Source organism: Periplaneta americana, chromosome 4 (genome assembly GCF_040183065.1).
Source record: "Periplaneta americana isolate PAMFEO1 chromosome 4, P.americana_PAMFEO1_priV1, whole genome shotgun sequence".
Taxonomy (NCBI): Eukaryota; Metazoa; Arthropoda; class Insecta; order Blattodea; family Blattidae; genus Periplaneta; species Periplaneta americana.
Window position 1 is genome coordinate 38,703,061 of NC_091120.1, and position 72,089 is coordinate 38,775,149.

Consider the following 72,089-nt stretch of genomic DNA (forward strand, 5'->3'; position numbering starts at 1 on the left):
ATTTCGCTCTTTAACTTAATAGGAAATATACAAAGAATGGATTATGGTACTGCAAATACGGCATATGACTCGGTTATATGGTATTCTTATTGAATTTGTTATTCCCAAGAAACTAGTTCCGTTAATTAAAATATGTCTCAGTGAAACGTACAGCAGAGTCCGTATAGGTCAGTTTCTGTCAGATGCGTTTCCATTTCACTGTGGGCTAAAGCAAGGAGATGCACTATCACCTTTACTTTTTAACTTTGCTCTAGAGTATGCCATTAGGAAAGTCAAGATAACAGAGAGGGTTTGGAATTGAACGGGTTACATCAGCTGCTTGTCTATGCGGATGACGTGAATATGTTAGGAGAAAATCCACAAACGATTAGGGAAAATACGGGAATTTTACTTGAAACTGGTAAAGAGATAAGACCTTTAGGGAGGCCGAGACGTAGATGGGAGGATAATATTAAAATGGATTTGAGGGAGATGGGGTATGATGATAGAGACTGGATTGATCTTGCACAGGATAGGGACCGCTGGCGGGCTTATGTGAGGGCGGCAATGAACCTTCGGGTTCCTTAAAAGCCATTTGTAAGTAAGTAAGTACTGGTAAAGAGATAGGTTTGGAAGTAAATCCCGAAAAGACAAAGTATATTATTATGTCTCGTGACCAGAATATTGTACGAAATGGAAATATAAGAAATTGTAAATTTATCCTTTGAAGAGGTTGAAAAATTCAAATATCTTGGAGAAACAGTAACAAATATGAATGATACTCCGGAGGAAATTAAACACAGAATAAATATGGGAAATGCCTGTTATTATTCAGTTGAGAAAATTTTATTACCCAGTGTGCTGTAAAAAATCTGAAAGTTAGAATTTATGAAACAGTTATATTACCGGTTGTTCTTTATGGTTGTGAAACTTGGACTCTCACTTTGAGAGAGGAACATAGGTTAAGAGTGTTTGAGAATTAGGTGCTTAGGAAAATATTTAGGGCTAAGGGGGATGAAGTTACAGGAGAATGGAGAAAGTTGCACAACACAGAACTGCACGCATTGTATTCTTCTCCTGACATAATTAGGAACATTAAATCCAGACGTTTGAGATGGTCAGGGCATGTAGCACGTATTGGCGAATCCAGAAACGCATATAGATTGTTAGTTGGGAGGCCGGAGGGAAAAGGACCTTTTGGGAGGCCGAGACGTAGATGGGAAGATAATATAAAAATGGATTTGAGGGAGGTGGGATATGATGGTAGAGACTGGATTAATCTTGCTCAGAATAGGGACCAATGGCGGCCTTATGTGAGGGCGGCAGTGAACCTCCGGGTTTCTTAAAAGCCAGTAAGTAAGATACTACACCTCTTGATTATTCATCCCAATTTGTGTTCGCTGATTTTAATGTTCTTAAAATTAGACAAAGTTATTATAATGCTTTGTTAAACTTCATACATAAAAATTGCAATAAATTCAAATTGTATCATTATAAATACAGAACTAAAAGATCCGAAGTTATACGACTGGAGAAACCAGAGTGTTTCATAAGCACAGCTCTTAACCATGGTAGAAAGCAGAAAAGATAAATGATTTAATGAACTGTGTAAATATGACTACTACCAAAATGAATTTTGAAGCTACGGGTTCAGTCTTCATTTATATGCTTTATACTATTGGGACCACAGACTTGACACTTCTTCCGTTATCTGACATAAGTCTGGCGTCAAACTTATACGCCCATGTTCAGTGACAACTCTTTGTCCCTCCTTTCAAGATGGCGAAGTATGATTAATACATGTTACCCATCACCGAACAAAAGATCTACACAGCTCCCCAAATGTTCTGCAATAAGAGCGCATTGTATGCAAAATACCAGTCCTTCCGCGACATACAAATTGTAACGGCTTTGGAAAAGAAAATAACGGACTAGATTCGATCAGTAAATATATTTTGAAGATGAGTAGACCTATTTGAAATATGACAAATTTCAAGTTATATTACTTCTTCTGCGTATTTATTGCATTTGAATCATTTAATAACGAATGTTTTATGTATTTGACAACTTTTTTCAGAAATGTTTAAGTATTCAGTAATTATATAATTTGCTAACTACATCATTCATTCATTCATAGTATGTCCAATGGCATGTCTTCCACTGTAAACCCAGCTTTCTCCTATATTTCCTATTTTCTGCCTTCCTTTTTGTCTCCGAATATCAGCCACATATCTTAATGTTGTCTATATTTGATATCTTCTTTGTCCTCAAACTCTTCTCCCGTTCACCATTCCTTCAAGTGCATCCTTCAGTAGACAGTTTCTTCTCAGCCAGTGAACTAACCAATTCCTTTTTATCTTTTTGATCACTTTCAGTAGGCTATCATTCTTTCTTCATCAACTCTTTCCAACACAGCGTTATTTCTTATTCTGTCTGTCCACTTTACACACTCCATTCTTCTCCATATCCACATTTCAAATGCTTCTAGTCGCTTCTCTTCACTTCGTCGTAATGTCCAAGTTTCAACCCCATAAAATTGCACATAAAGCACTTCACTAGTCTTGATTTGCTACACTTGTTTATCTATTAGACGAGAAATAATATACTTTGTAAATTACTTATTGAATTTATTTTCTAAACTATCAAGACACAAAGTGAAAAGGGACAATTGATTAATGGGAGCCATATAATTGCATCAAACGTTTACTTCTTCGGTCGATTGTTAGGCTCAACTGTGATATTATTTAGGTTATTAAGGACTTGGTTTTTATTGATAAGGATTGCTAATGTGGATCAGAGTGAAATAAATTTAATACAGTTTATTTAATGTATTACTTATTTTTTTCCTTCATTTCTTTATTAAATATATGCCATAATAATCTATCTGTAGGCTACCAGGATTTACAATGTAATTACTGTGTGTCACGTGAATTGGTTTGTTGGAAAGCTTCATAAGAAAAATGAGAAATATAATTCATGCAAGAAATTCTGTCCCTCTAACAAACACAATAACATTATACAGTAAGATTCTGATCCGTTGCTAAGCAAGTGACATCAGAATAGTGTGACGTAACTCTTTCCCATTACTAAGCAACTGGCGTCAGATGCTGCGATTTTCCTAACATTTTATTCATTTTAAATTCGAGCATAAACGTTTCATGTTAAAAAAAATTCGATCACTATAGTCGCGACGCTGTTATTCCCGGCGTGACTCCTCCTTTTTGCTTACGTCTTAGGAAGTGAAGGCTCTATAAAGTCTAGGTAGGTAGTATCGTTCGCCATTTTTGTTCTTTCGTTCCCGAGCCACCACACGAGGAATCTATTTGCCACACCGTTAAACATTATCATGTCGTAGCTCCTATGATAATAAATCAAACGCACTGTAATTCAGCAAATAATTGAACAGCAAATAAAGTCCCCTTGTGCTTTCTGCGAATGCCAACGAAAGAGCTAAAATGGCGAGCGATTATATTAAGTATTTATCGAGCCTTAGGAAATGCATAACATCTTCATAAGCGAATCACAAGACATACACGTTTAAATGTAGCCGACCTGGAACGTGACTGGCTGCCGGAAATTAGAGCGACGGGACTGTAGGAATATTCTACCTGCTAAAAAAAATCCAATCAAAATATTTATTCATGAGGGTAGCGGGTGAGAACCCTTATATAGGCAGTCTCACTAAAGGGGATGGCGTCCCTTACCTCACTAGCTCCAGGTCACACTGACCCGACCGTGTTGCACAGGGTTACGTGTAAAGACTCAACAGACTGGTAGAGAACAGTGTGGAAGAGGCACCCTTTTCTTCAGGGAATGAATATGAAGACCAATGTTCAGGGTTACAAGGACGAAGTCCCTATCGTCTAGCAAATGGGCGGATTTGATCGCAGCTGTGAGAAAGCAGCCCCCTCATTGATCTTAAATGCAATAAACAAGTCACCTGTCCAGGGACATATCTGACTTGCAAGTTTCAGAGAAATAATAGCCGGACAGATTCGTTTATTACAACCAATTCTAGGAACAGGACTAAGAGTAATCAAGAATGTTTAAAATAGCATATGGAATGTCAGAGAATTATGCCATAAAGAGTGAGAATTAGAAAGAGAGCTAAAAACAACACAAATAGACATTACAATTATTTCAGAAACTAAAAAGAAGAAAACATTCTGGAATTTATTAACAGGATTGAAATCTTCGGATGTCGAAGAAAATTGTCAAGTACATGACTGTATATACATGGACATCATTTTAATTTTACTTCAATTTTTATTTTACCCGAGTTTCTGAATGTACTTCACTATCACCCCCTCTACTAGTAAACTTCCAACCGTTCTCCACACAGAACCAAGGCCGCATATGAGTTACTGATTATAGTACGTTCGAGAAATATGTTCGCGTTTTCCAGTGACGAAAGAGCTTTCAATATTGAATCATATTTTCGCACAGGTACTGTCGTCCGTTTGCTTACGTCGCATCCCGGTTTCCCTCACACGCTTCTGCTCGCCACTCATTAAAGACTAGTAGCTGGGCTGTCTTAGCTCTTTTCTGAAAACATTAATTTCTGTTAGGAATTGGACGTCTACGTAATATTATACAACTGTTAAAAATAACTTAAATAAAAGGGCCTCGTTAAGTAATTAACTCTCACATGATTTCCCCCCTTTCTACAACCCTGCTACGGAACCACTTGGACGGACAGTAGATAGCATGTCTGAGTAATTTTATCTTTTCGGGTCGGGCAGAAGTGAAGATTGAATTTACAGTACGTAAGGTACGTACTTTTTTATAGAATAGGTACAGAATTATTTCAACATGAGTTACTGATACGAAGTACGAACCTGGTAATTGGAATTAGATACAATAGTCTATAGTGCGATAATATGCACAAAAGTACTGAAGCCTGTATCGAAATGAAAGGCCACACAAAAATACGTTTAAATATCTATATTATGATTATTTTTCAATTTAACTTCATTCTCTACATTGTACTCTAATGTGCTGTAGACAGTATAATATACACTGCATAATGAATACCTCTGAATGGATAGCTCAATTCGTGAGTAAAAACACTTATTGTTAATACAGTACTGCATTTTGATTAAACAAAAACTTAATGAAATTTATCAAACACAAAATCGCGATGTTTCCTAGTTCACGTAAATGGATGAACTACTTTTCTTCCCTCCTATACCTAGTAAAGTGATATGTTTGTGTTTTACGCCAGTATCATCGAACACCAGTCGTGGAAGGGGGTAAGTTAATTCAAAGGTATAGCCAGGTTAATATTAGAAATGTTAGTAAAAATAAAATGATGACCCTGTTGAATAAACTTAGGTAGATCAAGAATATGTTGGGTACAACAATTTCATTCAGCTCTTCAAGACAACAGAACTAAATCCATAAAAAACAACGATGATGACGATGAGGACAATAATAAAATTAACCTTCATGTATGAACTAATAGAACCAAGTTAACTGAAGCCGAAATCACGCCCAGTTTTCTTCTTACACTACCATTCTTCACTTGCCCTAGTTTACAAGCATATTCTTCTACAGAAAATTTAAATTAGAAAGTGACGAGTAAAGATCTTTTCAGTTTTTTAAAGGAACTGTGTGCCTAAACTAATTTTCCAATAGCCTCTAGACATGTTCTGATTTAATTAAGGCGCTAAAATGGTTACTTGTGTCCCGTTACCATCTAATGAGATAAGTCACGAAGGCTGAACTACGAATAGCAGGTCCCGGAGAGCGTAGAAAGTTGTGGTTGCCACTAGGTGATAATTCATTGACCCCAGGAGCCGTCTCAATGGAGGAGAGAGACCTGTCCAGGAATTGGACTAACGGATGCTGGACGAAGTAGGCCGCTTTGTCACAGAACACTTTCAATCCTCTGTTTGAATGAGGCGAGAGTGGATCGAGGACCCCGCTCTGTCCCACAATGAGATGTAGGTCTCGGCCAGATTCGCTTCCCTTTCTTCTCCGCCACCGCTTTCACTCGCCAGCACTTCAAATTACCTTCAGTTGAGTTAGCTTGGTGCTAACTACACCAATGAAAGCTGTACCGCTACCCCTTGTTTCTTTACTCACTGTAGCTGTCGGATTAGATAATTATGCAATAAACCCAGATGTGACTTTCTTTCCTCCCACTTATACAGGGACATCATTTTATTTTACTAACATTTTTAATATTAACCTGGCTATACCTTTAGAGAACCGGAAACACCGTTTCCTACCCCCTTCCACGACTGTAGTTCGATGATACTGACGTAAAACGCAAACAAATCCTTTTACTAGGTATAGGAGGGAAGAAAAGTAGTTCATCCATTTACGTAAACTAGGAAATATCGCGATTTTGAGTTCGATAATTTTCATTAGGTTTTTGTTTAATCAAAATGCAGTACTGTATTAAGAATAAGTGTTTTTACTCACTAACTGAGTTATCCATGCGAACGTATTCATTATGCAGTGTATATTATACTGTCTACAGCACATTAGCGTACAATATAGAGAATGAAGTTAAATTGAAAAATAATCATAATATCGATATTAAAACACATTTTTGAAAGTGGTGGCCGTTCATTGCGATACAGGCTTCAGTTCTTTTGTGCATATTATCGCACTATAGACTATTGCATCTAATTCCAATTGCCAGTTTCGTCCTTCGCACTAGTAACTCATGTTGAAATAATTCTGTACCTACTCTATAAAAGAGTACATTACGTACTGTAAATTCAATCTTCACTTCTGCCCGACTCGCACAGATAAAATTACTCAGATGTGCTATCTACTGTCCGTCCAAGTGGTTATGCCGCAGGATTGTAGAAAGGGAGGAAATCACGTGACAGTTAATTACTTAACGAGACCCTTTTATGTAAGTTATTTTAAACAGCTGTATAATATTACGTAAACGTCCAATTCCTAACAGAAATTGATGTTCTCAGAAAAGAGCTAAGACAGCCCAGCTTTTACAGAGAAGCGTGCAGAAGCAGGTGGGGGAAATCGGGATGCGACGTAGGCAAACGGACAGTATCTGTGCGGCAATATTGAAAACTCTTTCGTCACTGGAAAACGCGAACATACTTCTGAAACGTACTATACTCTCTAACTCAACGCTGTTTACCATATACAGCCTAGATTCTATGTGGAGGACAGTTCGAACTTCATTAGTAGAAGGGGTGGGAGTGAAGTACATTTAAAAATTCAGATACAATAAAAATGTTAGTAAAAATAAAATGATGTCCCTGTATATTTGTTGTTTCCTATTACCCCTCTTCCTTTTTCCTATTCTTTTCTCTTCTTCTTTAAATTATCTTCTGTTTCTACTCATCCGTAACTGTGTTAGGGCGTGGGTTCGATTCTTCCTTGGACTGGTAACCAGATTGGATTTTTTCTCGAGGTTTTCACAAACTGTAAGGTGAATTGTAATCGAATTATGTAGGGAAGTAGTGGGTACAGTGAGACACAAAATATGAAGACAAAGTGTATGTATGCAAGTGATAATTCAAGTATTTTTAAAATCAAGTGCAATAGAAATAGACATTAAAACATAAAGTATAATAATACATAAAGAAAAATGTTAATAGATAAAGGACATAATATACAATACGTGTTTATAAAAAAAATGCAAATGTCTCACTGTTCCCATTCAGGAGGGTACAGTGAGACACCACAGTGTCTATTAACGGACATTGAAATGATTTACATTTATTTCAAAATAAAACAAAAACTTGCTGTCTCTTTATCTTGACGTGTTCTGTAGGCTTATTTAGAATCATTTTGATGTCTGACTTCGAAACCATTGAAACATTTGAAACATTTGGAAAAGTTAATTTCCATGATATTTCAAACTTTTGCGAAGAAATTAAATGTATTTTTGATGACAACAATGCTTATGATTATAAGAATTTAATGTAATTCTTTATTATTTCTTTGAACATTTTCTTAAAATTTGTGAATAAATTTTTATTTATGAAACCATTAAAATGTAATGTATCCATTATTTTAAGCTATAGTTCCTAAATTGGTTACTAGTATGTTCACTTTTAATTTTAGTTACAGGTAAATGTAATATAATTACAGTTTGTTTTTGCAAATCATTGGTACATGGGAACAGTGATACGTCTCAGTGTACCCTTCAATGGCATGTCTCACTGTTCCCTTTACGCATAGTTCATTTAAAAATAGCGCCATCACTTCAAAATTAAAACAAGAAAGAAGAAACTTTGCCAAACATAATCTCAAATACCATAGTATTAGGTAACAAAACATTCATATTTATATCTCATTTGTATATCCAATATAACCTTTATTAAACACAAGCCAAAATTTTACTTCTAGAGTGAAAAATTACGAATTATTTTTTCATCACTCACCTTTATAACTAGAATCAAATCGAGTATGAAAATACTGTTACTTTACTCATGCAACATACAACTCCACTGTTACCAACATTTTAACATCAAAATTTACCATCTAATAAAAAATGTCCCACTGTTCTCCCTGTCTTACTGTACCCACTTCTCCCCTACACTTTATCCCTATCTTACTTATTCGCCCGTTTCCATAGTCTCTCTCGCTATCATAATATTAATACTCGATCACAATGCGATAACACGCTAGAAATTCCACTTCACACTTCATCTCTATATTCCTCATTCTTCACTGTTACTACTTCTTATCACTGGAACTCTCTGCCGCCTTAAGTCAAGGAGCGGCCAAGTTAAAAATTATCTTATGGCGAGTTGCCGAAATAATTTACTATTATGACAAGTGTTGTATTTTATCTTTCCAAATATTGACTGCATTTTCTTATATTATAATGATATTTATTGCATTTTATCACTTTTAGTTTCATCATATTTCCCGATAATGGTATGTCTGTCATGTGAAAACTTGAGCTAGGTCTGCTTATAGGCCTAATCATAATTTTCCTTGCCGTGTGTAACTAATAAATATTGTGTTCATTGTATGAGTTGTATATTATTATTATTATTATTATTATTATTATTATTATTATTATTATTATTATTATTATTATTGTCTCAGTCATTGTATTGTTGTGAAACTTGGACTCTAAATTTGAGAGAGGAACAGAGTTAAGGGTGTTTGAGAATAAAGTTATTAGAAAAATATTTGGGGCTAAGAGGGATGAAGTTACGCATTGTATTCTTCACAGTAGCAGTATTTATTTCGTGCAGGTGGCAAAAATATGAGATACTTAATTTGTTGTAAAATTTTAAATTAAGTGTAAAAGGACAATGTACGTTGTCATTATTCTTCTTGATATAAAGACTACAACGCCCTTACCTGTAACTTGAATATTTCATTAATAAACGAACAATAAAAGTATCGGCTTTTTCAAATATCTGCTGATATAAAACTCACGTTCTTCTTGATATAAAGACTACAACGCCCTTACCTGTAACTTGAATATTTCATAAATAAACGAACAATAAAAAGTATCGGCTTTTTCAAATATCTGCTGATATAAAACACACGTTCTTTTTATGGTAAATAAGAAAATATATTTTATTTTATTAATAATACAGAAATAATGAATAGGAGGATAAAAGTTAACACGGAAAAAGTGTGTGTAGTTAATAAATAGAAGTATATTATATTGTTTTTGTCCGTATCTGCACTGTCATTAACTACATTATCTGAGGAGATACCCACTTCACCTCTCTTCCTGCGATAGTGGTGTGCGGGTTGCATTTCTTTACGTCACAATTTCGTGGTGTTTGGCAACCACTGCTTTACAGAGATGATTGGGTGAAACCGGGATGCGACGTATCTAAACTGACGCACAATAGGCCTACCTGTGCGAAAATATGATTCAATAGTGAATTAATGCTCTTTTTTCAACAGTAATCTCACTAGAGGTTTTGATTTATCTAGAGAAAATCAAAACTCGAGTGGGATTTAATTGACTATTACATGATTAGAAGAAAGTAGGCTATATAAAGATTAGAAATAACAAAGTACTCCAATACAATAAAATATTAATTGGCTTACGAAAATACAACTGTCTTCAAATGTATTATTGTACCATCTCAACATTACGCTAGATGGCAGTAGTGTTTTATGATGATGTTTTCTTGGTACCGGTATCAGTTGTGCCAACTATGGAATCATCATTGAACTCCGTGGACTGTTACTAGTCAAGAAGGCTTTGTTGGTTCAGTTTGGTTTTCATTAAAACATTTGCATTCCATTTCAGTCATCCGGATCCCAGTAATCAACGTCACTTGACAGATGTTTTTCAATAAATCTTAGTATTAAACAATCTCTGATACGTGACTATCCATAATATATATATAGCAGAAGCTATAACAAACATAACCTAAATAATATAAACAAGTGTTAGAAAAGTTTTAATTAGGGATGATGAAATAAACAAGAAACGTTTTAATTAACGATAATGAAATAAAAAATAAACTTGGATAATTTTAAAAGAAACAATTATTGAAAGTACAATTTTCAAATTTGAATGTTTTGGTGGTTGGTGGTTCAGTTGATGTTATATTGGACGTGTGCGTAAAAGAAGTGAACTCGTTGGTGTACATGGTGTATCCCTCAACTCATTCAGGATTTCCGAATGGTGCTCTTCATATATGACCAGTGATCTTTATTAATTCTTGTTCTTGAATGCCAAAATGCGTGTCATATTTGAAAGTGATGTGCATCGACTGGAGTGGTTTGTAATTTTCTGTTTTTTGACGGCCAGACCAGTGCAGTTTGAAATGTTGGCAAACAAAGAAACAAATGCTAGGGTAGTGATAAAAATAAACAAATGCTAGGGACGCGATAAAATTAAACAAATGCTAGGGACGCGATAAAATTGTGCTATAAGCAGCCATGATTGGTTGAAAGACGTCCTTTCGTACCGTTTTATTGGTCGAAAGTAGTGTGACGTAGTAAAATTGTAATAGTCACTGAAAAAAATTCGATCATATTTCCGGAACACTCCACTTTGTACTGTTTACTATGATCGTAAGACGACTTTGTGGCTTTGGTTGTGTGTGGAAGTTTGCTACCAGAAAGAGTGGAAGTGAAGTACATTCAAAAACCCAGGTACAATAAAAATTGAAGTAAAAATAAAAGGATGTCCTTGTAATAAGATTGTTTTACCATGTATTTTCTTTTTATCCTCTGGTTCAGTGGAAGTTCAATTTAGTTTATTGTCTGAACTGCTGAAACCTGCAGCGTTAGAACGGTGTCCTCTCGAGATACACGCACGTGTGTCCAGCCTCAGAGGTTAGAAACCTGTTGACATTGTACACAACGCAGTCCAGTTTCTTGGTCAAGGGCGTCGTGGTGGTAGCTATGGCGGTCGCCGTACAACAGCAGCTCAGAAACAAGACCGGGACACTGTAACGGCTATACTCACGCCATCCGTCAATTTAACCAAGATATTTAATTGATGGACTATCGAAGAGAGAAGCACTTTTGCATGAACTGGTTTGCAATTATCTTTCGTCGGGCTAGAAAGAGGACTACCAACTGCGTAAACACTAATTGAAGAATGTATGACTCTTCTCTATAGTACAGGAAAGAATACTGGAAACTAAGTAAGAAAAGCTGCCTTCCACTAATCACATTCGAAAATAAAATACTGTGAAAAAGACGTCATCGTCGTCGTCGTCGTCGTTACACAACGCAGAACTGCACGCATTGTACGTATTCTTCACCTGACATAATTAGGAACATTAAATCCAGACGTTTGAGATGGACAGCGCATGTAACACGTTTGAGCGAATCCAGAAATGCATATAGAGTGTTAGTTTGGAGGCTGAGGGAAAAAGACCTACAGGGAGACCGAATGTAGATGAAAGGATAATATAAAAATGGATTTGAGGAAGGTGGGATATGATGATAGAGACTGGATTAATCTTGCTCAGGATAGGGACCGATGGCGGGCTTATATGAGGGCGGCAATGAACTTCCGGGTTCCTTAGAAGCCATTTGTAAATAAGTAAATATTATTGTTAATATTAATATTATCTACGGTTTCAATGTGTATAGTATTATTTTTATAAAGGTTCTGTATAGTTCTTCTTAAATGTGATGGTGTTCGTGTAAAAGACTCCTATTTACTCTTCATACAAGTCTTCTTCTTAGCCTGCGAAGAGAAGAAATGTTGGTAAATTAAATTTTCGTTTTTTTTTTTTCAATACATTTTGATATTGCATACATACACCCAGAGCAAGACGTACCTTTCCTAAAGCCATGTTGGCTATTTGATATTAGTACTTCCTGTGGAGTAACGGTCAGCGCGTCTGGCCGCAAAACCAGGTGGCCCGGGTTCGAATCCCGGTCGGGGCAAGTTACCTGGTTGAGGTTTTTTCCGGGGTTTTCCCTCAACCCAATACGAGCAAATTCTGGGTAACTTTCGGTGCTGGACCCGGACTCATTTCTCCGGCATTATCACCTTCATTTCATTCAGACGCTAAATAACCTAGATGTTGATACAGCGTCGTAAAATAACCCAAAAATAAATATTAGTACTTCTACTAATAACATTAATCGTTTATTTAATACTTTTGCATATATTTACACTTTACATTAAGAAGTCAGTTGCCGTCAGTTCCCAACCTCAGTTCTATGGGGAAGCTCATATCAGCGTCGTCTTCTTCGTTCAACTGATATATTTACAGTATGTCTTCTGTTTCCACTATTCTTCGTATCTGTATTATTATTATTATTATTATTATTATTATTATTATTACAAAGGCAATGACAGCCAAAAATACGTATGTGCATTCACAGGGCACACAGAAGAAAGTAAGGCATACAAATATAGTCTTTCAGGTAATGCTCCCTGTAAAGCAGATTTGAATAATTTCAAGGGAAAGATTGTTCCGGGGCCGGGTATCGATCCCGGGGCCTTTGGTTGCACGTACCAGCGCTCTGCCAACTGAGCTACCCGGGAACTCCACCCGACACCGTCTCAACCTTTCCTTTTATAGCCACACAACTCGCGTGGGTTGACGAAACGCCAGAGACCCACATCGAGTGCACACAATCTCTGTGTGACTTAGAATTGTGGTTCTCTGTTAACGTACGCAGTGACGTATATATTATGCAAATCTAGTCTTTCAGGTAATGCTCCCTGTAAAGCAGATTTGAATAATTTGAAGGGAAAGATTGTTCCGGGGCCGGGTATCCGAATTCCCGGGTAGCTCAGTTGACAGAGCGCTGGTACGTTCAACCAGAAGCCCGGGATCGATACCCGGCCCCGGAACAATCTTTCCCTTGAAATTATTCAAAGTAAGGTATAGTTGCTATGGTTACTTCATCTCGGTATCAGAATATGTATTAGGCCTACCACCCTCTTTTACCTCCTGGAAAGCCCAGACGCTCAATTTTATAGGATACTGAGCGAATTATATACTCATTCTGAAACTTACGAGAGGAAAATGCTCGTCTTCACTTGGGATAACAGAATTATCACAATGCACAATGACTGAGGATATTTATGTGGTCCTCCGTTGCAGAAATGAAAATTATAATTCGTAATAAATTTGTCCCACATTTCTCTTATGGAATAAGCGAGATATATTTATTGTACGTGTTGATCTTGTGACTGATAGTTCCTCTGCTTGCCGCCTGCCAGACATAAAAAGTCATCTGGAAACTCGTCAACGCAGTGCGAGTTTATAACGTTACTGACCTACAAGTAGCTTCAGTTTGTGTCTTGAGCAACTTCGCAACCCGTTCCAGATGAGCTTTGTGCAGCTTCCGAAGTACTCTGCAGAGAGAAGTGAAAATATGTTGTATTTTGTAAACCAAGATCACTGAAATTTGGATCTCTCGTAGCTTATATAGCCTATATATTGCTGATATTAAAACTTTCTCCATCGGCCTAATCAAGATCACTGGTTTAGTTTCTTGAACAACGTTAAGATCATTGAAATTAAAATATAATTATTCCTATTTCCACATTCAAACTGAAATACGTTCACCAATGACACTGAAACTTTAAATATCTCTAAACTTTTCAAGGGAAAATCACTCAAAATAAAATGTGCCCTATATCTTTTTGACCAAGGTCACTAAACTTAATTATGCCCTACTTTGTTAAACAAGATCCTAACTTGTTAACCAGCTCAGTTATTCTTAAATATATCCTACCTTGCTAAACAAGACCACTAAAATTTTTCCAATATCATTAATCAACCTCAACAAAACTTAAACGTGTCCTATGTTGTTAACCAAAGTAACTGAAAATTAACCAAAGTCAGTTAAATTTGTCATACTTTATTAGTTAAATTGACTGGTTCTTCTAGGATTTTGTTAACCAAGATAAAAAAGTATTTACTCTTTCTTATGGATTAAAGAGATTGAAACTTACCGTATATTTTCTCAGATATGGGGACCGAAATTTGTCTTTTGTTGTCAGCCAAGGTCACTCATATTTAAAATATATCTAATTTCATTAGCTGAGGTCACTCAAACTAAGATGATACTACTTTATTAATCAAGGAAACTCGAAATGTGCTGAATTTGTCAAACCTTATGCAAGCTCATTGATATTTCTCTTAGCAATAAAGTTTGCATATTTTTGCGAAGAAATGTGACTGAAATTTATCATATTTTTTAAACAAGGTCACTGAAATTTTTCCAGTCTCATTAACCGAGATCGTTCGGGGTTAAATAAATCCTGTCTTATTAACCAAGGTAACTGAAAATTATTCAAAGCCAGTTAAATTTGTGATGTCTTATTAATTACGTTCAGGGATACTTCTCAGATCTTTTTAACCACGATCGAAAAAGTTCGTCCTCTTTGTGAATCAAATTAATTAAAATTTGTATTAATTTTAAATTTCCCCTACTTTCTCAAAAATGGGGACAGAAATTTGTCCTGTTTAGCTAACCAAGATCAGTGAAATTTAAATATATCTAATATCATTAACTGAGGTCTCTCAAACTTAAATAGTCGTATCTTATTAGCCAAAGTAACTGAAAGTTGATCTACTAGTCAAATCTTCTGAAGTCATTTCACTGATATTTCTCCTATCTTTTTAATTGGTAGCCTACTAGCAATGAAGTTTTTTCCATTCTTGTTAACAAAGGCCACTGAAATTCAAATTGAATTAATCTCATGAACTAGGTTATCCAAACTTAAATGGTCCTACCTTATTAATCAAAGGTAACTGAAAGTTGGCCAAATTTGTGAAACCTTTTAATTGGTAGCAATAAAGATGTTTCCATTCTGGTGAATCAAGGCCACAGAAGGCCAAATTTGTCCTCTATTCTGAACAAAGATTACTTAAATTTGTCCTATCTTGTGAACCAAAATCACTTAAATTTCTCTTTCCTTTCAATACAGTCATGGTCATTTAATTTTTCCTATCTTGTTAATCAAGGTAATTGAAATTTATCCGGTCTCATTAACCAAGGTCATTCGAACATAAACGTGTCGTATCTTGTTTTCCAAAGCAATTAAAACAAACTAAACAAAACGTACCACGTTCTACTATTCTCACTCATATTTTAACTAATCTTCTTTTACATTGCTTCATCAGTTACTTCTTCATATTACTACCTGTAAAATTCTTGATGAAATAAGAATTACTCCTACTTTACTTGTGTATTTTCTACGTAGCCTAACATGTGTCTCTACAATATGTCTAGGACCAATACGAAGGATGACAAATTCAGGTAAACGATACTTGCCTTGGTAGCCCATTTGGTAAGAGCACTGGCTTACTATGACTGTGAACCCAGCTTCGAATCCTGCTATTTGCAAGTCGTATATGTGTAAAGCCAATGTTTCTGAGAGTTTTCCTCGAAGTTACCCCGTTTCCTTCCATCATTCCATCGCCACTGTTCATTTGAATATTCATCATTTCAATAGTATTCGCCTAAAACGGTACAGAGTTATTTAGTACTATGACTGGCGCAAAGATGGCGTCTGAGGAGGCGTAGTACATTTTCGGATGGAAGTGGAAGAACACTCTAGTGGGACTTCACTGAAATAAAAACCTGCAGGCCGAATCGACAGATGGCAGCACTACAAATCGGAGTCACGAAATCGACTTTACAGCTATATTAATAAATTAATGCCCAGAAATATTATCTCCAGTTGAATCCAGCAAAGAAACTCATTTGAAACAAGTCGAACTACTAGGAGAACCCTAACTTGCGAAAAATGTTAAATGCATATTAGTTCAAAGTCGAAAAATAGTCTTATCTTATTAGCTGGGAGAACCCTAACTTGCCAAAAATGTTAAATGCATAGTCGCATAGTGCAATTATCTACGACTATCCTAAACGAAGGAAAAGTTCTGATTTCATTTAAAGACTGACCTTGTTAGCGGAAACCTCAACTAGGCAAGTCAGTCATGATATCACTGGCATGCGCTCTATGTAAACCACGAGACTCTCCCCACCCCTATTGCAGACCTTGACAATGGTTGCCAGACCGCGAAACAGCTGTTATTCACGATGATGGCATGACGAAGAATGTGCCTGGAGTTTGATTTGAAACCGGTCAGTTGGTCATCAAACTGCATGTGTTTACTACTTAGCAAATCGGAGATTAAGCTTACGAGCCCAGTTTCCAATAAGGAAACAGGCCTGGTGTGTTCAATTAGTATACCGGAGCTCCCTCTGATTCCAGAACCGTTCGTTGGCATTACATTGACTTGCTGTGTCTAAAAATTGAAAATCAACACCACTTCATTATATGTACAGGGTGTTAAAATAACGTTTACAACGCTTCAGGGATGATAGAGGAGGTAAAAACAAACATTTTTTTAAGTGACAGAACTTTAGCAGATGCGCCGTTTTGCTGCAAGATAGCCTGAAGGGTATATGGCTTTACTTCCGTCACAACACACACTGGTTAGTTCTGTTTGTACTGCTGTGCCTGCAACAAGTTAAAAGATCCCTAACACTCTCCGTGGTGTAATTATTTTGTTTTTCTACGCGTCGTCCTACCAGAACGTTCAGAAAATATCTCATTGAACATCAGAGAACGAATATGGTTTCAGCATGACGGTGCCCCCCACAGTTTGATCGTCGTGTCAGAAACCACCTAAATGCTACATTCCCCGATCGTTGGATTGGCAGGTGTGGGCTGGTACCGTGGTCACCTCGATCACCTGGCCTAACCCACTGGATTTCTTTTTGTGGGGAGACACGAAACGTCTTGTGTATGAGACACCGATCGATACGGCAGAAGACTTAGTTGCTCGCGTTGTTGAAGCTTCACATGTTATTCGAGACAATGTTAGCCTTTTTGAGCGTCGCAGACACTCCATAGTACGAAGGTACCAGTTGTGCAATGCCTTCAATGGACGGCAGTTTGAACACAACCTCTAAAACGACAACTGGTTCTCGTTCCTTATGGATTACACTAACACTTACGTACACAATAAAAGGCGCACCTGCCAAAGGTTTGTCACTTACAAAAGATGTTTCTTTTTACCTCCTTCATCATCCCTGAAACGTTGTAAACGTTATTTTTTAACACCCAATATATATTTTTAACCAATGTCGGGTACTGTCGGTAACTGTTAGTTATTCACCCATATGAACCCAGTTGTGTAGCTGTCGACCAATTTACCGACACAGTCGTTGCCCAGGTTACGTCATTGGAGGCTGGTCCACACTACAACCACGATGAGATGAGATGAGATGAGATGAGATGAGATGAGATGAGATGAGATGAGATGAGATGAGATGAGATGAGATGAGATGAGATGAGATAATGGAGATTTGTTGGGATGCCACAGGGGAACCGGAGGTCCTGGAGGAAATCCCTGTGTTACTTGAACCATGAGCTTGCAAGACACAAATTATAATCGGAGGGTACACAGAGGATCGAACTTTAATTCATAGGATTCTAATTCCAGCGCTTTAGAAACTAGACCACCGTGGCGGCTGTATAATAATCTTGAAAACCAGATTTATGTATGTATATACAGGGTGTTTAAAAATACGGGGCATAATTTCAGGTATGTATTTCCCACATGTAGACAATCAAAATAGTTCATTACAACATGTGTCCGGAAATGCTTCATTTCCGAGTTATGGTCTTCACAACATTGAAATTCACCGGAACGTTTTTCTTTCCGCAGGTCGTTGTCATTACAGAAGATGTTCAAAATGTCCACCTACTGACCTCACATCGATGTCTCATTGACCTGCGAACACGATCCCAAACTCCAGGAGTATTGCGTATGTCCTCAGAACATGCCACAATTCGATTCCGAAGGGATTTCAAATCAGGCAACGGATACGAATAAACCAATGATTTTAAATGACCCCACAAGTAGAAATCGAGAGGGTTCAGATCAGGTGAGCGTGGAGGCCAAGCAATTGGGCCACCTCTATCTATCCATCGATCAGGAAACCTTCAATCCAAGTACCGGCGAGCCATACGACTGAAGTGTGCAGGAGCGCCATCATGCAAGAAGTGAATGTGTTGACGATTGATCAGTGGAGTGTCTTCTAAAACATTAGGTATGGTGTTTTCCAGGAAGTTTGTGTACGCCTGCCCCTTAAGTCTGTTTACAAGTACATGGGGTCCAACTAATCGATCACCAATGATACCGGCCCACATGTTGAGTGAGAACCGCACCTGGTGATGAGATGGAACAGTTGCACGTGGGTTTTCATACCCCCATACATGCTGATTGTGGAAATTTGTTATGCCATCTCGTGTGAACTGTGCTTCATCTGTAAATAATACTAAGGCAGGAAAGTTCGGATTTACACCACACTGCTGCAAGAACCACTGACAGAACCTAACTCGTGCAGGGTAATCTGCTGGTGACAGGGCCTGCACACGTTGCAAATGATAAGGATACAATTGATACTCTTTCAACAGTCTCCAGACAGTCGTATGAGGAACGTTGACTTACAACGCTACCCTTCGTGTGCTGATAGAAGGAGTCATGTTCACAGTCTCCAGAATCTCCTCCTCTACTTCTGGAGTTGTAGATCTTGGTCGTCCCCTTCCCAAACCAAGAGAGTTAAATTTTCCATACTCGCACAGACGGTAATGGAGACGTACAAATGTCTTCCGATCTGGACATTGTCGCTGTGGGTACCTCTTCTGGTACAAACGACGAGCCAGCGCAGCATTGCCGTCCGCCTTACCGTACATGAAGTGTATCTCTGCCAGCTCTTGATTTGAATACATGTTGCACAGTCTAACGCCTACACAACACTGAATGTAACCTTCGCCTCGGAATGAACTGTCAGAGTGACCTCTTAATGTCTCCTTTGACGGCAACGACCTGCGGAAAGAAAAACGTTCCGGTGAATTTCAATGTTGTGAAGGCCATAACTCTGAAATAAAGCATTTCCGGACACATGTTGTAATGAACTATTTTGATTGTCTACATGTGGGAAATACATACCTGAAATTATGTCCCGTATTTTTAAACACCCTGTATACTGCTCCGTTGGTTTCCAAGCAAAAAAAAAAAAAGTTGGCCTCTATCTTTCTCTGAGCTTCGAATCTCAGAAATTGGCATGCGTTTGAATTCATTGATTTTCATGAAGCCAATTAAACGGGCACGTTTATACGTAACTGTATAGGCTACATACTTCGAATGAGTCTAAAATATAATGCTGGATACATGACTTTTTCTTAAATATAAAAAGGTAAAGATACACCCTTTAGATCAATGGCGGGCATTCCTGCGGCATTGCCGCAGTGGCGGATTATACTGGATTGCTGTACTTCGGAGCTTCATTAGTGATACAATGTCTTTCGCAGAATCATATGAATCGAGAGAATATCACACTTACAAAAAAGGCGGTTCTTTCATTTCTCATGTTTAGGATCAGTTACAAATATTCAGGACGTGAGCTTAAATATGTACATTCTTAAAATAAATCACCTGTTGTACGAGTTCAAAAACACAGATTCAGTGATTTTCAAAGGATGGAAAAAGATTTCAATATTTTTGCCACTCCTTTTCATCTTTGAATTGAAAATGTTATCCCAGAATTGCAGTTAGAGGTACTGGATTTGCAAAATGATAGCCTCTTGAAAGCAGAATGTGAAGGTCTGCTGGGGGTTAAAATTTTTTAAAAGATGTCCAGTACTACATATCCACTGCTTAGACAGTTTGCTTAAAAAATAATGAGTACCGTCATTTCCCATAACTATGGTCCTGAAACATAACTACGGTCCTGGCACATAACTATTGTCCACGATACAACTATTCAAATTTTGTACTCCATAACGTAGTACCTCGTTTATCTATATTCTTGCTGTACTGTACTTTGAATTCAAGTCACTGCAGCTATCTACGAACGGTCTATGTTACTTCTACAATGATCTTTGAATGGTTGTATCGTGGATCATAGTTGTGTTCCAGGATCATAATTATGGGAAATGACGGTATGTATTCATCAACCTGCCAGTGCGAACAGCTATTTTCTAAAATGAAATTTATAAAATCCTGCCACAGATCCCGCTTAAGCGATGCTCATCTCCTTGCGCAACTAAAAATAGCATGCACAGATATAAATTCAAATTTCGAAGAAATTGCTTTGAAAAATGATTAATTAAATATCACGTGAATGGACTATTCTAATTACATATGGTAGGTAGGAGTGTAGTGGCGCAACTGTCTGTAAATCCGTCACTGCACTGTAGAGTGCAACCCCTTCCGCAGTATGTAGTTGCCATTTAAATCCTGTGTTGTGGGTTGCGTTCATTTTGCCCACCACTGCTTTAGATCTATGAAAGAGTATGAAGCTCTCTGGTTTGATCATCTCAGTACTAGAATGAGGAGGAGTGGTCGGTCGACCATCTTTACCTCTGGGAAATACCGATACTTAATTTGATAGGAGGCTGAGTGAAGCCGTAAGTCGATCGGAATTTTGGCAAAGAGAAAAATCCCGAAACCAGCCGGGATTAAATCTCGAACTTCATTCTAAAGGTTCTTGTTCTGCAAACTTGATGTCTGTATAAAATTAATAAAAATAATTTTAGATTCCAGTTACGGGAGAGAAGTAGATGGAGATATTTCAGATTACTGACTCTTGTGTTATAACAAGTTTGCTGTAATTTATTAATGGACTAAACTGCAGGTAGCGATCAAAGCTGCACAGTTGTGCCGCACACCAAGTCACGTAGTGGTCGGAGAAGGAAGCAATGCTAATCAAATTGCAGGTTTATGCCAAAGAAATGATCGTTATTGAAGCAATCAGTCTTCATCCTCATTCCATGTGCAGGACCTCTGAAATCAGAGGTAAGTAATTACGTCTTTCATAACTTACAAGACGTTAAGCTAAATTACTTCTACCTAATTGATAGGGGAGAGTTGGGTAGTATCGGACATCGGGTAATATCGGACAGTGCGTTTTTTCATCTACCACCAGATGTTGGTACCTGAATGACATGGTTACGTTTCTGTATGCGACATCACAGAAACGTAACCATGTCATTCAGGTACTATCATCTGTCCGATATTACCCGATGTCCGATAGTACCCAACTCTCCCCTATATGAAAGGCAACGATTCTTGGATTATAGGCCTACTGCTTTATAGCAGACCTATTTTTGTGAAATTATACACGATAAAGTAAATGCCTTTTTGTATAATATGAAGTTTGGAGCTGATTTTAATTACTTTCTTAGCTATATTTACTTAAATCCACAATGGTATTTGAACTTAAGTAGACTGTCAAGAGTAACTATTAATATCTCCCTAAATTGCAAAACATAAACATAATATAAGCAATAAATGTAGAAGAAGAGAAAATTATGAATGAATGTAACAAGGACGAAAGGAATGAACGACTAAAGGAAATAAAATGAAGAAGGAAAGAGGAAGTAAGGAAGAAATAAGAGATGAAATGACGCAAAGAGGAAATAAATAAATAATGGAATTAAAGAAGAAAATAATGAAGGAAATATTCCTCTGTTCATCCCACAATCTTCTCTCTTTCCCGTCCTCTTATCAGTCTCCTCATATGATCCACGTATCTTAACGTCTATCTTCTGATATCTTCTCTCCGAACTCTTCACCCGTTCACCATTCCTTCCAGTGCATTCTTCAGTAGGCAGTTTCTTCTTAGCCAGTCACCCTGACAATTTTCTTTCCTTTTCCTGATCAGTTTCAGCATTATCCTTTCTCCACCCATTCTTTCTGTTTAATTCACACGCTCCATTCCTTTCAATATCCACATTTCAAATGTTTCTATTCGTTTATCTTCACTTCGTCGTAATGTCCACGTTTCTGCTGCATACAATGGCACACCCCACACAAAGCACTTCACTAGTCTCTTCCTTACTTCTTTTTCCAGAGGTCCCCAGAAGATGATCCTTTCTATTAAATGTTCGTTAACCATTGCAATTCTACTTTTCACTATCTGGCAGCAGCTCATGTTACTACTTACATAAGGGAAAAGTTCATGAGAAAAACAAAGTCACAATTCAATTAAGGGTGACGTCATCATCTAATTCAGTATATTTCTACAAATTTTAGTGTTGTTTTTATCAAAGCTGGTAAAGGAGAATTATCATTACGGATAGTCATGTTTTCCTACTTTTTTCTTTAGGAACAGCAATAAAATTTGCAGTAGGCCTAATATCACAGTCTAGTATATACAGTCACGAAGCTTGAGTTGTGAGGGTGCTAGGAACAATAGACTGTGTCGGTACTATTTCGCATTATCTGTAATGAGGCGATATTAGCGATCCTAGTGGTTAGCGACTATCTATGGATGCATATTTACTACGTATTGAGCTTCGTGACTGTATATACTAGACCGTGGTAATATACTGAATTAGATGATGACATCTCTCTTAATAGAATTGTAACTTTCGTTGTTTTTCTCCTGAGCTCTTCCCTTATTTTCATCTCATACTGCTCACAGCTGTCCTTTAGTTCCAGTAGTATATCCCTTAGTATCATCCTCTCTTCTGCTAATAACGCCATATCAGCAGCACATTTTAGGCCTATGCACTTTATTTTTATTCCCCCTACTATCACATCTTCTATGTATATTCTGAAAACAGTTCTTTACTAAATGCTCAAAAAGTTGAACAAGGTAGGTAAGAGAGGTCATTCTTTTCTTACTCTTCTCCTTATTCGACTTCCCTCTGACGTTTCTTCTCCTGTCCTGCCTATGACTCGTTGCTTCATATACAGATCACTCAATAGTCTCCTATCTCGCCAATCTACACTAATTTTTTTCACAAGCTCCATACGTTTACTGCAAACCGCCCTGTCAAAAGTATTTTCCAAGTTCACAAATACTACATATATTTCCGTATTTTTCCCTCGGTATCTTTTGCATATTGTTCGCAGCAGTCCGATTGCATCTCTAGTATCTTTTCCCTTCCTGAAGCCAAATAACTCCCTTCTTGCAACTCTCCTCACATCTTAGAATACAAATGTCGATTCCGTATGTGAGTGCGATATCAGTTCTGAATTCATTACATAGCTTGGCGTTATTTTCCTTCTGTATTGGCAGCAACACTGTCTTCGTAAATTTTCAGGCATTTAACCTTCCCATATATTTCGTTATATAATGTCAATGACTTTCGAATATTCATTTATTCAGTTTTACGTCCATTCATTTATTCATTTGTCCATTAATTTATTGATTCATACATTCATTAATTTAATTAATTTAATGGTGATTCCAGCAACTCCTCTTGGTCTCCCATTCTTAATTCCCTAAGCGATAATTCAACTTCTTCCCTTAGAATTGAAAATCCGTTTTCGTCTTCTGATACGACTGCTTCTTCTTTTATAGCTAAGTTATCTGGACCATTCCAACGCATATAATAGCTGTTCTACATATTGCATCACTCTGTTGAGTGTTCCTTGTTTGTCTGTGATATTGCTTGAAGGAAATTCGGATTCAATGAAAGGAAGTGAAATTAAAGAAAGAAGAAATAAATGGAAATAAATAAAAGAAAACATTTAAAATACAACAAAGAGAACAAGACAAAGAATTAAATAACGGAAAGAAGGGAAATTAAAACATGTTAACGAACAAGAAAGAAAGGAAAAAATAGGGTGGATAGAACAGAAAAATATATAAAGGAAGAAAGAAGACTAGATTAAATAAGTAAAGAAGAATTTAGAAGATAGATTAAATGGAACGATAGAAGCAACGAAAAGAAAATCAAAGGAATAAAAGATTACAAGTGTTAAAGAATAAGAATGAGAGGAGTAAGAAAGAAAGTGAATAAACAGAATTGAAGGAAGAAATGAGAAGGACAAGAAAATTAGGAGTGAAAGAAGAAAGTAATAAAAATTAAAATATTATGAGAATGAGTGAAAGAATTGAGGAAGAAAAGAAACGAGGATTGAATGCATGCATTAGTTCAGATATGAATATAAGGACGAATAAAGGAATACACGAATGAATAAATGAACGTATGAATGAGTAAATTAATCTACTAACGAATAAATTAATTAATGTACGAATTAACTAATGAATGAAGGGAGAATGAATAAATGATTAAATGGATGAATCTACGAATAAATTAAATGAGTGCACTAATAAGAAATAATTGAATGTATAAATACATAAATGAATTATTATTGTACCAATGAATAAATGATTAAATGCACGAATGAATAGTTCAATGAGTGTGTACGTGAATAAATGAAGAATTATATGAATGAGTAAGGAAATTTGTGGACGAATTAATGAATGAATGGACGAATTATTAATTGGATGAATGAATGTACAAGTTAATAAATGAATTGCGCCAGGTATAGTGATGAAAGAATGAATGGATGTACTAATGAATAAATTAATTAGCGGAGGAATGAAGAAATGAATGAATGTACGAATGACAACTTTAATGAGTGTACCAATTAAAAAAAGGATGATTGTACGTGCAAATATAATGCATGGTCGAATCAATAAATTAATGAATATAGTTTTATTTGGTTATTTTACGACGCTGTATCAACATCTCAGGCTATTTAGCGTCTGAATGAATTGAAGGTGATAATGGCGGTGAAATGAGTCCGGGATCCAGCACCATAGTTACCCGGCATTTGCTCGCAATGGGTTGAGGGAAAACCCTGGAAAAACCTCAACCTGTAACTTTTCCTGACCGGGATTCGAACCCGGGCCACCTGGCTTCGCAGCAAGACGCGCTAGTCTTTACTCCACAGGTGTGAACTTAATGAATATATGAAACAATAAATGAATGGACAGATGAATAAACGAATGTACGTACGAATGAATAAATGAATATACGAATTGTTGATAGCTTAATGAATGGACGAAGTAATAAATGAATGAATGTATGTATGTACAGGGACATCATTTTATTTTTACTAACATATTTAATATTAACCTGGCTATACCTTTAGAGAATCGGAAACACAGTTTGCTATCCCCTTCCACGACTGTAGTTCGATGATACTGGCGTAAAACACAAACAGATCACTCTACTAGGTACAGGAGGGAAGAAAATTAGTTCATCCATTTACGTAAACTAGGAAATATCGCGATTTTGAGTTCGATCATTTTCATTAGGTTTTTGTTTAGTCAAAATACAATACTGTATTAAGAATACGTGTTTTTACTCGCGAACTGAGTTATCCATGAAAGGGTATTCATTATGCAGTGTATATTATACTGTCTACAGCACATTAGCGTGCAATATAGAGAAAAAAATTAAATTGAAAAATAATCACAATATGAATATTTAAACACATTTTTTAAAATGGTGGCCGTTCATTTCGATACAGGCTTCAGTTCTTTTGTGCATATTATCGCACTATAGACTATTCCATCTAATTCCAATTGCCAGTTTCGTCCTTCGTACTAGTAACTCATGTTGAAATAATTCTGTACCTACTCTGTAAAAGAGTACCTTACGCACTATAAATTCAAACTTCACTTCCGCCCGACCCACTCAGACATGCTATGTACTGTCCGTCCAAGTAGTTATGCCGCAGGATCTTAGAAAGGGGGGAAATCACGTGACAGTTAATTACTTAACGAGGTCCTTATTTATATTATTTTAAACAGTTGTATAATATTACGTAAACGTCCAATTCCTAACAGAAATTAATGTTTTCAGAAAAGAGCTAAGACAGCCCAGCTTTTACGGAGGGGCGAACAGAAGCAGGAGTGAGAAATCGGGATGCGACGTAGGCAAACGGACAGTACCTGTGCGAAAATATGATTCAATATTGAAAGCTCTTTCGTCACTGGAAAACGCGAACATATTTCTGGAACGTACTATAGCCTACTCACTAACTCAGTACTGCTTACTATATGCGGCCTTGGTTCTGTGTGGACAGTTTGAACTTCATTAGTAGAAGGGGTGGGAGTGAAGTACATTCAAAAACTCAGGTACAATAAAAATTGAAGTAAAAATAAAATGATGTCCCTGTATAAATAAGTGAATGAATAAGAAATTAGTAAATGCGTGAATGGATAATATAATGAATAAATGTGCCATTTAATAAATACATGAATGAATGCACGAATGAATGAATGAATGAATGAATGAATGAATGGATGAATGAATGAGTGAATATGCGAATGGATAAATGAATGTATGAATGAATATATGAATAGACGAATTAATGCATAAATAAATAAATGAATGGCGAGTGAATGAGTGAGTGAGCGAGTGAGTGACAATTAATTACTTTATATAATTTCAATGAATAGCATCAATTTATATTGGGATTAAATATGATATCTTGGATCCTATTCCGCATTCACTCTAAGAAATTTATACCTCTGTGAAATATAACCACCAGTTTCTGTACTTTGAATTAGAGTCCAGTAAGGTGCTTGGACTAAAACATACGATATATTGTACTAGACAAGTTGGTATACCTAAGGGGTTAAGGTACAGCTTACAGCAATAAAAGTTTGGAAATGATCAACATTTTTTCCCGCCATTACTGTATCTTGTAAAATAATGAAAATTAAAAAAATAATATGTGTAAAACACTGTCCTTCTGCTATATGAAAAAAAATTACGGTTAAAGAAATCATTTACATATATTTTTTTCAAAATTAAAAATGATGGTAGTTCTTGTGCAGTGATGAAGCGTTTCCCTCATAACTCAAAAAACTACCCAACATTCTGTGATGAAATTTTTGTGTGCATTTATACATGTCGTATCTACAATGTGATACAAAATCACTTCTCTACCTTTGATAAATTATCTGATGAAAAATAAACTAATTTAAAAAATGGTGAACTATCAGTATTTTCTTCTAACACAAAAAAAAAATTATTTATTAAGGAATGTAGTTCAAAGAGCATGATATTGTAAACACGAGTTTCGCCAATAAAATAAAAGAGCGAGAACATGAAAAAGTTAAAAATTTTATAAGTTTGAGGGAAACGCTTCATCACTGCACAGTGAACTGCCACCATTTTGAATTTTGGAAAAATATATAAATATTTTTTTTAAATCGTAAAATATTTTTTTGATATAGCAAAGGACAATTTTCATTATTGTACACGATACACTAATGGAGGAAAAAAATGTTGAAAATTTACAAAAAAAATTACTGCTGTAAACTGTACCTAACCCTTTAACCCAAAATTAAAAATAAAGTAGGCATTAATTTATACTAAAATAAATAAAAAGAAAATATTCGTAATCTAGACCCAAATGAGATGTATGGACTCTAACACACGATACATAACAGAGAATCCTGTAAAATAACTTGTGTGACTATCAGTAAAACATAACAAAATATATTTATTATAAATAAGTATAAAATATAAAACATGTAGAAATTATAAATGTATAAAATACCTCTAGGCTCATACCTTTACATATTAAAATGATTTTCACAATGAACAGGAACAACATAAATTATTTCTCGCAATAAATAAAGCAGTTAGAAACCTCAAAGAATTATTTCCTATATAAAACACAATATTTAACATTATATTCTTCAAACCAGCTTAAATCAATAACTGAACTATTCCTTATAACAATTAAGAGTAATGAAGTCATAAAACATTAAATCTATTACATACATATGCTTTGAAAGATTCTTTGGTACGTTCTGAGTGAATATATAGGCATTGGATGAAGTTATAGAATATAGTATTGTTACGGCAAGAAATTATATATTAATAATATAATGTTAATTGCACTCTAATTGCTATCTGAATAAGTGGATATTTATAGGATATCATTTTCAGAAATTAAAATTATGGTTTTCGGGATTTCAACTTTTTTAAGTATTTAAACATGGACTACGTTTACTTTGGAAATGTGTCGATTTTCATTAGATATATTATTATAAGTATATATAAGAAAATTAGAAAGAAATTAAATATTGGTTTTGTAATCCTGTTAGAATCGAATCCAATTTGGAATGTTATTTCTGTTACATTTGTCCAATATATTCATACTATTTCTTAAAAAAAAATTAAAGTAGAAAAAGTAAAAAAAGAAAACATACACTGTTAGTTTGAAATTATTGGTCATATATACCATAGTGAAATATAATCCCATATAACTTATTTGGGCTATTGTGGTTAGAAGAACATTGAAGGATGTGTACAGTAAATACTAGTAAATAAATTAATATTGGTACTTGTATCGAATAACAGAATTAACAGAGGATAAGTGACATCATAAGTCAATGCTCTCTTTCACGTAAGTTCGCATACGATGTGAAGTTCACGAAAAGAAACTCAAGAATAATAGCTAAGGTCACCTGACTTGATTCTTGTGTGCAGCATTTAAAGTTAAATGTAAGGAAGAATGTGGGAGGAGCTGATTTTTATGTTCAACCCACGAAGTATTTATTGATGAAACGTGACAGAACGACTGACATACACAGAAACGTGATGCGACTGTACGTTTAATGAGAAGGAAGCTTCACGGCCTCTTAACACGATGTATCTGTACGTATGTTTTAAGTATATTTGTGTATTCATGAGTGAAGGGCCACACAAGATTGAATTTTAATACATAAATCCTATCAATTGTTCCACCACTGAATAAATAGTAGTAGTAATGGGTTTAATTAACTCCTTTCTGATATCTCTTTATGTTTTTATAAAGAAACTGCTTTCAGCTAACGGTTTGTAATACTAGTAACTCACCCTCCTTAATTCATAGTATATATTTTGAATAATGTGTTTTCTAGAGTCGGTATAATTGTTCAAAACTCGTAACTGTAAGCTACCATGTGTTACGTTTATCATACAATTTGTAAAATTATAATTTATGTTTAAAATGTGGATCCCATATTATTTTAAGGTTTTATTGATCCCATATTGTTTTAAGATTTTATGAATCCCATATTATTTTAAGATTTATTATTAATAGTGTCTTATTTTGTTAATCGGATTTGCTGTTAAAATAGTACATTATGCAACGAGCCTATAATGGTAGCAATTAAGACGTGAGTATGTGTGTTTATGAAACGAGCGCAAGCGAGTTTCAAAATTTTCATACGAGCGTCTTAATTACCATTATAGACAAGTTTCATACGACTTTTTATGCTCGACCATATTTCTAACTTTAAATTATTCATAAGTATTCTTGATATGGTTATGTAAGTGAGGAGCGGAATTGACCTAAATTGTGAGATGTGCGCAGACGCGAAAGTATTGATTTTTTCCGAGGAACAATAATGTCATTGACCTTGATATAATCTAGAGAATAAAATGAACATTAATTTTGATATAACTTGGAAATTGATTTAGAATTGAAAAACGAGATGACAAATTGAATTTATTGGAATATTATTTGCAATTAACGCTAATTATTACAGTAACAGAACATAACCTTCTGCGACAGTATTGGATTTCCGGCCTCCGTGACGTTTCCCTAGTTGTCTTTCGATTGCATATCCGAGAATAATCGAAAACCAGAACTTTAATGAATAGGTGTACTTTAATGAAGTCCATTAAAGGACTGCTACCAGGTATATAATTACTACATTTCGGCATGGTCGAGCATAAACATATATAAAAGATCTCTCGACGATTAATTTCAATTTTACAAATGTCAGGTACAATTATTTGTTTATGATAAATACCACAAAATTTAAATTATCTGCTGCTCATATTTTCGTGTTCACCTCATAATAATATATGAAATTATTTAAGCAACTTATTAATTAGTCTAATGATGAGAACAAAATTAGTCTTCATATTATGTTATTAAATATTTGACATACGGAACACGTAATCAAGATTTAAAATGAACTTCACAGAAACTTCTCAATTAAATTTAACTGTTATGCCACAACAAATCCTTTGTGATTATTTTCTTAACATCGGAGATGTGAATGAGTTTATCTTTGTTTCCATCTCACAGCAGTCTGTTCCCACCTACTTAACTTCTCTTCATTAATTGCGTAACAAAGTTACGTGTCAGTATCACACTGAGAAGTCTCCCAAGCGTGAAATGGAAGCTGAGAATTGGTACTGAAGATGTAACACTTATATGACTGTTTTAAACTGGGACGGAAACAATGGTGGATCATTCAGAAGAGGTTCATATTGAACATTTTCCATTCCTTGTGAAGTACAGAAGTCACAACGTTTCGAAGGTTCGATCTACCTTAGTCTTGTAGTGAAAAAAGACGGGGAAAGGATATCCACCCGTTGGAGTCCTTACAAATTACCAAATTCACTTGACTGGGTAACTGGATCATTGCACTACGAACGGAATGTGGGACAGACCTACATTTACCATTGTGCTACATTAAGAATTTAATTTTAACGTGGCAAGAAAATGGAGAAAAAGTTTGTCTGAAGCACTCTTAATCGTGAACAGAGTTGTTTACTTGACTTAAATCTACAACAAGAGCCTGACAGCTTTAAATCCTTCCAAAGCAAGTCATGATCATTACTTTTTTTTCCTCATGGTAGGATTTCAAACCACGAACACAGGTACCAGGGCTACTTTGACAGTTCGCTTTTCAAATTTATAATATTGTTAGTGCTAATAAAGTATCGTTAGTGCAGTATGGTGTTAATTATCAACACCTAGAGTAACTATTATAGTGAAATCAACATTCTGCCTGAATCAGTGAATCCTACACAACGTAAAGTTACTCCATGTTAAAGTCTGGTAAAGAATTAGAAGAAAACAACAAATCTTTGTTTCATTAGCAAATGTGACTTCCGCTTCTACAAAGGGAAGGATTGGATTCCTCGTATGACGTGCAAGTCATGGTTCTGTGTTGTGTTGAGAAACGATTAAGAAATTATGATTATAAGTGTGAAAAATTTGAACACGAAATGTGACTGCAATTCTTCCCCCCCCCCAGCATGATTTGCTTACTGTACTTTTCTATAATATTGCCTCTTAATTTATGACTTGCAATTTTTACCATTCTGTGTCTATGCAATCTACTTAGGTGTTCGTTTCTCTTTCTGTATAGCCTATTCATTCATCGACGTTGTATTGCATTATTAATAAAGTTCAAATAAGTCCAAATAAATCCAAAATCATACGTGAGTCTGCCCTATCTTAAGTTGAAATAATTTTAAAAAAGAAAATTAATGTCGAAGTATGCAATAGAGAGGGCCAACTTTGAACTAAAACTAAAGCAAATGGCATGCCATAGTAACTCCAAAACACTGGTTGCATTGAAATGGTGTTTTTTTTTTATAATTAAGTGTTGATATAAGGAAATTATACAACTATAGATTTATGGCCTAAGGATCATTTAGTATGATTAAGCACATCTTGCATTATATCAATGTAAGTTACAACAACTGCATTTAATAAAATCTTAACATGTCAAAGTAGCCCCGGTTTACGGTAATCACTAAGTCGCAAAGGATGATTTGGACTGGTTGCATTTCTAATGGCCTTGATAAATATGCATTAATTCGATGATGTTTGAGTGCAGGGAGATAAGTAATAACATTGAGTTTTGAGATAAATTAAAATTAAACTTCGGACCCTTATTACAAGTAATTTTCTACACAAAATAAACCACATCAAATGCTTGTATTATTTTGTTTTTTGCACACTCACTTATAGAATTTATTTTGTGTATTCACCTGGGGAATAAAACTCCATTTGCAAAAAAAAAAAAAAAAAAAAATGACAACTCTACCAGAACACCATCGAATTTGTCCCGTATTTCACCTCAAAGGAAGATACATCAAACCTTCGAAATTTTGTGATTTCTTAAACTTACCAGGAATGGGAAAAGTCAAATCCAAATCATCTTTAACAAATTATGAGCTCTGAAGGTTAGGGTTGTTTAAATAAAGGTTAATAAGTTAATGGCTCATTGGGGTGCATAGCTCCTATAAGCTAGGAGGTGCGGATCGTGTTCGAAGTTGCGACTGCCTCCATGGCCCGACACCACCTGGTACGACGCCTCGTGGTGTCCTCCTCCAGAACCTCCGAGCAGCTTCTTGAGACCGATGATGCCGGCCAGAACGAGGGCCAGCTTGCTGATGATGAGTGCCTTGCCTGCCAGCAGCGCCAACCCTGCCAGAGCGATGGGCACCAGCATGCCGGCCATCATGAGCGGGAGCAGGAGCAAGCTGGAGCCCTTCTTCTTCTTGCGAGCTGCAACAACAATTAACATTACACAGTTAACGTTTTGTCAATAGTAATAGTGACAGAATAATGGTTATTAATATACAGTAAACTCTCGATTATCTGGGAGCGAATTCTTCGTGTTGCGGTTTATCCGATGTAGCCAATATACAGGGTGATTCAGCAGAAAGAGTAAATATTTTAGTGCGTGATATTTAGGGCCGTGATATCGGTATATTTGTATTAGTTTGAAGTGAACATATGACACCGGAGAGAATGCAGGCCTAGTCGGTGTTTCAAGTACAAACAGCAGAAGCGAATTTGACACACGTCTAAGTAAGCACGTTCCGTGTTTTGTATTATTATTATTATTACGATTATTGCTTATTATAAAATCAAGACAATATAATTATTGTATGTAAGGGTTAATATCGGAAATATCTAAAATGCTGTGCTTAAATGCGACAGGCTCATGTCAGTAGATTTCTGGCATGTAAAAGAACTCCTGCGGGACAAAATTCCGGCACATCCGGCGACGCTGATATAACCTCTGCAGTTGCGAGAGTCGTTAAATAAAAAAACAAAACATCTAAAATGCTGGTGAGGTTGAGAAATTATACTTAGTTGTCACAAATGTGGTAAAACATAAGTCTGAAAAGATGTTTATTTTTTTTAATATTTAGAGCAAAAGATACAGTGCGTTCGATTCTCCCTGCGGCCGGGCGATGAACAGCAAGCACGCGGAGCAGCAATAATATAGCCTATCAACGTGCTGCCAGCCGTGCTTAAGAATCCTCAACAGCTGTCCATCATTTTGCAGTCAGCTGACCTAATTGCGTTCTGTTTCAACAATGAGTTTGCTTTACTGAAGCGCTTTAAAAAAACGCCTCAAGGCCACGCTTAGTGGTTTCCGTGAGCAGTCAGTTTACGCTTGTCACAAGATGTCAAGAATGCATCAATGCAGATAGTCACCACTTTCAGCATCTTTTGTAACAAGGTTAGTAATCAAGTGATAACAATAAATGAGTAGGATAAGCTTGAGGATTGATACACGTCGCTAACTAATGCTTCGCGCTTGCCGCAGGGGGAAGCGAAGGCACTGTATATGCCCATGCGTTGTAAAAATGGCAGCTCTATAGCTTCGAGAAAATAATGTAATGTTCTGATGATAGGAAGTTGCTCACCAATATCACCTTAAAAGCATAGTGCGGTAAGAGTTTTGTTATAGAATATTAGTTACACTTAAAACAGATAAAGTATGTAGGTAACTTTGCTTTGCGCTAAAATATTCTTTTGATTAGTTCATTGATCACTTTTATAAGGCTAAAGATACCATCAATATCAATTCCAAATTATCATGTCATACTCAATCTCTTTTTCTGGGATATCACTTTCTTTATGAATGATTGTTTCGTCCACTTAATGCAGTGTAGTTGTACTATTATTGAATTCATGTGAATATTCCTTCTTAGCTCTTTACCATGTTATTAACGTTTAAAACATAACTGCAAAATTAAGAAATTGTAGTACTTTTGTTTTACAGACAATATAGATAACATCAAACAGAAAGAAGCCATAGAAAAATAACAACATAAAATTTCACTTTCCGTTTGAAGTTTGTGCACCACTGTTTTCTTAATCCAACAGGCTGTTTATTTCTCCTTGATGCGCTTGATGCCCGCGCACGACGTCAAGGTCAGAAAAATGCGCTTGCTTTGACATCACTGGAGTAGACAGCAGATTGTCAATATATTTTCATACACTTCATGTTAGTGTGCTCAGTGAATTGTCAACCGGCAACAAAATGAGTCAAATGAGATACCTGAGTGTCAGTGAACGTTCTCGATCGCGAGTAATTTAAAAAAATTGCAAGTTTTACTTCGAACGGTCTGTGATGACTGGTGAAGAAAAGTGGTAGTGCACCAGGAAAAAGTCCTGAATTTTTTTTTTTTTTTTTTAAGAATCTGAAATAAAATTTGGTTTCATATAATGAGGATCAAAAGTAAGTGTCCATCATTGCAGACTAAAGTTTTCATATCTTATTTCATCTATCATAAACCAGTTCTTCCGTTTTTGAATCCTGAAGAGTACTGAGTAAGTAAAAGTGTTAAATTTGGCCCTAATTTATCGTCTCTCATTGCACGAACATTTATAAAGATTTTTATTAAATATAGTATACGGCCAGACATAATTAGGAACATTAAATCCAGACGTTTGAGATGGGCAGGGCATGCAGCACGTATGGGCGAATTCAGAAATGCATATAGTGTGTTAGTCGGGAGGCCGGAGGCAAAAATACCTTTGGGGAGGCCGAGACGTAGATGGGAGGATAATATTAAAATGGATTTGAGGGAGGTGGGATATGATGATAGAGACTGGATTGGTCTTGCTCAGGATAGGGACCTATGGTGGGCTTATATGAGGGCGGCAATGAACCTCCGGGTTCCTTAAAAGCCAGTAAGTAAATAAGTAAGTAAGTATAGTATACGGCTTAAGAAGTTTCACTTCTGCTGTAGTAGAGGCTACACACTTACGCTTATATTAGACATAATATTGTTTCTTGCTTCGGATGAAATAAATTAAATGTTCTGCCAAGTATACGTTATTTCGGAGAAATAAATTGTTGTATGCAGGACTATTTCTACTTTCCTTTGCTAATATTCAAAGTCCCAATAGACTCCAGGGCCAGTCAAGTATAGGCCTAGTTATTGATTACCCTTATTGAAGACTACCTAATTATTCTCTAGCACGTATGTGAATCAATGGAGAATCTAATATATTTTAATAGACATACTCTTTATGAGAGTGTATAGTTAAAAAAAGAAAAAAAGTTATTATAAATGATTACAACATAAAAACAGTATAAGTTCAACCAGCTTACATTATACAGGGAGATTCAGTGACTATGTTACAAACTCTTAGGGATGATAGAGGAGACAATATGAACAACTTTCGTATAGGAACCTATGTTTGGAAACTTTCAGTTTGGTAGTTACAAGCCTAGATATGTTAGTAAGTGTAACTAGCTAGAATCGAACTCAAGGCAGTTAGGTTGCAGACGACCTGTTCCTGCAAACGTTGGCGATTTCTCATAAACATGGTATAAGCTAGTTGACATAGTAAATTATATTTTGACTGATTATATCTTGAAACTTTCCTCGCAACTTGTTCATGCATTTCATTTATGGAAGGGCAGAAGGCGATGAAGGAAAGTTGCAAGGTTTAATCAGTTAAAATATCATTTATGATGCCAACTAGCTTATATTATGTAGCTTTTGTCATCCAGTCCGCTGTCAAAAATCTGAAAGTTAGAATTTATAAAACAGTTATGTTATCGGTTGTTCTGTATTGTTGTGAAACTTGGACTCTCACTTTGAGAGAGGAACAGAGATTAAGGGTATATGAGAATAAGGTTCTTAGGAAAATATCTGGGGCTTAGAAGGATGAAGTTACAGGGGAATGGAGAAACTTACACAACGCAGAACTGCACACATTGTACTCTTCACCTGACATAATTAGGAATATTAAATCCAGACGTTTGAGATGGGCAGGGCATGTAGCACGTATGTGCGAATCCAGAACTGCATATATAGAGTGTTAGTTGGGAGACCGGAGGGAAAAAGACCTTTGGGGAGGCCGAGACGTAGATGAGAGGATAATATTAAAATGGATATGATGATAGAGGATGGATTAATCTTGCGTAGGATAGGGACCGATGGCGGGCTTATGTGAAGGCGGCAATGAACCTGCAGGTTCCTTAAAAGCCATTTGTAAGTAAGTATATATCGAACATGGAGTAAGGGCACAAAGGGAAGAACACTAGAGGAGGGGGATTCGATCCGGTGGTGTAGATTGAACTTAGGCGTAGTTCAGTAGTTAGAGCGCTTGGTACGTAGAACCAAAGACGCGGATTCTATCCCCGTCGCCAGAGAGAATTTTTCTCCTCTAATAACAAAGAATTTATGTGTTAATATATAAATGATAATATAGAATTTGACGAGAGGCCTTCAGAATTTCCTTCAGAATCTCACAAAAGGGAATTTTAAAAGGTTTAAGAATATTACATGTAAATTTTAGTAAACATCCCCTCGCTCCAAATAATGTCTGTAATATCCCAGTTTTAAAGCAGAATGCCATAGTTTTCACTGAGGTATGGAAGGCAAGGTACATATTTAGCTCGCTTGTCATCATTTATCTGCAATGCCTGATTCGTGTCTCGCTCAAAGCATATCGTAGAGCAGCGGTGACCAAAGCTCGAGCTGCAGTGATTACATGCTACAGACAGCCTATGAAGTAAAGAGACGGAGGAAAGGTACTTGGCATGAAAACTACAACCAGTGGTGGTTCCTGTACTAACATCTTGATCAATCCCGTGGATAAAAATCTCAAGCTTTGCTGTATCAGTAATGTCACTGCTGTCATCAAGAGCCAGTGAATAATATACGATTTTTCTTGCTTCTTTTTTATCCTTTCTCTCGAATATAATTAGGAATTTTCTAAATTCTTCTCTTGATACTTGGTCGAGAAATTCTTAGTTTTTCAAAATCAAAAACTTCTTATGGACAAGTTATTTAAGCTATTTTAATCATTAATCTTTTGAGAAATTTTGTTATGTTAAAAGACTGTAAAGCACGAGATAATTCAAACCCCATTAGATAGCTGACTTCCTTACATTTATTTATGTCATCTTTCTCTTCCTGGCTATGATTTAAGACATGTCAATTCCTGACGTTTAACAGTCCGTTGGCACATAATATTGGATCAGTTTTTCTACTATATTATTATTAAATGAATAACTAATAAATAGTTACCCTCATCTAAAGATTAAGATTAAAATTGAGATAGAATTTCATCCTTCTAGGGAGAGGATCTAAAAATATCAATATTCATGCACGTACAAAAGAATTATAGAAACACATATTAGTGGTAGAGTAATAATAATAATAATAATAATAATAATAATAATAATAATAATAATAATAATAATAATAATAATAACACATTATTCAGCGTGGCAATTAATGTTTCTATATACTCCTAATTGAACCGTTGAGCAAAGTAAACATATTACATTTTGTCCTCCTTCTCATTCTTTACGAAACCACCTCTTACTGATTATAGAGACAGAGTTTGTAAAGCGACATGATACCGCCACTGCTTGCCTTCAGTACGTTAATGAAACGCACAGCAATGCACAGGAAACTCCTCGTACCCGTTTGAATGTCTGTGATTACACGATGTAATCACGACACCCGCTTTGGTCACCGCTGTCGTAGGGTCTCAGACCATCGATTTCTGGGTTCTTCTATTGATGGATACGTCAAACACTGTGGGATCAGTGATTATGCCAGTGTATTATGAGTCTACATTTCCCCTTAATAAAGCTATGAGTCTGTATATTTTCTTAATTACCTGAAGATTAAGACTGAGCGAATATTCGATACGTTGTGATTACCAGGCTTCGAGACTTTGGACCCGACACAATAAATTTACTGTGCATGCACTATAGGTTATTGACTCGCTGCAGGTAGATAGAGATGTGTTGAGGTAACAACGTTGCTATTTAGAGTAGAGTACGGTAGTATGGGGAAACACACATATGTACATTCTGAAAGTAAATATACATTACACAATGATAATGTCAAAAGAATGTGAAAAGCATTTATTCTCCTGTCTTTTATAAGCATATTTGTTTAATTGTACACAGTGTTAATGGTGGAAATAAGCATGTAGCAATTTTAATTTTTTTCATTTATCCTATTGGTCGTCTTTAGGAAGTGCAGTTACAGTACCGAATTGCAATGCACCTACATTCTCAGTGTCTCAAACGTAAATCTTTTTCGGTTATCTGCCAAAGTTTCTACTGTAGAATGCTGTGCTCTACGTCGCATGACGTGATAGGAGCAAAACGAAAAAACCTAACATCATTGCAGTCTCTAAGCGACAGTCCTTTATTCTCGGGTGACTCTATGTCCACTAATTTGCTGTTTATGTTACACAATGTTCCATATCCGTTATTTTACATAAAATTGATTTCCACTTCTGTTTTACACGTTCAGTAACCGGTGTACTTGGTGTCTCATTAATTCTCTGCATCATTTTCTAAATTAATTTGAGGGCTTCCGTCATCTCTTGCTCTGACTTTTCTAACCGTGTAATAGTTTCAGATACAGTTTGAAAATAGGTTTGTATGAAAGCCAAATTATTCGTCAAAACCTTGAAATCCAGAGCGTATTCCTTTGCGTATTTGTTGGCATTCATTCTACAGTACCCCCACCCACTGTAGCCTACGCTTTACCACTATACTCAATACGCCGTTATGCGGATTTCTCACTGAACTGCTCTATTGGGTCCGAAGTCTCGAAGCCTGGTGATTACCTTTATCGTTAAATGTTTTGATAGATCAAGCAGTGAAATGATCTGATATCCTATCTGGTGCACGATTGTTTCAGAAGCATGATAAAATTTGATTCCGCGGTAGCAATCCTACGGATTACACATTTCATTAGTTGTTGTGGTTACCTATACACGTGCGCTATTTTTATCTAAAGAAGCGGTAAGCTTTTTGCTGCAAGCTAGCGGTTAACTCAATATTTATGAATATGCCTTACTTCCCAGCGCTACTTTTGTGTGGCAGCTGCTAAAAATGACCGAGTTTTGTAATTATCTTGCAAAAAACGCGTTTTAAAACTGGGTTGTGATTCCAGAGCTATCATTGGTTCCTCACGAATTGCTATTTTCTCAGTGATTTACATAAACACCGTACGTACAGAACACATTAATTGACCAGTATATCATATAAGCTCATTTTTTGTTCTGTTGATTTTCATGGTCTTTTAGAAAGGTTTGAAAATGTTAGTTTCGTCTTACTTCAGATGGCATTCTAAAATAAAACTACATATTCACTGGCAAGACAACCCTAGCCTTTAAACATCGGCTTGCTGCTAGCCCATTCATTAACACAAAATACACGTACAGGGTTTTTATTTCAAAACTTCCCTGTATAAATAAATATTTATTTGAATTAAATTAAATTTAAACACAGAAACACGTCAATTCAGATATTGAGAGGGAAGTTTAAAACCAGTGTTAAATTGAATTTTTGCTTTCACCCCCTCAATCACATTCTCCTCTAAAATTTCAAACTGCGCACTTATAATTTGGTACGCCTACTTAAATTTGAATGCGTATTCAATTGTTTATACATCTCATTCATTTGTTTTCAATTTTTTTCTTTTTTTTTTTTTTAATCGTCGCCTGACAACCCGGATTGCTGTTCTTGTTGATTAGAGCTGAAGAGAAGAAAACTGTAACAGTAATATGCGTTACAAGAGCGGTATGTTGACGTTTTCATGGTCGAGGAAAAGATTGAAAAAGCGAAACGTAGTTGAGCTTTTTTAATTTCCAAGAACATGAAAACAAACTTACCGCTCGTGTATCGTACATTATTTTGTGCGAAGATCGTTTATTACATACCTGAAAGACGAATTTCTAATTAGTTGCAATGAAATCTCCATGTTGGTTTCTGTTTAATGACGCCAACTTCGGAACACTAAAATATCTTTCTTCAACATTATTGCTGTAAAATATTTTCTGTGTTTACTATACTCCAGCAGGCCGTGATATACGTCTGTCTTTTTTTTCCCCCCAGTCTATAAATGCGAACTTAAAACAAACGGTAAGGTTATATAATGATTTATTTTTCATTTTAATATTTTAACAATATTATTTATATAACATATTGCAGTAATAACATCGGCATCTGGAATCTCGTTGATTTTTTCACGGCTTCCTTAATGTTACTTGTATCAGGAATGCAATAAGTTTCGTGGAGTAGTAGACTTTACTTAATTTTTGCAAATATTTAAAAACAATAATTAACATTGCAATTTAGGTGAAATTGCAGTGGTAAGCTTCCAATTTATAATTATTGCTATTTTAAACGTCTCTAAAAATAATATGTTAAAAGCCTAAAGCAGTAAACTGAATGTCGCGCTTAAGCGGTAAGAAGAGGGAAATTGTTATGTGTGTTACGTTGGTAATACTGAATGTGGTATTTCACACTTACCGCGTATTGGTTCTGTGCGGAAAACAAGCAAATATGCACGATCTCGCACAAAGATTATTGTCGTTGATTACACATTATTTCAGGTAATAACACAAACTAAAATAAGGTATATTATGTGTGTATTATAAACAAGATAGAGGATAATAAAAGCCGAAGTTTGGATTTACGTTATTTAATTGTGGTTTTGATACTATGGCAATCCTATGTAGAGGAGTTCCGAAATAGGCTGTATTACTGAACATCATCAATCACCATCTCTATTCATCTTTATAATATTCAATGTATATTATTCATTTTCAATAAATTTTTATCGTTTTGATAACCACCACATCTTGTCGCAGAATATTATTTTTTAAAATTTCATTATGTGTTTTTTTAACATTAATTTACATTTCCTTTTTTGTTCATTTGAATTGATTAGGATGCCGATATTTTAAATCCAAGATTTGGACGGCTATCATTTCGATGATATTCTCTCTTCAGCAATAGAGCACATTTTGAACATTTAATTTAGTAAATTTAGTAATTAAATTAGAAAATTACCCAAAATTAAGAGTGTTTTTTTTCTACAACCAACTGACAATAACAACACTCTAGGTTGCCAGGGGACGATAGAAAACAAAAGATGTGAAACAAATTAATGAGATGTATAAACATTTGAATACTCTTTCAAATTTAAATGTCATAATATAGGGGTCTCATTTGAAATTTCAAAGGGGTGAGGGAGTGAAATCAAAAATACAGTTGACACTGGTTTTAAGCTTTCCCTTCAATATCTAAATTGACGTTTCTTAAATTAAATTTAATTGAAATAAACTGTTATTTAGACTGGGATTTTTGAAATGAAAGCCCGGTATACACTCTCTTCTAAAGAAAATGAATATCCAATTTAGCGATGAAGAATCGAACTCAAGGACACTGGATATGTGTCTCACCAAATAAGGTAAAAGTATATCTTGATAAACAGGGATTATGACATGTATGTATTTTATATTTTATACAGTTTACATTCCTTTAATCATCGTCATTATTATCATCATCGTTTTCATTATTGACATGTTGCAACTTATGCAATTTTAGAGCTATGGGAGTCTGTGCTATAACGTTTTTGACTAAGAAGCATAGATTTAAGACATTGACTCTGCACCTTTTCCAGCTGTATTTCAGAAAATATAAATTGTATTTCAGATTTCTCATTTGTATTTCAGATTAGTCAATTCAATTTCAGATAGTATCAAATGTATTTCAGAAAACATCAATTGTATTTCAGATTTGTCAATTTTATTTCAGAAACTATCATTTGTATTTCAGAAGTTACGGTTGGCACCTTATTCTCCAATGTTAAATCCAATCGAGATCATTTGGTGTGAAGTGAAGATGTACGTAAAACCCCATCTTGGAATTCCTGACGTCATGGCTCCTGGTGTTGTAGGCAAATTACCTACTGTAGAGAGTAAAATTGATGAAGTAACACACACAATATTATTGGTGATGATTGTGCTCGTGCATTATAACACAGTACAATTCATCAAGCCGCAGCTTTAGCTATGGTGAATATGCCTGTCGGACGCTAAACTGCAATACAGTTGAGGATTTTAAAATCCATTTTCCATTTTTTTTAATGTAGGCCTCTGTTAAAATCTCAAGTAGACCTATATTTGTTATTTTATGAAATAAAAGCGACTATGTAATCTTAAATGCATTGCTTATTTTCTGAAATACATTTGATACCATCTGAAATATAATTGAGAAATCTGAAATACATTTGATAGCATCTGAAAAACAATTGAGAAATCTGAAATAAATTTGATACTATCTGAAACTGAATTGACAAATCTCAACTACAATTGATAATTTCTGAAACTGAATTGACAAATCTGAAATACAATTGATAATTTCTGAAATTAAATTGACTAATCTGAAATACATTTGATATTTTCTGAAATACAACTGGAAAAGTTGTAGTACCCCTAGTTACATTGTACACAACTTAATTATTTATTCTTCCCGCCGTATGCGCTCGTTAAGTAAGTTACTATACACCCAATATATTTATATGACTAAATAAAGTGTGCATTGAATAGAAAATGGATAAAATTCTTAGAAGCAACAGTAGTAGTGACGTTTTATAAATTTTGCGATTTGAGTTGCACTGATTTCTTTAAAATTCTTAGAACTCCACGCATATTGGCGTGTGTGCTATGTTTCAACTCTGAAGAATCATTATTCGATGTTGGGGCAGCCATTAAGTCAGATCCTGTTCTCCCTGTATGGTAGAATGACATCAGTATGGAAGTAGGCAGGATAGATGAAGATTAATCTGATAATGATGACGAAATGAGCCCGAGTCCCATGCCGAATGTTACTCAGCATTTTCTCTTAAACCCAACCAGTCAACTTGTCTCAACCAGGATTCGATCTTGGTTCCGCTAGTTTCGCAGCCAGACACGCTGGCCGCTGTTCCAAAGTAGTGGACTCACTGCAGAGATTATTCAGCGTAAAAATTGATCGTGAGTGACAAATGGCAAACACTTCCTCGAGACCTCTACCGAAAACTGCATTTTTTTCGTGCCCGAAAGCCTACTTTGCGACATAGACCTCCCAGGCTTTATTTCCCGCCCTGAGGAAACCATGCTAAATATTTAATCCTCTACGACCGAATTTGAACCCGAGTACTTTGGATCCATGCAAAAACCTCAGCTACAGGTTGCAGCTGACTTTTGGACTCTAGGGTTTTTTTAGAAGAGATACTGATGTACAGATTTCCATGTCATAGTCCTACAAAATATAGTACGACACATCGTTTAAAAATCGACTGTATTAATTCATTAATTGACACTTCCAAAGATATATTTTATTGACTGAAATATTTAAAGTTTAGTACATTGTTTTTAAGGGAAGAGGATAGATAAATATGGTGAAAAACTAGTGAATTTTCAATTTCTTTCTTAAGAAATATTCTTCGATATATGAAAAATATATTACATAAAATTGAATGTGTATTTATGGCCTTTTAAGCGGCTGTAACGCAATTTTTATAGCTCTGGTGCACTGTAATTTTAAATGACACCAAACTTTGATTGCAATTTCCCGTAATTTTAAATTTTAAAAAATCTTTCAAAATAATCTTTCATAGAGTAAATCGGAGGGAGATGGCTATCGGGGAAATATGCTTATTTCTTTGTAGTTTCACATTCTTCCAAGAGAGAACGCCACGCGCATGACTTCATGATCACTGAGACAGTTGAATGTCTGTAGAGTGGAAGCTTACTCATTTTGCCACGTGTTATTGTTGTGAGAAGAAGAAAAGCAAGAAAACAGCTCATTTTTCTGCTACAAAATAATTGCAAAGATACGTTACAATTTTAATACATCTTTGAATTCGTAATAACCATAAAACATTTGTAATGGATATTGTAGTAAAGGTTCTAAAGTTTGTATTGTTAACAAACAACGACCTTGTTCAGCCATCTTAAGTTGCGTCACAGCACTAGGCATCTTACCCCGATACTTGAGGAAGATGTTCAATTTCCTTCGGGGTAAGATGGCAAATTTTGCAAGAGATTTATTTTTTGTTTTGTTGCAGAAAATGCGTAAACATTACGTAAGGTCTTCTGATAGAAGTCAGTGCATTGAGGACAGTGTTCAACTTGCGATGGAACATGTTAGAACAGGGGATATGAACTGTTTTAGAGCATCGCAACATACGGGATTCTTTACCGTACCGTTAAACGCCGTCTAAAAAGGAATGATGACAAAAAAATGTACTGGATTGAATTCACTGTGTGCAAGAAGTGATAAACGAGTGAGAAAGTGTCAATGAGCTTCAGACTAAGTCATTTTTGTTATATACAAGTATCAAACCAAGTTCAGGTAAAATTCATATATCAGTAACTGTGTTAATTGTATTTGCCATCTTATCCGACTATCAGGGAAAGATGCCTACAGTGCAGGTAAGAAGATAACCTTTATCTATAAACAAGGTAATTAATGTTTTCTGTTTTGTACCAAAAATAGAGTTTCAAAATACCTTCCAGACTTTGATGTTTCAATATGAAATTCAAAACTAAATGAACAGTATCTTAAATTTTCAATCAAAGAAAGAGTGAGGCATCTTGCCCTGACCCACTCTATGTGAAAAATAAATTACATAAAATTAATTGCGCATTTATGGCTTTGTCAGCTGTTGTGACGCCAATTTCATACTTCTGGTAAACCTGGTCTTGAAATAACACTAAAGTTTCATTGTAATTTCCCCTAATTTTAAATTTTACAAAAATCTCAAAATACTCTTCGATATATGACAAATAAATTACACAAAATTTAATGCGCATTTATGGCCTTGTCAGCTGCTGTGACGCCAGTTCCATACTTCTGGTAAACCGGGTTTAAAGTTTGATTGCAATTTCCCGTAATTTTAAATTTTCAAAAACTTTTTTTTAAATTCTCTTGATATTCGAAAATATAGTTCATAAAATTGCATGTGTATTTACGTCCTTCTAAGTGGCTGTAATGTCATTTTAATAGCTCTACTGCAATGAATTTTTAAAGACACTGAAGTTTGATTGCAATTTCCCCCAATTTTAAATTTTCAAAAATATTTTCTTTCAAAATACTCTTTGATATGTGAAAAATAGTCTTTAATGCGCATTTATTGTCAGCCGTTGTGACGCAATTTTGAAACCTTTGGTGTTCAGTGTTTTGAATGATACTAAACTTTGATTGTAGGTAATTAATTTCCAGTATCTTCAATTTTTACTTTATTCCATACAGAATGTTACATAGCTTCTGAACTATTAATTATCTATGAATGATATTTGACACAAATTCTTTAGTCTATTAGAAAACTTTTATCTGCAATAAAATTTTGTTACTCTGTTTTGCATTAAAGACTATGTCTCAATATTTACATAAATCACCTAAAATTCATTCTTAAAATGTAATTGTTTATCATAAAATTTTGAAAGATAATATCAAAATTGTGCTACAGGCATTTTAAAGAACATTCTTTTACTGGTGAAATGTCATAGAAATTTTGATATTTAGTGAATTACTGTATCTTTGTATTTTTTTTCTTCAAAATTTGGGTCCGACATTATTTTAATATAATCTAGAACTTACGTTGTTGCAGGAATGATATTTCTGCACACAAAAAGAAATTTGTAACATTTACAAAAACAAATTTCAAATTCTTCCATCCTCTAGCCTTAAATTTCAAATATTGTTCGTGTATGACAAAAGCTATGAAAATGAATAAAGCTGACGTCAGTATACGCTTAACAGGGACGTACCATGTTTTGGAATGAATGCAGGTAGCTGCCACTTCAAACAGCTTCTATGACACATTAACAGAATTATGAAATTTCAAATTCACTCAATATGACTAAGGATAATTGACAAAATTTGTTATTGTTGCTTTATGTAAGAAGATAAAATTGCAATGGATTTATATATACTGTAATGAAAATGTATTGTATTTTATTATATTATATTTCTTTACATTCCTAGGTATTCGTACTTCGCTTTATAGCTAGAATATGGAACATGTCAAAAAATCTTAATAGTACTACAAAGTCTTAATTATAGTCACAATCCAGTTAAAATATATACAGAAGAGTTTCACAGTATACTAGTACAATACAAGGGGTTAGTATTGATATTTAATAGAAGACAGAAATATTCATGCAGCGTTGTTGAATATCATAAATTTACCTGCAGAATAGAGGGCTTGAGAATTTAGATACTACTTTAAATTGGCGCTAAATAATCTTATGTTTTGAGTTTTATTTTTCATATTCATAGGGAGACTATTAAAAATGTTTACTGTCATATAACGCACTCCTTTTTGATAGGACGATAGACTTGCCGAAAGAGAATGGAAGTCATTTTTGGCGAGTATTTATGCCATGAACTGTTGAAATAGTTAAAAAGTTTTCATGAATATATACGAGGCAGTTTATTAATGAAAAATATACTGACAAGCCATGAGCATTCTCTGTAGTATTTTTTAAATTTTCCTAAACGATTTCCTAGATTTGGCACTTACTATTATTCTAATTGCTCTTATTTGTAGTAGGAATGTATTGTTACTATCTGTAGAATTTCTCAAAATATTATTCCAAAACTCATTACCGAGTGAAAGTATGCAAAGTAGGCTATATTGTTTTTATAGTAATGATAATTACTCTCGTGCATAGATGAAATAGCGAAACTTACTGAATTTAGTTTGGGGGTAATTTCTTTAATATTAATTTTTCAACTTAACATCGATTTGTAAGCCAAGAAAATTGATTGTTTTTAATTATTGCGCTTTAAATTTGCGAAGTTGAATTTTGACAGGATTTAAATTGGATTATGCTACTTTTGTTATAATTTAATACAAATTTATTGGCTGAGAACCAATCACATAATTATCAAGAGAATTGCCTATGTTGAAGATTGGACTGAGTTGAAGCTATTGGTTTGTAATTACTATACTTGTGTCATCTACAAATAATATGCAATGCTCCACCTTTTTATTAGGGGAGCAAGATCATTTATAACACTAAAAAGCGTATGGGACTTAATACTGATCCTTGTGGAATTCCATTATTAATAGTTTCCCATATCGTCTCTATCTTCCTTGTAATCTCCCAGAGTGAGTACAACAAATGACTGTTTATAGTGCTTATGTTTATTCTAATTTTTATATGTAAAAGAGAATCAAAATTTTTATATCAATATAAATAATAATAATAATAATAATAATAATAATAATAATCATCATCATCATCATCATCATCATCATCATCATCATCATTCTTTATACTGGCAGAGTTAAGGCCATAGGGCCTTCTCTTACACTCTACCAGGTCTCAAAGTATATAAGGAGTTAAAATTTAACAAAAAGTTAAAAAGAGAATACTAACATATTACCAAAAATAATAATAATAGCATAATAAAATCGACACTAAACAACATGAAAATAATACCATAATAAAAGAAGAAAGTAAAATACATTGGAATCTAGTGAAAGCAACTCATTTAGTACAAATGCTTAATATGGAAAAACGTAAGGAAGAATATAACAAAATGGAATGTAATAAAATAATAATAAAAAAGAAAATAAATAAAAACATTAAATGGAATTCAGAATAAAAAGGCTATGATAATAATTCATCGGCTGATAAAGAGAAAAATAAGGGGAAAGGAAGGAAAAGTAAAATATTCATTACCATGACATAGAAGAGATATTTAATAATATTCCTCAGAATTGTTTAAGTAAAAATATCAGTAGTCATATCGTAGGCCTCTTGGGGGTTAAATATTTTAATATACTGCCTAAAGTGGCCTGGACAGTCACTGGTCGGATATTTAAAAGTATCATTAAAATGGTTACTAGTCACAGCACATTATTCAGAAAATGAAATTTTTGTCACCAGATTTACCTGAACTTAAATTTTAATCGTCATGAATGCATCTATTTTTGTGTATTATTTTATTATTTAATGTTAAATGTCAATTTAATTTATTATTTTTTTATTTTTTTAGTGGGTTATTTTACGACGCTTTATCAACAGCTTAGGTTATTTAGCGTCTGAATGAGATGATGGTGATAATGCCGGTGAAATGAGTCCGGGGTCCAACACCGAAAGTTACCCAGCATTTGCTCATACTAGGTTGAGGGAAAACCCCGGGAAAAACCTCAACCAGGTAACTTGCCCCGACCGGGAATCGAACCCGGACCACCTGGTTTCGCGGCTAGAAATGCTAACCGTAACTCCACAGGTGTGGGCAATTTATTATTTATTAGACAGAAAATAATTAATGAATTATTTATTAAAATTAAATTACACTGTCTACATTACTGAAATTGTCTTACAATTCTTATTCCTATTCCTATGCGTCACAAAGCAGGTGTTTAACATAACCTGCAATACAAGCCAGCTTGCGACATTCAGCTCATGTTTTGAGACGCATAAATGTTTACTTAGTACTTGGTAGAGTTATTTGTTGAGAATAACAGTTGTTTAAGCAGAGTGTGTGTATGAAGTCAAGAAACCTTGAGACGTGATATGCTTGAGACAAATGTAAACAGGGCAAAAATATGATTACCTTCTTCTGAAAGACTCCTCTGGAATTCTTCTGCAGTCGGCAGCTTGAACTGCAGAGTGTGGCTCTTGAAAAATCCCAAGATTTTTTCCATGATGAGTCCATCCAAAAGGTTCTCCTTGTCCTGCAGTCCTCGTGGAAGACTGGCTTCCAACTCGGCCTCCGTCAGGGGCTTTCCTTCCACACTGTCGTCACTACCGGCAGATGGATCACGAATGAAACTCACACCCTCGAACACCTTGAGATCCGATTGGCTCCTAGAAGCACGGTCCATCGCCGTCACCAGTTTCGTCTTCAAGCACGAACTCAGGTCCTTTTCCGCACAGTCATTGTACATCCTGTACAGGAATCTGAAGTCAGTACCGAAGAGTGAAGATATTGAAGCGTCATCGTTGTCTGTCGATGTTCTCGAGCCCTCGTTGGTTAGAGAGTTTTCGTTCGCGCTGTCCACACTTCTCCCCAGAGCACTCCCTATCAGGAGGAGGACTAAAGACCGTACGAAGAAACTACCTGTCATGTTGCCCAACTTATTAAATGACACAGATGCTACAGAACGTTGCATACTCGACCACAGTAAATGCCACGAATGACTGAATGTGATCCAACAATGTCTATCTTTATATGAAAATTCTCCCACCATCTTTCAAAGCTTACTTCCGAAAGCACTGCCCCTGTGTGTGATTCTTTTTTTTTCAACGATGACGCGATAATAGCGTCTTGCAAGACTTGAGACGGGCAAGGGATAGAGTAAGTGGAGCATTACAAAAGTTATTAAGAAAAGAAAAGAGATGGAATAGAAAGCTTTAATATGACAACAAAAACCTTCTTAAGACTATTGGTTGAAGGAAAAAAAAGAAGTAATTTGCCAACTACGAAAAGACATAAATGAGAGTTGTGTGAAACATATTACACTAGTTATTAAATTAATAGCTAGGTATCCAGTTCCATTGCATCTCTTGTTGATGTGGCGTGTAGAAGTCTCCATTGTCCTGCACTACATTTTAGTAGGTCCTGCGATTTCCCTCCTCCGCCCAAAATTATGTGGACGACAAAAGGAGAACAATGTGTCCAGTAATAAAGAAAATTTATAGTCTCTCAAGTAGAGTCACATAGCGGTTATTAGCGACATGAAAGTTGAATGCGATAGTAGTCAGATCATTATATCCCTTTTTTCCACATGATTGGCATGGGATTGACAGAGGTAACATGTTTTCAGGTGTGCAATGTATGTAATCCGTCGACTATATCAGACACATCTCTGATCGCTCTTCAAAACCTGTTATATGAAGGAACTAGAGACACATTCCTAGCTATAAAATTAATGATACGTGCATTTTTAGAGACTAGAAGTGTTGAACTATTAATTATCGTGAGAAAAATCCTCTAACCCATGCGTTAGGAAGTGACATAATTGGAACTGAGCTTACGAAAAGTAATTTAAAACCACATACTAAGCAATTAAGTGAGAGAAAATTTAGTTGACAACAATTACGTGTTTTGTAATATCTAACACAACTGAAAAATGAACAGATCTTAAAATCTGGCCAAATACACTAGTTTCAGAGATGGAATTCCATTAAATTCGTTGTGCATGAGTGATGTTCCAGCACAGAAACTGTGGTCGGTGTAGTCTGGCTGCACAATATTAATTTATATCACGGTCAGTTGATGCTCAATCAACCGAGGACTTGCCATTACGGTGACCAGAGTTTGATACCCTGAAAATCTGTGAGGTTCGTGGCAGCAAGAGATCGGTAGGAAAGGTTTTTCATGGCAATGTTATAAGACTCGTAAGCTAATCATATAATTATCCTATGATATGTTCAGCATACTACTCTGAAATTCAAAGTATCATTGACAATCAAGTCCATAAATAAATAAATGAATGGATGTATGGATGGATGGATGGATGGATGGATGGATGGATGGATGGATGGGTGGGTGGGTGGGTGGATGGATGGATGGGTGGGTGGGTGGGTGGGTGGGTGGATGAATGGATGGATGCATGCATAGATGGATGATTAGATGGATGTATGGGTGAATGATTGGATTGATGAATGGATGATTAAATGATTGGATGGATGAATGGATGAACGAATGATTGGATGAATGAATGGATGAACGGATGATTGAATGAATGAATGAATGAATGGGTGAATGGATGGATTACTGGGTGAATGAATGAATTAATTAATTAATTAAGTCACCGGCGTGCCTCAGACGGTATCGAGTTGTGTTCGAGATTTACGGCTATGCTGGTCGGGCGTTAGTTCGACTCCTGCTTGCATTTGTTTTAGGTTTTCCCAATTATAAGGCAAATGATAGATAAACTTTGAACTTATTATGCTAAATATCATTTTGTGCCACAAATTTCACCAACAAACGTAGTAATCCTTCAGGTTTCGGTGTATCCTAAACAAAAAGTATGATAGGGAAATGTTACATATGCTAAATGAGTAAATTAGTTTTGTTGTTGTTTAGTTTACTGTCCAACAAGTGATACCAACAAAGCATCATTCATGGAGCAACTAAGCCAGGAGATAATGTGGTAGGATGGTCAGTTCCTTTCCCCTGTAAATATGTATATGAATAAATAAGTAAATAAATAAGTAAATAAATAAATAAATAAACATTTGAAGGAAAATAGAAAAAATCGGATAATTCGTACCATAAAATGTTTTCATAAGTCCATACTGCAGTTTCATAATTTGAATGAATGAATGAATGAATGAATGAATGAATGAATGAATGAATGAATGAATGAATGAATGAAGTGCATTTATTGGTATATATATACAAACTCATGTACACATGATCCTTCGCACGAGCCCGTACGGCCATTCGTGCTATAACTAGGCTACGCACAGTTTGAATCTTCAAAATTTCCTCCATAGTACTGTGTTTGGAATGCTAGATACTGGATCAGAAGTTCGCTATTTTAACTCTGGTTGTCAACGACGGATTTGTAAGAGCCAATAAAATTATTTATGATGGTTGTTTGCAGAAGGATAGGAATATTTTTTTTTTTTTTTTTTTTTAATTTTGACCGGCCAGAGGCCGTTTTCCAAAGTTATATATTTTTGTTTTCTGTTTGTTTTACCTTTGGTTCCTTTGTTTTTTTACTTATACTAATACAATCACAACACCCATGCCCGAGGCGGGACTCGAACCCACAACCTTTCGGACCAAGCGATAGGGACATGCCGTGCCCCTACCGCTTGAGCCATCCGGGCCGGCCGTATATAGAGGGCTCCTATTGTAGATCTACATACGTTATACACTTTATCATTATTTTTCATTAAATCGCGCACAGTTAACGCCAATCACGTATTCTGATGCGAAATGAGCTGCGGTTTCTCTTTTCCCAAACCTCTCAATTATTTGCATTTTTATTTTTATAGTAGCAAAACACCTTTGACACCCGTGAAAGATATTTTGCACAGAAGTTATAAATAGAGACCGGATGCTTTTATAATTACATATTGCATTCCTTTCCTTGCAGACTACTGAATATGACGAATGTCGGTGATTTGTGGTTCTGATATAGTTATAGTTGAGTTTCATTTTACATATTTTTACATATTCTTAGTAATATTACATATTTTACATATAATGCAAAGAATGTAAAAATTTTATATATATCTAGGCAATTATTGAATTTTTAATTTTTTTTATTAAATTATTTTTATTTTTCAGAGTAAATTATTGATTTTTTTTTCATATATACTTGGACATATGTCTTAACGCCTCTGCTCCATTACCCCGACTGGAAGGCCGCTTTTTGTTCTCACTATAGTACACGATGCTGGTAAAGAGGGAGGGCTCGGAAACTGACGTCGTTATGTTTTGTTGACAACTATAGAAAATACTTCAAATTTCTAAAGCTGGCTTAAGAGAATAATTCTTTTATAAATAAAAAAAAAAACAAACATAAAACTAGGGATTCCAACTCTTCGTCTGTAAAATATAATAGTTCGAATTGCCTGAACTCTATACATTTGCCCTAATGCTTTCTCAGAATCTGGGATGATCAGGTGTGCCGGTCATTTAACTATGTTACAAATTGAAAGTAGGCTATTATATTAGCGAGGGGTTTGGATCGGGTGTCAGGTAAATCAAAATACCATTTTGTGTGTCACAGCAAAATATTTTTCTATGAAATCTTAAGGCACAAGAAAAAAAAGCATGAATTATGGCAGAGACAAGTTGTATTTGCAAACTATACAATGGGGTGGAAATGGCAAGTCACTTTGCAGGCTATATTCTCCCACTTCAACTGACCAGTTAAATTGTGACAACATTTTTGTGAATTTAATGCATTAATAAATTTACTTACAAATGGCTTTTAAGGAACCCGAAGGTTCATTGCCGCCCTCACATAAGCCCGCCATCGGTCCCTATCCTGTGCAAGATTAAGCCAGTCTCTATCATCATACCCCACCTCCCTCAAATCCATTTTAATATTATCCTCCCATCTACGTCTCGGCCTCCCTAAAGGTCTTTTTCCCTCCGGTCTCCCAACTAACACTCTATAATAAATAGTGATTTTAAATTATATATTTTATTAATACTACATATTTAATTACATATTTACCCGATATTTACTACATTTTCATGTACATATTTCACACTTTCAAATTACATAAAAATCCGGGGCCTAGTTATAAAGTATGGGCATTCGAACAGTAGAGCAAGGCCTGAATGCTGCATAGGTTTGCTATATAGCTATTGTGCGGAAGTTCTTGGGACTATTTTTTTGAAAGCAAGTAGTGACTATTTTATAAGTTGGGAAAACACCTTCAAGTAATTGTTCTTATTGCCTGCAGTAGTACTATGTAAAGGTAAAGTCTTGTAATGAAACACTCTAGAGAAAATAGTTACTAATATCAGGTACCGGTATAGTATACTAAGTTTCTTATATGTTTATTTTCGCAGTAAAAAAAAAATAAAGAAAAAAGCGACAGATAGACAGTCGGATAATCCGCCGATCGCTTAATAGGGTGACGGATAATCGGGGTTCTACTGTACGACACAGGTACGTGGTAGAATTCTCATGAGATGAGATCGATACCGTTTTTCCACCTAATAAAATATTGACCATTACATTTACAGTGAAGAAATTTAATAAGATAAATGACACTCAAACCCAAGACCATAGCCTTCATGCAACATCGAAGTTATGCTTGCCTGTTATGAGTCTTTTCAAGAAGAATACAGGACATTCATGGTTCATTTCATTCTTTTAGACTCTGAATTTGTTACATTTAACAGATATAACAATAGGGCTATTCTATCTCAAATCGACCGCAATATAGAGAAAATTGACCTTGCAATTTTTAAATACAGTGAAACTTTTTCTGGCGGGCTTATGTGAGGGCGGCAATGAACCTTCGGGTTCCTTAAAAGCCATTTGTGAGTAAGTAAGACAACTGTGATACAATGCTTTGTGCAAAGTTTGAGGCATCAGAACTTCATAGTGTTTAAATTAAACATATTTAAATTTATCGTATTTTCATAAAATTAGCAAATTTGAACTGTTGTGGCTCCAAAGCCCTTTCACCAAATGATCAAAATCATGGTTTATTTTGATGCTGAAAAGTTAAAGTTTATATTGACATATAAACGGCTTTTCTTACTTTTTATGGAAATGAAGAAATTTAGATTTTTCTTCATTAAGACGCCTTTGCCCACGAAAAAATATTTTTAAAATATATGGTTAGATTCCGCATTGAAAGTACAAATAAACATATATTTTTTACTGGTGCAACGTTGTTAAGAAAGTATTGAAAATATCAAATAAAGAACATAAATAGTACGCGCGTGAAGTAACCAGCTGACTGTGAGGCCGGAGCTAGCCGAGGGATACAAGCCCAGGAGACATAAACACGTGATGTTTCATCTGGTAGCGCATAGCTGGGCTAGCTTTATCATAGGTTTTCATAAACACAGGAGTAAAATGACGTATAACGTTCGCTTATCTTCATCTCTCGGCCAGTGCGAGCGGTACTGAGCCGTTCAAGTCCAGGCGTATGAAAATAATATATTTAATACCCCCGAAACTTATAGCCGTGACACTAAGCAAACAATGCCGAATCCGTCTTAATAATGCAAAGTTTTTTCTCAATATTTTTTTTTTTACATTTTTACAAATGGACAAAAAGCCTAAAAGTAAGTAAAATCAGATTATCTCTCTCTCTGTATACAATAAAAATAAGGATTACTTCTTATCATAACCTACTAAATGTCAGCTTCAAAATGAGCTCTCGTTCAATGTTCTGCAGTAAATGGTCCAGAGTTCTGAGCGCTGAAAGAGGCTTGTTTTTCTAAAATACGTTAAATTTGTCGCTCAACAATACGAAAACCGTTTGAATTTCGATAGTATATTTTTGCAAATGCACTCTCCTCAGCACCTTTTGTAAATAGGAAAAATATTAGGGTATAAAAAATGCGAGGTTTTTTACTGATCGATTTCATATGGAATAGCCCAATAGGACTATTTCATAAACGAGACTGGAATTAATAGCTTGGTTAAGGTGCTGAAATATAGAAGCAGCAGAAGTGTAGAATGCGTGAAAATAGAAGAACTACAACATGGTCAATGGAGCTTCAATGTCTAAACATCTATATTAGACAGGGGGGTTTCTACAAGCGCAGAAAGCTTACATGCTTGACTCGATTAATAATATGCTGCACCGCAAACTGGTCTTGTGTGACAACTGTGTCATCCATGTTAAAGGCACGCAGTATGGTTTCGGATAATTGCTTTATGTTGTTTACCGTAAAATTTCGCTGTGTTGGTTTATGGTCATCTGGTAAAGCACGCTGGCAGTACAGGGCTTTCTCAGGTACAAGGTTAGACTCGCTAACTTTCCACACAAAAGTGGATCAAGTGAACCACTCCTCCATTTACTAAACAGAGTGTTCAGAACACTACTTTTAAAAAACAAAGACTGAGTACTCTACAAGAATTTCAATGAGGCTAACGTCTGTCAGTAATCATCAAGACAATAATCATAATCAGTAGAAACTCGACATGTCTGTTGCATCTTAAAAAGATTTGTTTTTTAGAACTTATCATTTCATCTCCTTGGTGGTTTAGCTATAGACTAGATTTTTGGGTCTACATGAGTTTATAGACTATGTGAACATCTATTATGGTCCATTCTTATAGGCTAATGTGGGTCAGTCTGTTATTCTTTTATTCCATTTACTGACTGTAAATTTTACTTTCTCATTACACGAAGTGAAAATAGAAAGTATTATGACTCTGCAAAATTCGATTAATAGGTTCAGTATAGCCTATACCTGCCAGCTAATTCATCAGAGAATGATTCACAAAATCTATTTCTTTACTACACAATGAATGAGTCTTTTCAGTGAGATTTATTTATAATTACCGATACTAATTATTGTTTGTTATTTATTTGTCTTGTGGAGTTAAGGCCTTCAGGCATTCTCTTCCACTCAATCAGAACTATTACACACAGTATTAGGGGAGAGCTGGCTAAAACAAGATGGTACGGCAAAACAGGATACCACATTTATTTCATAGGAAAATGCTGCTACCTCTCAAATGAGATACATATTCCTTTCCTATACTCAAGCTCTTCAATGGGCACGCTGTTCTCTATATTTAATTTAATTTATTTGTTTAACTAGCTAGCTAGCTAGTGAGTACAAATTAAAATTATAAAAAAAAAATGTTTCTAGTCACTACCGTAAGAGCCAGGCTCGTGTACGGTGTGGTCTTAGGGAATAATAAAACATAAAATTTACAAGTATAGTTTACTAAATACAGTAATTAACTTAATTCAAACCGATAAATAACACACAAGAGCAAAAAAAAAAAAAGAAGAAAAAGAAAAAGAGAGGAAAAAACACATTTAATATAAATTGACAATCAGACAGAAGCCAGTAATATTCAATAAAAACATGAATATAGCCGCCAGAAATAGAGGATAAGAAAATAGACACATTTGTTAATGTTATATATGATGAACAATTATACAAATTTCTTTTTTAAAAGCTTCAGTTTTAAAATATTTCAAATTTGGAAAATGGTTTGTAATTTTATTATGAAGTCTTGGGCCGAAACTAGCACTATGTTTCAGAGCTGCATTTGTATGACATTTAGGCTCAATTAATGGGAAAGTAGACTTTTGTCTTCGAGTACGATATTCATGTCAATTAGATTTATGTTTTATTTCATTCCTGTGGTAGTAGCCTAAGTTAGTAAACTATATTCATAAATTTATTCTATAGATAATACTTCAAAATTTGTATAAATTAAATTTGTTGGGTAATTCCTCTTTTTAGTTAGACTAATTTTTATTAATATTCTGTGTAATAAAATTAATGGATTAAGTATAGATGATGCTACTCCACCCCAATTTATTATACCATATTGTATTAATTATTGTACTAAAGCTAAAAATATTATTCTCAATGCCTCCTTGGTGATAAAATTTCGAAGTATTATGAATTTATAAATTGTCTTTCTTATACTTGCACACATAAAATCAATTTGTTTATCCCAACGTAAATGCTGATCTATGTATAATAATTCCTAAATATTTGGCTTGTGTAGAAGATGATAGATGTGGGCAATTACAATAATTATTTGTTAATTAATTACATGAAATATTATGTATTACTAAGTGATAATTATTCATAGGTAGAGGTAAACCTTTCGTTGTTAAAGAAAATGGAATATAGGTAGTTTTGTTTGAAATTGTCTTTAACAATGCATTCCACGCCACGATTTGTGACCGTTCTTATAAATGACATTTCACTTTAAATTTACTTCCTATCGCAGCCAGCACTTCCTTTTAACTGTGGGTATGGAGACATCGAACTGATCGGATACAATAAACATCGAACCCCCGTCCCTGTTCAGCGCCATCTACACCAAACATCGAACACACATTCATCAGCGCCATGTTCACCAGTACAGAATGGGTTAGAATAAATTTGGTATTACGTTAACAGATGAATTGTGCTTAATTGTAAATGTTTTTACTGTATCGTAACAAATTTTTTGACTGTAATTTTCGGTTATTTTGCGCATTAGATATCCAGTCAGAATAACTCTTATAAAACATAAATTTATAAGGGCCAGAGATATTCGTAACCTGTTGACGATGTATGAAACATCTCAGAGATAACTGGATAGATCATTATATAGGATAGATGGACTATAGAAGTATTCCTAAAATACAGTAGTGATGTTAAAGGCCTAGGTTCAAGCTCACAGACCGAAGGGATCCAAGACGTCCAAGACAGAGATAAAACGGGGCAGGAACAAGTCGTTTAGGGCTAATCCATGTAAGGAAGAATGTGATATATGATTTGAGATATATGATATGATATGATATGATATGATATATGATATGATATGATATGATATGATATGATATATGTTTTTTTATTTATTTAACGACGCTCGCAACTGCAGAGGTTATATCAGCGTCGCCGGATGTGCCGGAATTTTGTCCCGCAGGAGTTCTTTTACATGCCAGTAAATCTACTGACATGAGCCTGTCGCATTTAAGCATACTTAAATGCCATCGACCTGGCCCGGGATCGAACCCGCAACCTTGGGCATAGAAGGCCAGCGCTATACCAACTCGCCAACCAGGTCGACCATATGATATGTATGATATGATATGATATGATATGATATGATATGATATGATATGATATGATATGATATATGATATATTTATTCATCTATCATATATCTGTAAGACAGACCTGTTACAATATATTACCCCAGATCTGCCTTACTTTACAATTTTAATCACTATGCCAAGTCTCACAACTAAAAAAAAAATTAAACAAGAACAAAACAAAAAAAAACACACATGCACACTACAAGATCAATTTATTACACCATTACTTTTAATTTTGTCTTCCCATTTCATCTTCACTATCATTAAAAATTTGCCCAATTTATTTAACTCTCTTATATTAGTTACAGGTCTGTTACATATTTTCTTATATGCTACATATTTATTCATATTAAAAAATGTATGATTTATCCATTTTTTCCCTCTATTGTCTGTTACTTTACATTCTAATAATATCACAAGGAAGAATAAAAAGAAGACTTTCCTTCCATTCATAAATGATTTTAAAACTGGCAGTAAGACTCCAATAAATTTAGCGAGTTTCACTTTATTCTTGGAAATTTAAAAATTAACATCTTTCATTTCGGTACAAATATCTTCAAATTATCTGTCTCTTTGACATTAACTACGTCACGACATCTCCTGACGCATATAATGCACTTTGCCGTGACATGTTGTTTCCTGCCATGATAGAGTAATGATATGCATTGTTACATCACTTAAAACCGACATTGTTTCCGTGCTGATGTCACTTTTGCATGAAATTCAATTTGTTCCACCTGCCTCTTTGGTCACGCAACCGTGAAGAAAGAGAAATTGTTTGACGGTCAGTTGCAGCCACTCTGGACATTGATGCCGCTCGTAATTCATTATATTTCCTGACGGATGCGGCTCGCACATCCTTCCTCATTTTGTTCCGTATCAAGTTGCTTATGGAAAAGTTTCTGCGGTAGCTGAGTGGTCTACATCTTCAGCCTGTCACGTAGGCAGTCCGCGTTCCGAGTTTCGGTCAGGCCTGGAATTTTTCGTTGAAATCCACAGTGACACTTGTGGCGGACAAGATCGCAGCTGGGAATTGTCCTGTTTCCCCATATTAGCCTTCGAGCTCCATTCCAGTCCCATTACATTTCCTGCTTCTAAACCTAGATACACAACGAAATGTAGGGTAGTCAGCTGGTGTGGATTGGGAATGCGCCTTGCTGGGCTTAACACAAAAGTTTAGGCTGGCCTATAAAATCACAGGATTGGACGTGGAAAGTATTTATGGATAAATATACAGTATAATAGCACAGTCTACTATATACAGTCGCGAAGCTCAATATGTAGTAAAAATGCAAACATGGGTAGTTGCCCACCACTAGGATCGCAACTATCGCCTCATCATTGCAGATCTCTCTCCTAGTAGACGACAAAATATGTTACACTTTCGTTGTGTTCTTTTGGAAAAATTAACACCCTCCTTCCATTATTGAAATATTAAATGCATAAAGTTAATTTATTATTTTAATGAAGTATATTAAATTCCACCATAAACTCGAAGATACCTGCAAGAAATAGGTTAATATTATTTTTGTTTGTGCAAAACGAACTGAAATTTACTATAATCGCTTCACTCATTCAAGATTATAGCGATAATTAACTATGAAACCAATAAATATTAATTTGCATTTCCCTTTACAAAAATAATAATGGAAATATGAATTAATGGAGTAACTTACCTGTGCCGGTACGTGTAGGCTTACGTAGTTAACAAAGTGGGATGAGGTTAAGCAACAATAATCACACCAGAATTGGAAATAAAACGTGATCAATAAATTTTATTGTAACAGACTTTTTCTACGTCTCTAGTAAAGTAACAAATAAAAATAACAACAAAATTAACAGCTATAATTAAAAACATATCCTTTGAAAAAAAAAATTGGCCTAAGCAATAATAATCCCACCAGAATTGAAAATAAAACGTGATAAATAAATTTCATTAAAATAAACTTAATTTTTCTACGTCTCTAGTAAAATATTATTATTCCAATTATTGTATTTTAGCCATTAACATTTTCATTACAACTAATAACGAACATTTCACAGGTATCAATGTGAAATACGCAACGAGCTAGCACTCGATGGAAATACGACACAGTCCAAAGTCGACCGTGGACAGTATATTGTTTCTAGTTGCTAACCGCTTGGAGCGCTTTATCACGAGATTTGCAAAAAATCACCTCAAGCTTCGCGACTGTATACAGTAGACTGTGATAATAGGATGCGAAACTGCGGTCAGCACCATCTGGCGGCGAGGGGCTGAAATAAGATGATCAGCGCCCAACGTCGTAGGTGGTGGACATTAGAACTACGTGTTGGGTACATTACCCATAGTTCTCTATTTATCCGTTCGAGATATTGCTCGAAGAGGCAAGATGGCAGACAGAAACTTGCTAATTAATAAGTGAACATAAAGTGATCCTACGTGTGTATAAGCAATGTATGTTAAACAGTGATGTTTATGGACGTTGTAAAAATAGTGTTGTTGAATGCATTGTAAAGTAATAGTAATATAATAAATTGAACTATCAAAGTAGTTCTTGCAGACTTTTCCATTGCGCTGTACAATAAATACCCAAAGAATACAATCCCAATTATCTAACCTTTTGCTTTACAGTATTTTTTGTCTCTGTCTGGTTATATTTTAATTGAGTAGTGTGAAATAGATCGTCTCTTTTATCTTCCTGTTAGCTCCGGTAAGAATTTTCAGTAGAAGATGCTGTGAGGAATAAAAATTTAAATGTTTTATTTTAAATTGGGTTAGTTTTGAATATCGATGAGGGTGGGAGGGAATACTTTCTGCACAGTTTAACATTTTCGTCACCAGATGAGCTGCTAAATGCATGGAGCAATTAGTTACTCTTTTCGCTACTTGGTGCGCTGCTAGATGTAATAACGCCCCTCCTCCCAACAGGTGGCAGCAAGATCAATTTCTACAACAACGCCTCTAGTATGTGTTACGGGAAACTCAGTAAGTTTCGCATCCTATTATATATTCATCCATGCTATTTCGTTTATATGACGTCATTCTCTTCGTCTTCCCTTTGATTTCTTTGTATTCTCCTTGTATTTCCCTTGTTATCCATGAAATTCTTCTTGCCTTCCTTCTCTTCTCATTGTTTATTTTGTATTCCGCTTGTTCGCCTTGTATTGGCTCTGTTTTCCTTGTTTTCCCCTTGTTCTTCTTGTATTGTTATTGTTCTGATTGTATTATCCTTGCTCGTTCTCTCTCTATTCCCCTTATTCTCCTTGTTCCATTTGCTGTTCATCAACCCTTCTACGTAAAGATACGTAGCATAATAAAGCTGTACACCTGTCGACAGATGATCGCACCCACATGTAATTTTGCGTAAAAAATATGCAGTAGGCCTATGGTAAAGCAATGTATCTGTCGATTTTCTCTGCGTGTAAAAAAGGGCAGAGTGATTTTAATGTATAAAATTAGAAACGGCAGATTCCTAAGAAAAACCATAACTGTCACTTTGTCAAGCATAAAAAGAAAAATCGCATGTCTGTTCGTGATAGCGAGATAGAATTTGCGAGATGAGGCCGAGGATTCGCCACAAGATTATCTGACAATTTAATTATAATTGTAATTGTAGTCTTCATATTGTAGTTATAATTCCCTGGTAGAGGGAAAGAAGGCCTTATCACTACCAGGTTAAATAAATATAATAATATGTACTACACTATATACCACATTCTTCTTACAGTTGAGAAAAACATAAGAAAAACCATAACCAGTTATAAGCCGAAGCAGGGATCGAACACACGTCCAAGCGCAACCAGTGAGCCACAGGCAAGCACTCTATCCCCTCAGGGACACCAGTGGTTTATTTTGTTATTAAAAATAAAAATATTTACACACCTTTTATCTACAGAACTTGGGAAATAAAGATCTCTTCTTGAATAACTTTTTATAGCAATTTTCAAGAATTTCACGTCACGCCTAAATGCTATTGGTTTAAAATGTGTGAATCGCGTGGGCCAATCAGGTTAACGCAAAGCAAGCTCGTGTCCTCCTATCAGACTGAATTTGATTAGGCTACTTGAGTGCTATATGGGTAGAGAGAAGTAAATTCCACGTTTTGATTGGAGCTACTGTTACTGCTAGCCCATTGGCTGTTTTTGTCTATATGTCTCAGTCTGCGTTTGGTTGTATAATGGCTGCAAAATAGTTTCTCAAAATGTGGTTTGCGAGGCAAATAATGACAAGAAATAAATAATAACTTCGCCGGGCTGAGGAGTACAAGGAAATTAGCTGCCTTTTCGCTGACGGATCAACTGGAAGAGCAGATATCATTGTTATAGACCGAAACAAAATTGTGGACTCATTCTAGATCCCACAGTCCGTTTTGAAAACAGCGAGGAACAACCTACAGAAGTCTGCAAAGAAAAATGTGCAATTTATCTGCCATGCTGCAGTGATTCGGGGACCAAATATAACATCAGGACATGGGACGTTATTGGAATTATGATTGGGGCACAATCCCACGGGAGTCCTTAGAAGTCTTCCGAAAATTAAAAATTCCTGACAGCACCCTGGACATGATATCCTCCACTACACTGATGTCATCGATTTGCATAATTAATCATCATTTATATTGTTTATAAAATGTAATTTGTGTTCTAGCTTAAATTGTTTGTTGCAGTTCCAATACATTTTTCAATAAGAGCGTACCTAACTAGGGTTTCTATTAAAGAAAAAATAGAATTAAATATGTATATTCTGTTAGAATTGATTAGGAAGCCGATTATTAAACCCTGATTGGGACGGCTATCAAATATATAATAAATAAATAAATAAATAAATAAATAAATAAATAAATAAATAAATACATAAATACATAAATAAATAAATAAATAAATAAATAAGAAAATAAATGAAATACGACAAGTAAGCAAATAAATAAAATAAGTAAACAAATAAATAAATAAGTAAGTAAGCAAATAAATAAATAAATAAGTAAGCAAATAAATAAACAAATAAGTAAGTAAATAAATAAATAAATAAGTAAGCAAATAAATATATAAATAAGTAAGCAAATAAATTAAATGAGTTAGTAAGCAAATAAATAAACAAATAAATAAATAAATAAGTAGGCAAATAAATTAAATAAGTTAGTAAGCAAATAAATAAACAAATAAATAAATAAATAAATAGGCAAATAAATTAAATAAGTTAGTAAGCAAATAAATAAACAAATAAATAAACAAATAAATAAATAAATAAGTAGGCAAATAAATAAATAAGTAAGCAAATAAATAAATAAATAAGCAAATAAATAAATAAGTAAGCAAATAAATAAACAAATAAATAAATAAATAAATAAATAAATAAATAAATAAGCAGGCAAATAAATTAAATAAGTTAGTAAGCAAATAAATAAACAAATAAATAAATAAATAAGTAGGCAAATAAATAAATAAATAAATAAGTAAATAAATAAGCAAATAAATAAATGCAGTTAAATTTGCTTGTTGTTTAGTCAACTGCCGAAGACATGTTTGAACCTCGAAAGTGACACCAATAAGGCATCACGCATGAGACAACTAAGCCAGGGCGGCTAGTTTTTTCCGCCTCAATTGTATATATCGCTGACTAGTAACATCACTGTACATTAATCAGACTTTAGAGAAGGTAAATAGGGATATTAATAAATAAAATATTGAAAACCTTCATTACAATGGTTCCAATAATATCATTAACCAAGATCTGAGATCTTCACTACCCAAAAGCATATAGACTAAGAATGCAATCATTATAGCAAGGCCTATATCAACCTACGAATAACGGAGCGTGAACTACTCACAACTGTGACAGATCCACAAGAATTATTGCGGCTGGTGAGATGAGATTTTAGAGACGAATGGCAGGTTATACACTGGATAAAGAAAATCTAACTGCGATGCTATCTGTCCAGAATAGACACTTACACCTTCAAAAGTTGGTCATCGGCAATTTTTTTTATTTATCCCAATAGATGGGGGATCAAAGAGAGAGAAATGTTAAGAAAGAATGAAAATTCTCCACTTAATTTACATTGGTACACTTTTTTGTCACTAATTCATTATTGGCAATTACTTGTTGTTAAAATTTTGGAGAGTACCGTGAAACTAATAGTGAAAAGAGATAACATCCATATTAACAATATCATTGAAAAGTCTGTTTATAATACTTAATTACTTACTTACTTACTTACTTACTGGCTTTTAAGGAACCCGGAGGTTCATTGCCGCCCTCACATAGGACCGTCATTGGTCCCTATCCTGAGCAAGATTAATCCATTCTCTGTCATCATATCCCACCTCCCTCAAATCCATTTTAATATTATCTTCCCATCTACGTCTCGGCCTCCCTAAAGGTATTTTTTTCCCTCCGGCCTTCCAACTAACGCTCTATATGCATTTCTGAATTCGCCCATACGTGCTACATGCCCTGCCCATCTCAAACGTTTGGATTTAATGTTCCTAGTTATGTCAGGTGAAGAATACAATGCGTGCAGTTCTGTGTTGTGTAACTTTCTCCATTCTCCTGTAACTTCATCCCTCTTAGCCCCAAATATTTTCCTAAGCACCTTATTCTCAAACACCCTTAACATATATTTCTCTCTCAAAGTGAGAGTCCAAGTTTCACAACCATACAGAACAACTGGTAATATAACTGTTTTATAAATTCTAACTTTCAGATTTTTCGACAGCAGACTGGATGATAAAAGCTTTTCAACCGAATAATAACAGGAATTTCCCATATTTATTCTGTGTTTAATTTCCTCCCGAGTATCATTTAGCCTGTTTATAATAATAATAATAATAATAATAATAATAATAATAATAATAATCTTATTTACGAATCAGAGATGTCATTAGAATAGTTTCAAAATTAAATTATTAAATTCGATTTTATAACTTAATCTATGGTTCTAAAGCACAGTATGACAGCATTTATAGCGATATATTGAGATGCGCTATTATAATAAAACTGTTGAATAATACGCTATTCACGGAACTAGAAGTTTTGTCAACAATAGCTCGACGAAATTATCTAGAGAAGAAAGACTTCGTCTGTAATAGTCCGCGAATAAAAAGGTAACTGGAGGAGTTTACTGTAAAACATCAAGACCGTGACTTGCCAATTTTCTGCACGGCGTGATTCGTTTATACGCCTGGAGAAACATCCATTCTTAACTTATTACACGGAATTGATTACTCCACTCAATTCATACTAAAGGGAAGTGTTTGATTTACTATATACCGCACTATCTCGTTTCAATTAATGCCATTCAGTTATTACAATTTTTAAATTGTGAAACATTTTCGTTGTATAATTTGTAGTCACGTGCTTGTTTACCGTTACAAGCCCTATTACTATCACTAACTAATATTAATAATAATGATAGAAATAATAATAAACTATTAATAAGCATCTAGTTCTGAAAGTCCACCGCTGTAGAGTAGGCCTAATGGTTAGCATATCTGACAGTGAAACAAGCTGGGTTCTAATTCTGATTGGGATAAGTTACCTGGTTGAGGTTTTTTCCGTGGTTTTCCCTCAACCTATTAAATAGTAATGCTGTACAACTTTCGGTACTGGACCTTGGACTCATTTCTCTGGCGTTATCACCTTCATCTCATTCAGATGCTAGATAACCACAACAGTTGGTAAAGCGTCGTAAATATAACCGATTAATCACATTCTGAAACTATGTTCAAATATTAGCCTACCCGACTACAAGACGTAGACATAAATTCAGGTTCGTTTGGGCCTTAATTAGTTTATTTATTTGGTTCAATTAGTTATTCGTTCATTTACTATTTATTTGGTTCATTTAATCATTTATTCCTTTATTTATTTGCTACTGTCAGTCATTCATCAGTTATTGGTATTTTACCATTATTTCGTTCATTTTGGTTCGGTTAATAATTTTTCCTTCCTTCATTATCTTGTTTAATTATTCGTCCGTTCATTCACTGATTCGCCTAGCCATTCATTCGTTTACTGATTGGTTCATTTAGACAATTGTTTTCACGTTCATTCATTCTTCCTTGATTCTTTCATTCTTTCGTTTATTTATTTCTCCTTATGTGATTTAACTTCTCTTCCTTCGTTTATTATCTTATTTACTTATTCTTAACTTTGATAAGATATAAGTTCATTCTTTTACTAATTTAGTAATCACCATTTTTTGTAGGCCTAGATATTTATTTATTTATTTTATTTATTTATTTATGTATTTATTTATTTATTTATTTATTTATTCATTTTGAATCATTTATTAGTTTATTTCTTTTAGTGTAGATTATCTGTCCCACTTTCCTCTACCTTTATTACCTTTATACCTAATTTGTAATAGTCGATTAATCCAGTAGGCTATAATCCAGAAATATTATTCTTATTATTTACACTAAAAACTCAATTATTTAGTACCTTATATGAAACAAGTATATATCTCTATATTTTCTTAATCCTTAATTATAATAGGCTAAGCGACAGAAGATGGCCTTGAAGTGGCATACAACAGGAAACCTAAGTCCACAATTGTAACGGAAATAGAAGAAGAAGGGTTCAACGAATGGGAGAACGACAGGAAAAACACTCTTAAAGGAGCTATATGTAAGAAGTTCTTCCCATCTGTACGTCAGAGGATGAAACAAAATATCACGCTGACAGCAGAAGTAACCGCCATGATCTCAGGCCATGGAAGAACCAAGGCATACCTACACCGTTTCGGGATCAAAGACGACTCAACGTGTTCATGCCTTCAAGATGCACAAACGGTAGATCACCTAATATACTCGTGTGTCAAATTGAATAAACAAAGAGATATACTGATGAAGGGAATATATAGAAATCAAGATAGATGGCCAGTGTCACATGAGAAACTATTGTTCATTTTTTAATTTTCATTCATTTATTTTATTCCATAGATCTTACATGAGCAATGAAGCTTTAAGATGTGGAACATGTCAACATTTTACAATATTACAATTACAATTTTTACAAATTTTTATAGTTTTACAATTTAGTAATTTTCTACAATTTTTACAATTTTGTACAATCTTTTTACATTTTGGCGAGATGTAGTGAGTTGAGATGAGGTCCGAGGATTCGCCAAAATATTACCCGGCATTTGCCTTTTCGGTGGGGGAAACCTCGGAAAAACCCAACCAGGTAATCAAATCAAAGTGGGTAATCAAATCAAAGGGGGTTGATGCCAAGGACTCGCCATAGACCATCAGGCTTCAGTCCCACGGCTGGGGAAAACCTCCGAAGAAACCAAAGTCCAAAGGGGGATCCAACCCAAGCCCGAACGCAGCTCCGGATCAGCAGCCCAGCGAGTCTGCCGACTGAGTTACATCGATGGCTCTACTAAAAGTATACAATACATAGCCAATCAGATTATTAAATTTACAAACGCAAACGATCATTCATAAGTTGAGCTATATTATAATACAAAACAATTTAACTAAATTTAAGGCATAAACAATTCAACCAGTTGTGATTGTTAAAACACTATAAGGAATTCAGAAACTTCGTTCAATCAATAGATTTAACATCACTGTAAGTATTGTAAATAGTGAAAATACTACTCTACTTGAAATTAGTATTAGTATTAGTATTCAAGTTAGATATGTTAAAATAATTATAAGCAATTCACAACCTTTATTAAGTCAGTAGACTTCAAGGCAGTGTATTATATTGTAAATAGTGAAAATACTACTCCAGTTAAAATTAGTATTAGTATTAATAATTGCAAGTAATTCATAAACTCTATTCAGTCAGCTGACTTTACATCCTTGTAAATATTGTAAATAGTCAAAGCACTACTATTGTTACAAATAGTTTACTATTAGTTTTTGTTTTAAGTTCAGACAGAATGTAAAAACAGTGTAGCAACAAATGTGTGTATTATTGCATTACTGCAATGGAGCATACTGAATAAAAAGGGGAATTGGCTAAGCGAAAAGTATACGTCATTGCTCGCAGAATAGGTTATGAGTAGAAAAGGATTTAGAGATTTTCTTTTGACCCGGATTCTGGCATAAGCTTCTCAAACATTCATATTTCTCTGTATTCAATTGTTTGTCATTTAAAAATTGATATCTTAATTCCTAACAATGTTTAAGTACTTAACTGGAATGTTATTGTTAAAGATATATGGACCGATACCGAAAAGCATGACAAGGATAACAGCACAGCAGATTTGTCAGTTCTTTATTATCGTATGATATGATCTTAACTAGCTAAGTTATAGAATTTCATTAATCATTCGTGATTCTTATACAACACAATTCAGTTAAGCTGAGGAGATTTAGGACGATAAATTTGCTGGTAAATTGACCTAAAAAAAGAATTAAAATAATTTGCGAAACCTGATCCTCTGTTCAGTTTGTTAGTTAGACTCCTGGGGACTGGATTCTTTGGAGGACATAGATTATAATTACTGGAAAACCATATAATTCTGTTCAATATTAGGCTACAATTCAGCATTACTTAATAAATTACCTCTTTATCAGCGTCTGAAAAGACAATCTTGGAACGTAAAAGATGAATGTCTATAATAGTATGTTATTTTACTCATTCCTTTTGGACGATTTACTTCCGCAGTAATACTGCCGATTACTTGGAAAGCATTATAGTCTACATACGTGGTACATTCATTAAGTTCTGAACTGAGGGCATAGTGGCGGTGTGGTGCACTAGAACGGATAGGTGGCGCCGTGATATGGTACCTTGTCAGTTAGTCTCTCGTCCCAGCATCATACAGTTACGTGCATATAGTGTAAGCAGAACTACGGTAATTGTTGTGACGGTGATTTAAATGCGCGCGTCGGAACTCGAGTATGTTGTAGTTTGAGCAACTGGCAAACGTCACGTTCTGTCAGAAATTAGGCGAAACTGCTATAACCGATCATAACTGGAGACGAAACATGGTGTTTCCTTTACGATCCGCAACTGAAGCGACAATCCGCCACCTGGAAAACGCCATTATTTCCACGACAGAAAAATCCGCAACAAGACAGGTCAAAAGGTAAGGTGATGCTTTAACAGTTTTTTTTATTCAAATGGAATTGTTCACATAGAATTCATCCCACAAGGTGCAACTGTAGACAAAAGATCCTCTACAAAGAGATTCTTGGCCGTTTACGCAATTCAATTCGTCGTAAGCGTCCTGAGCTTTGGCAGAGGAAGAATTGGCTGTTGCTATACGACAACGCCCCTGCACATCGCTCCATCCTTGTCCAAGAGGAACTTGCAAGACAACAGGTCGCTGTTTTGCCACACCCTCCGTACTCACCTGATCTCGCACCATCCGATTTTTTTTCTCTTTCCCCTCATGAAATCAATCCTACGTGGGCGTAATTTTTATGCGGCCGAAAAGGTCATGACTGCCACAAGAGAAGCCGTACGGCATCTTCCTGCTAACATCTTTCAGCAGTGCTTCCAGCAGGTACACCAACGTTGGCAGACGTGCATAGCGGCCAACGGCGACTATATTGAGGGAGGATATCGATCTGTTTAAGTGTACGCCGTATCACGCGGCATCTTCTGAGACATCCAGATTCTTGTGGGTGCCTACCCTTCAGGCGTCAGTGTCAGAACTTAATGACTGTACCACGTAGAATAAATTATTCTTAAAATATTTCTATTAAAGTCAGGTGCTGATTTCTTGTAAATATCGAAATGATCTTGTATGAATATACGAGAGGCGTTCAATTAGCAAGTTCACCGTAGCTCTGAAATTTATTGTTTTTAATTTACACTAGCCTATTTTACACATCCTTTAACTCCAACATTGGTCTACTTCTCCACATAAGCGACTTCGATGTTGAGGAATTTGTCTCATCTGTGTATCAAGTGTGCTTAATAAAACTTATTTTCTATGAACCGCAAGAGTTTTGGGAGGGAATATTTTTTCTGCTACACATCACAATTTGTATCTGTTTTTATATTTGATTAGCCTAAATAAAATAATTTTTTCTTATCTCTTAAGGCGTGTTCTTAAAAAAGAAGAAAAAAAAGACAAGTTATTTTTCAAGGAGTTTAAAAATTTCAAATTTGTAGTAGAAGTAGTGATTTTTCAAAATAAGATTTAAATTTACAAAAATTTTAATGTCATAGAATTTTGGACCAAAATGAGATGAAGCTTTGTACAAAGTATTTATATGCAGCAAATTTCCAAAGGTCAGAAGATAAAATAAAATAAGCGCTAAACATGGTTGTTATGCTGTGGTTGATTCATATAAGTTATCGTACCCCTAGAATAATACTGCTGTAATTCCCAAAAGTTGAATTTTGAGCTACAGGTAGTTTTGTAACCTTTATTAAATCCTCTATCAAACAGTAGAACTGTCGTATCTCTAAGTTTCAGCTCAAAGTCTGTAGGGCTCATGTGATACTTGGTAACCTTGAGTTTTTATAAGACTTTGAAATGTTTATCTTGCATTTACTCAAAACAAGCTTTTGGTAGTTACGACAATATTATTTTAAGAGTACCATGTAGGATTTTATGCTTGTTTTGATGTTGGTACTCCCGAACTGCAGGGATGGATAATGGTATATATTTTTCGATATTCGAAGGAAGTAAGTGACGAAGTTGTGTAAAATTTGCCTGTTAATTGCTAGCAAAAGGAAAGCAAGGCGCATTTAACTCAGTTACTATAATTAAAATTAAATAATTATTACCAAATTTCATATCACTTTATTTATTTTTAAATTTTGTGGAATGCCCTCTGAGCATATGCATGTAGTCTACTTCTTCTGGTCGACCTGGTTTTCGAGTTGGTATAGCGTTGGCCTTCTATACCCAAGGTTGCGGGTTCGATCCCGAGCCAGGTCGATGGCATTTAAGTGTGCTTAAATGCGACAGGCTTATGTCAGTAGATTTATTGGCATGTGAAAGAACTCCTGCGGGACAAACTTCCGGCACACCGGCGACGCTGATATAACCTCTGCAGTTGCGAGCGTCGTTAAATGAACCATATTTCTTTCTACTCCTTCTGGGAGTGTTAGAAAATTAAAAAAAAAATACTGTATGTATCTTTGTTCTAGAAATGAAAGTTTTATTTATTTATTTAATTATTTACTTACATATATTTTGTGTATTTATTTATTTACTTACTTATTCATTCATTTATTTATTCTTTCAATTATTCGTGTATATATATTTATTTTTGTAGCCTATATTATTATTGTATATGAAGAGTCCACTGCAAGAATGATGGATGTCACATTCTTGTCGAAAATGAACCAAGATTGTCAATGCATAGCTTAAGATATATAGAATGTACATAGAGAGTTATATGGCATTAACACTGATAGTCATTGTCCAGTGACGATCGGAAAATCACAGTTAAGCTTTGAGCGCTAAGCATTTCAAACTTTCAATGGCTTCTCCCGCAAAATGTGTTCCAAATGACATCCATCATTCCTGCAGTGGACTCTTCATATATTTATTCACTTATTTATTTTGTTTGTATATTTATTTATGTATTTATTTTATTTATTTAATTTATTCATTCATTTATTCATTCACTTATATCTGCTTTGGCAGAGGAACATTTTTAGAAAGAGTGCAACATTCATTTGACAATATCTGAAAATAAGATTTTACACTTATTTGCTTCTGGCTTCTGACGAAAGAGATCTAGATGTCCACCGCAGTGGAGTAACGCTTAGTATGCCTGACCGTGAAACGAGCGGACTCGGTTTCATATCTTGGTTGGAACAAGTTACCTGGTTGAGGTTTTTCCGGGGTTTTCCATCAACCCATTAAGAGCAAATGTTGAGTAACTCGGTGCTGGAACTGGACTTATTTT

General features: G+C 35.0%; 1 protein-coding gene across 1 annotated transcript; it reads right to left on the reverse strand.

The window, feature by feature from the left end:
* Window positions 1-27,641: 27,641 nt before the first annotated feature.
* On the reverse strand, window positions 27,642-49,176 carry Osi8 (Osiris 8). Its single transcript, XM_069823204.1, has 2 exons — window positions 48,604-49,176; window positions 27,642-32,471 (listed from the first exon to the last, which is right to left on the reverse strand). The coding sequence occupies exons 1-2, from the start codon at window positions 49,160-49,162 to the stop codon at window positions 32,185-32,187; spliced, it is 846 nt and encodes a 281-aa protein (XP_069679305.1). The 5' UTR covers window positions 49,163-49,176; the 3' UTR covers window positions 27,642-32,184.
* Between the last annotated feature and the right edge of the window lie 22,913 nt (window positions 49,177-72,089).

Coding starts and splice junctions, on each gene's coding strand:
- Osi8 (XM_069823204.1), bottom strand. CDS start 49,162: ATGCAACGTTCTGTAGCATCTGTGTCATTTAATAAGTTGGGCAACATG. Junction 32,472..48,603: donor GAGGAGTCTTTCAGAAGAAG/GTAATCATATTT, acceptor TTGTTGTTGCAG/CTCGCAAGAAGAAGAAGGGC.